The 71,772-nt window shown below is 36.5% G+C and overlaps 5 protein-coding genes and 2 long non-coding RNA genes across 9 annotated transcripts; 2 read left to right on the top strand and 5 right to left on the bottom strand.

Moving 5' to 3' along the window:
* The first annotated feature begins 3,860 nt into the window (after nucleotides 1–3,860).
* Nucleotides 3,861–6,921, top strand: LOC121251651 (pentatricopeptide repeat-containing protein At4g39530). The gene has a single exon (XM_041150949.1). It carries the CDS (start codon nucleotides 4,253–4,255, stop codon nucleotides 6,791–6,793), a length of 2,541 nt encoding a protein of 846 aa, XP_041006883.1. The 5' UTR covers nucleotides 3,861–4,252; the 3' UTR covers nucleotides 6,794–6,921.
* Nucleotides 6,922–31,174: 24,253 nt separating this feature from the next.
* On the bottom strand, nucleotides 31,175–33,671 carry LOC121251654. The gene is made up of 3 exons (XM_041150951.1): nucleotides 33,504–33,671; nucleotides 32,017–32,259; nucleotides 31,175–31,369 (listed from the first exon to the last, which is right to left on the bottom strand). The coding sequence occupies exons 1-3, from the start codon at nucleotides 33,519–33,521 to the stop codon at nucleotides 31,307–31,309; spliced, it is 324 nt and encodes a 107-aa protein (XP_041006885.1). The 5' UTR covers nucleotides 33,522–33,671; the 3' UTR covers nucleotides 31,175–31,306.
* A 2,159-nt stretch (nucleotides 33,672–35,830) lies between these two features.
* On the bottom strand, nucleotides 35,831–40,986 carry LOC121253265 (programmed cell death protein 2-like). Of its 2 annotated transcripts, none has more exons than XM_041153264.1 (8): nucleotides 40,875–40,986; nucleotides 40,312–40,413; nucleotides 40,137–40,220; nucleotides 39,954–40,051; nucleotides 39,555–39,859; nucleotides 38,388–38,622; nucleotides 37,038–37,242; nucleotides 35,831–36,390 (listed from the first exon to the last, which is right to left on the bottom strand). In XM_041153264.1, exons 2-8 carry the CDS (start codon nucleotides 40,402–40,404, stop codon nucleotides 36,265–36,267), a joined length of 1,146 nt encoding a protein of 381 aa, XP_041009198.1. In that variant the 5' UTR covers nucleotides 40,405–40,413; nucleotides 40,875–40,986; the 3' UTR covers nucleotides 35,831–36,264. The 2 variants fall into 2 exon arrangements, with proteins under 2 accessions (XP_041009198.1, XP_041009197.1); XM_041153263.1 differs by having other exon boundaries at nucleotides 40,798–40,980.
* Nucleotides 40,987–43,389: 2,403 nt separating this feature from the next.
* On the bottom strand, nucleotides 43,390–51,641 carry LOC121252888 (DNA-directed RNA polymerase II subunit 4). The gene is made up of 7 exons (XM_041152720.1): nucleotides 51,487–51,641; nucleotides 51,099–51,196; nucleotides 50,333–50,441; nucleotides 46,053–46,130; nucleotides 45,224–45,257; nucleotides 45,055–45,123; nucleotides 43,390–43,682 (listed from the first exon to the last, which is right to left on the bottom strand). Exons 2-7 carry the CDS (start codon nucleotides 51,145–51,147, stop codon nucleotides 43,605–43,607), a joined length of 417 nt encoding a protein of 138 aa, XP_041008654.1. The 5' UTR covers nucleotides 51,148–51,196; nucleotides 51,487–51,641; the 3' UTR covers nucleotides 43,390–43,604.
* A 10,023-nt stretch (nucleotides 51,642–61,664) lies between these two features.
* On the bottom strand, nucleotides 61,665–62,132 carry LOC121253704. Its single transcript, XR_005938433.1, has 2 exons — nucleotides 62,051–62,132; nucleotides 61,665–61,933 (listed from the first exon to the last, which is right to left on the bottom strand). It is a non-coding gene; the product is annotated as an uncharacterized LOC121253704 (long non-coding RNA).
* Nucleotides 62,133–62,135: 3 nt separating this feature from the next.
* Nucleotides 62,136–64,088, bottom strand: LOC121253703 (uncharacterized protein At5g64816). 2 transcript variants are annotated; one of them, XM_041153711.1, is made up of 3 exons: nucleotides 63,977–64,088; nucleotides 62,854–63,237; nucleotides 62,136–62,587 (listed from the first exon to the last, which is right to left on the bottom strand). In XM_041153711.1, the coding sequence occupies exons 2-3, from the start codon at nucleotides 63,194–63,196 to the stop codon at nucleotides 62,484–62,486; spliced, it is 447 nt and encodes a 148-aa protein (XP_041009645.1). In that variant the 5' UTR covers nucleotides 63,197–63,237; nucleotides 63,977–64,088; the 3' UTR covers nucleotides 62,136–62,483. The 2 variants fall into 2 exon arrangements, with proteins under 2 accessions (XP_041009645.1, XP_041009646.1); XM_041153712.1 differs by lacking the exon at nucleotides 62,136–62,587 and having other exon boundaries at nucleotides 62,672–63,237.
* A 601-nt stretch (nucleotides 64,089–64,689) lies between these two features.
* LOC121252777 lies at nucleotides 64,690–66,023 on the top strand. Its single transcript, XR_005938278.1, has 2 exons — nucleotides 64,690–65,122; nucleotides 65,728–66,023. It is a non-coding gene; the product is annotated as an uncharacterized LOC121252777 (long non-coding RNA).
* The last annotated feature ends 5,749 nt before the right edge of the window (nucleotides 66,024–71,772 follow it).

Below are 71,772 nucleotides of genomic sequence, written 5' to 3'. Positions count from 1 at the left end.
ACCAATCATTGATGATACTTATTACTTTTTTAACTTCTCATAAAAAAGTTAAACTCATTTCAATTTAAAAAAGTTGAATCAATCTCAATGGGATCCACAAAATGCTACTATTCACAACTCAACTCACCTCAATATCCAAACGTAGACTAAAGTTTGGTTTAACAACCAAACACAACTTTAGAATTCTGAATAAGATTCTTTCAGTATCTTATCGCCACACCGTACATTATGCCAAAATTTAATTTTGGATCCATCACCCACCTCAAAACGAATATTTTGTGAATATGTGTCATATCCTCTTTTTGTGTTTCCATGGTCCCACCCCATATGGCTCACTTATCTCATTCGAACACCATTCTCCCAATGGTTTACCATACTTAGATTCTATGATGGGTCTTCATAATGCTCCCTGTCCGTTGTGATATCTCCATAGCCATTTGCCAAGCAAAAACTTTGTTAAAAAATTGCAAGTTTTGAATACCTAATCCTCATTCCGGGATAGGGGAGCATGTGGTGACCCATTTTACCGAGTGGGATTTAAACTCATCATTCATCCATCCCCACAAGAAATCCTATTGAAGCTTCTCTATCCGATGAACCACCTTTGTGGCAAGCAGAAAGAGTGATAGAAAGTAAGTTGTCAAGTTGGAAATGGTACTTTAGATTAAAGTGACCCTACCACCTTTTGGATGGATACATTTTCTTCCAACTAGCTGATTTCCACTCTATTTTTTCTAGTACATCATCCCAAATTGATATTGACTTGAACAGGGCATCCAAAGGAAGACGCAAGTGTTTCATCGATAGCTGGGATATCTTGCATTCTATAATATAGTCATGTTCTCCACTTTCGGAACATTCTCTACTGAGACTACTTCTAATTTAGTCAAGTTCATCTTCAATCTCGAAGCAACTTCAAAGCATAAAAAGAGTGCTCTCAAAGCTCGAATTTGGTCGTGATTGGCACCGCAAAAGATTAAGGTGTCATCAACAAATAATAGGTGATATATGTGAAGTGGACCAATATTTGCCTCCCCTGCTAAAAATCCGGATAAGAATCCACCCTCCACGACACTTGAAATCATCTTGTTAAAAGCTTCAATTACAAAAACATAAAGTAGTGGGGATAGAGAGTCACCTTGTTTCAAGCATTGTGAGCTTTTAAAAAAGTCCTTTAGTGTGCCATTCACCAAGATAGAAAAACAAATAATACAGATACATTGTTTGATCCAAGAACACCATTTCGAACCAAAGCCACATCTTTCTAGCATGTAAAGCAAAAATCTGCAATAAACACGGTCATAATCCTTCTCTATATCAAGCTTACTCAAGAGCTCTGACACTCCCGACTTGGGTCGACTATCCAAACATTCGTTGGCAGCACTGAATCAAGAATTTGCCTACCTCGAACAAAGGCGTTTTGAAGTTTTGAGATTAACTTCTCAACCACCATGCTCAATCGATTCATCAAAACTTTCGAAAGAATCTTGTAGATCCCGCTCACCAAATTTATAGGGCGGGTCTTTTTACCTCTACAATGCCAAGCTTTTTTTATAATTTGAGTAATAAATGTTGCATTGAGACTCTTTTCGAACAGACCATTTTCATGGAACTCATGAAAGACTCCCAATATATATTCTTTGATCACTTTCCAACAAGTTTTGAAAGAAAGCCATAGAAAATCTATTAGGGCCTCAAGCTTTGTCATCTGCCATACTTTTTGACGCTTTTCTAATTTATGTTTCTTCGAAGGCCTCTCAAGCTGTTTTGCTTCTTGCAATTCAAGAGAATCAAAGTGAAGCCCATCAAGTCGCGGTCACCAAGAGAATTGTTCTGAAAGTAAGCTCTGTAGTAGTTGACAATGGGATCAAGCATTTTGTTCTTTACCCCGACCCGATGAAGAAATGGAATCACTTCTTATGGACTCGCGTCAAATTCTAAAACAGAAAGTGCCAAGGAGCAAACATGTTTTCGTTATCATCATAAAGCAAGGAACATCGTTCGTATTTGGTAAAACGCTGATGGAAAGAGCTCGAAGAAACCATATTATATAGGCAAAAGAAACCAGTCTCCCACTACAATATCATTACATCGAAATCATCTAATAACATTCCCTCAAGTCTAAGGCTTTAACGCAACATAGCTCCTCCTTGTCTGTAAAGGAAAGTCAAACAATTAGCGTTTGGATTTCATCAACCAGAAATTTTGAAATAAAAAAGGCTAGATCATTTTCCTAGTGTTTGGTGGGTATACCAAACAATCAGAGCACTCCCATCAAATTATTAATGGTTTTTCAATCATTAAAAGCCGTGTCATGAGATGATGAAATGATGGATAAATAAAAAAATAACGAATAACATTACTCTTTTACAGGCTCTATTTGGATACAAGAAGTGTTTCATCTTATATCATCTCATCTCATCATTATAATTTTTTCAAATTCTCATATAAAATATAATAAACAATTCAATATTTTCAAATCTCAAAACAATAATAATATTAAAAAATAATATTTTAACAATATTTTATTCAATTTTTAACTTTCATTTCAACTCATTTTATCTCAACTCATTGTCCAAACAACACCTTCTACCTTGGTCCTTGAGCGTGCACACCTACCATTTTCAAGACTCGCAACTCATTGTCCAAACAACCGAGATATGCAATCGGGGCTAATCGGGCTATATCTGACAGTTTATGTAGAATAAAATATAATAAAAAGGACAAAAGAAAAAAGAAAGAAAAAAGAAAGAAAGAAAGCTCATCGTAAATAGACCTCTATAGTTTTTCTGGATAAGTTCTTTTTCTTCCTTCTTCGTACACTAGCCCGTGCATTTATCGCAAGCAACTTTCTCTCTCTCTCCCAGCTCTCTCTTGCAACCTTTCTTTTCTCTTTCTCAACTTTCTTTTCTCAACTCTCTCTCGCAAACTGGCTCTCAATGTCTCCATTAGAACCCCAATTTCAACAAGTTGTAGCAGATCTTCTCTCGTCTAGGCATTGATTTTTGTTTTGCTCATGTAATTTTATTCTTTAATTGTTTTAGTTTTGTTAGGCATCATTAATAACAAGTTAGCAAGTTGAAAAGTACCTGAATGTGCAGCAGTTGATGCAGAATGGTGGGTTGAAATGCCACCCGCAGTAACACTTCCAGTATTTCTCAACCATTATGGAAACAATGTGGGTTCACTTCTTTCCATAAGGAGCACTAAACAAGAGAAGAAAAATGGAACTCAAGAGGCCGGTCCTTCATCAAACCTGCTTAATAGCATCTATTTTTCAATCAAGATAAGAAAAATTTTCGCAGGTGAGAACCCAGAGCACGAGAACGAAGGCAATGTCAAGAAAATTGTATTGAAGAAAAAAGCCTATTTACATCTCCATCTTTAATTAAAAATGGATATCTAGCCGTTGGTGACATTTTTTAAGGATGTTTTAAACTAGCCGTTCAATCCATGCTCGTACATAAACACTTGGACTTGATTTGGAAAAGACAGGAAATGATTACATCAGATAAAATTGATAGGGAGAAGAAACGAAATGTTGAGAGGGAGGGAGAAAGAAATGAAAATTTTTATTAAATGGGGGTGCCGGTTGCACCAGACGGTTGCAACAAGTAATTTTGTTGGTAATTAGGATTTTTCGTGCGTATAGTATAAATACATGTTATTTTTTATTGTATTGTGACTTTGAGTAGTCATTATACATAGAGAGAAATAGATCCTTTTGTGAGATTCATGAAAGTTTATTGGGTGTATTGGGACTTTGAGATTGAGAAATTTTGTGATTAGTCTCTTGTACTTCACTTTTGTTTATAGTAAGTTTATTGAGACCAATCCCGCCAGTAGACGTAGACTCACACCAAGCTAAACCACTTAAATCTTGATCTTCTTAGTGATTGTTATTTTTTTCAAAACAAAAGTTTGCTTCCGCTATTTCACTTTAAATTAGCCGCCGCTGATAACCAGCCAATACCAATAAAGAACAAGGGGTTGTCGGTCATGGCCATTGTTGGGATCAGACGGGGAAGTGGGCTCGCCAGCCTGGTGCTCAGTTTCACTGGGGTGTGTATATGGCTCAAAGTTACCGAGCGCAAAATGACTCTCGAGGAAGGCAAAATTAGTCAACTTATGCCTGATTATTGATCAAAGATTGCAAATTTCTGGATATTTTCGAATACTACGGAGCTTAAAGAAGTGAGTGTCAATGTTATAAATATATATACTTAAAATTTGAGAATGCATTCTTTGTAGGATGACAAACCATTCCCAGTTAACATACTGCCTAACACACTACTACAAACTTGCTAAGCACCGAGGTTTCAACTTCTCCACTTTAGCAGCTCCTCTTCTACGTTCACAAGAACCATCTTTTCCACGCCGTCGGCTCCGCACCATAAGCCGCAAGTTCGCCGACCTCTTGCAAATACCCGCATCAGACAACCCAATACTGTATTATAATACAATCCATGGCCAAATTGTTGTTTCGGGATTCGGAAATGATGTGTTTCTTGCCAACATCCTCTTGCGTTGGCACTCGAAATCGGGTCGTCTGCGTGACGCACGGATGTTGTTCGATAACATGCGTGAGAGGAACTTAATTACTTGGTCTTCAATGGTATCTATGTACAGCCAACATGATTGTAATGAAGAGGCCTTGATGGTGTTCTTGGAATTTCTTAGAAGTTCTGACGGGAATCCAAATGAGTATGTTTTAGCTAGCGTTATTCGCTCTTGTACGCAATTAGGTGCAGTTGATCAAGGTGTCCAGGTGCATGGTTTTGTAATTAAGACAGGCTATTTTCAAGATGTCTATGTGGGTACCTCGCTGATTGATTTTTATGCAAAGAATGACTATATGGATGAAGCAACATTGGTTTTCGATGGTTTGACAGAGAAAACTGCTGTTACTTGGACTACAATCATAGTGGGGTATGTGAAAAGTGGAAGAAGTGAAGTTTCGTTGCAGTTGTTTAACCAAATGAGAGAAACTGATGTTGTTCCTGATAAATATGTGCTGTCTAGTGTATTGAGTGCTTGTTCAGCGCTTGAGTTTGTTGAAGGAGGAAAACAAATTCATGCTTATGTGTTGAGGAGGGCAACGGAGATGGATGTTTCAGTGACCAATGTGCTTATAGATTTCTATGCAAAATGTAGTAAAGTACATACGGCACGCAAAATATTTGATAAGGTGGTGGTCAAGAACATAATATCATGGACCACAATGATTGCAGGGTACATGCAAAATTCATTCAACTTGGAGGCCATGAAGTTATTTGCTGAAATGGCCAGACTGGGTTGGAAGCCTGATGGATTTGCTTGCACTAGTATTCTCACGTCGTGTGGTTCACTCGAGGCTTTAGAAAATGGGAGACAAGTGCATGCTTACACCATCAAGGCAAACCTTGAGTATGATGATTTTGTAAAAAATGGTTTGATTGATATGTATGCAAAGTGCAGTTCATTAGCAGATGCTAAAAGAGTTTTTGATGCTATGGCTGATCATAATGTGGTCTCTTACAATGCAATGATTGAAGGATACTCGAGAGAAGAGAAGCTGAATGAAGCATTGGATCTTTTCCATGAGATGAGGTGTAGATTATTCCCACCTAGTCTCTTGACATTTGTTAGCCTTCTTGGTGTATCAACTACTTTATTTACCTTAGAATTGAGTAAGCAGATTCACAGCCTGATCATCAAATATGGGGCATCTCTGGATGTATTTGCTGGGAGTGCTTTGATAGATGTGTATTCCAAGTGTTCATGTATAAGGGATGCAAGGTTTGTCTTTGAGGAGATAACTGAAAGAGATATTGTTGTATGGAATGCAATGTTTTGTGGATATACTCAACAGTTGGAAAATGAAGAGGCTCTCAAGCTCTACTCGGAATTACAGTTATCAAGACAAAGACCTAATGAATTCACTTTTGCTGCCTTGATCACCGCAGCCAGTAACCTAGCAAGTCTCCAGCATGGTCAACAGTTCCATAACCAGGTCATAAAGGTAGGTGTAGACTCAGAGCCTTTTGTTACAAATTCCCTCGTGGATATGTATTCCAAATGTGGAAGCATGGAAGAGGCATGGAAAACTTTTAATTCCACAGTTTGGAGAGATGTTGTGTGCTGGAACTCCATGATCTCAGCTTATTCGCAGCACGGGGAAGTAGATGAAGCTCTTCAGGTGTTTGAAAGGATGATAAAGGAGGGAATAAGACCCAACTATGTAACATTTGTGGGTGTGATCTCAGCATGTAGTCATGCTGGGCTTGTAGAAGATGGACTTCGTCATTTTGAATCGATGGTTGATTTTGGAATTGAACCCGGGACAGAACATTATGCTTGCATAGTTTCTCTTTTGGGCCGAGCAGGCAAACTCTTTGAAGCAAAGGAATTTATTGAGAAAATGCCAATAAAACCAGCAGCAGTAGTATGGAGGAGCTTGCTCAGTGCGTGTAGAGTTGCTGGTAATGTTGATATGGGGAGATATGCAGCAGAGATGGCAATTTCAATTGATCCAACGGATAGTGGATCATATATTTTACTTTCCAATATTTTTGCATCTAAAGATATGTGGGTAGATGTCAAAAGGCTGAGGGAGAGAATGGACTTTAATGGGGTTATAAAAGAACCTGGAAGCAGCTGGATAGAATTGAATAAGGATGTTCATACATTTATTGCAAAAGACACAGCTCATGCTGAGGCCGATCTTATATACTCGGTTTTGGACAATATAATTCTGCAGATCAAAGGGATTGGTTATGTGCCCGACTCTACTACGCTTTTCATGAATGATTGATGAGAACATGTGTTGAGAGTCGTATATTTCCTTAGTTGTACTGTAGCATTTACTTAGCACTTTTTTAATGTATTTGCCCTCCATAGTATAAATAAGAAACTGAAGAGAAGGAAATATAATTTTTTTGATAATTAATTTCTCAGTCTTATTTTCAACTTGGTATTAGAGCATTCTTTCTTGGGTTGTTATGTTAAATATTTTAACATGAACATTAATAATTAGATCTTTTGATTTTCCATGATCTACAATAATAAAATAATGATAATTAAATACATACTTTTCTCCATCTGTTTGATGAAGAATTTGATCTGACTATGAGAGAAGGATCACCCTAGCAACTTAGCCTCACAAGTGTTTCCCGATGGCTAGAGGCACTATGATGTTATAGGTGTGAACCCTTTAACCCCTCAGTGCTATTTATAGACTTCTGACTATCAAGAAATTTAAGATTTTGTATTTGAGTATGATTAGAGATATAAAGTGAATCTTATCTCTTATGAGTTTTCTTATCCCATTATAATTCATCACTTAAGAGATAACAATTGAGCTATCTTAAACCCATTAGGATATAAGTGTGTGGGATATAGAGTTTATATAAAACTTTTACATTCTCCCACTTGGTCTATACGCCCATAATGTTTTCTGTTCATGGGTTTATTATAGAAAATTAACCATACTGCGCAAATTCATTTCCTGAAACCATTCACAGCTCAAAATACATTTCATAAATTCTGTAACATCAATATCAAACTAACTACTAATGCGAGTCATGGCGGTCCTCTGTTATATAATCAACAAATTTCCTGTCATGTACCACAACACCAGTAACCTTTAATTTAACATGATCTCTAATTGGGATAATTAAGCCTAATACTGTAATACTGGTTCCAATTCATGTCTATTATAGACATTATCTTTTCATCATTCATCCACACCATTTAATGTACATACAAAGTGGAAAGACAAGAAAACAGAAATAAAACAAACCATAATAGATATCATTAAGTGTCCAAATAGAATTCAAAACATCTACGAGCTCATTAATATGTTCCTATCATAAGACCATTAGCATGTTCCTATCATAAGACCATTAGCATGTTCCTATCATAAGACCCATTCTATCAATATGTTCTTTAAACTGCTTCGTTACTAGACCCTTTGTCAATGGATCCGCTATCATAAGCATAGTACTAATATGTTCTTGGACACTGTTTGTTTCTGTATTTCCTCCTTAATGCTTAGGTATTTGAGCTCCATGTGCTTGGCACCTTTAGAATACCTATCGTTTTTGGAGAAGAATACTGCAGATGAATTATCACAATAAATTCTTAATGGCCTGGCTATAAGTCGACAACTCCAAGCCCTGAGATAAAATTCCTCAGCCATTAACCATGCACTGCGAACTCAAAGCACGCCACAAACTTAGCCTCCATTGTAGATGAAGTAGTGATTGTTTGCTTCATACTTCTCCATGAGATTGCTCCACTAGCCAACAAGAAAACATAACCTGAAGTAGTTTTCCTGCTATTAGAGCAACTAGCAAAATCAGAGTCTGAGTATCCAATTACTTCCAAAATGTCAGTTGCTGCTTTCCAATGAGACATCCCTTGGTTACTTTGGTAGCGCTCAAGCATACCAACTGTAAAACTAATATCTGGCCTCGCGTAAATCTGTGCATATATCAAGTTGCCAGAACCGAAGCATAGGAGATTTTTGTCATCTCTTTACGCTCACACTTAGTTTTAGGACATTGTGATAGGCTAAACTTATCACCTTTTGATATCGAAGTATCAAGTGATGAACAACTTTTCATACCAAATCTCTCAATAACTCTTTCTGTGTAACTTTTTTGAGACAATCCCAACAGTCATTGTTTTCAATCTCGAAAAATTTCGATTCCGTTCACAAATGATGCCTTGCCCATATCTTTCATTTCAAAGTTCTTAAAGAGAAAACCCTTGGTTTCATAAACTAAGCCAAGATCACTGTTAGCTAACAAGATATCATCAACATACAGGACCAAAATTAGGAACTTACTCCCACTGACCTTTAGGTATATACATCGATCAACAATGTTTTCTTTAAATCCAAAGGCAGTAATGGTATCATTGAACTTTAAGTACCATTGTTAGGAAGCTCACTTAAGGTCCTATATTGATTTCTTAAGCCTACATACTTGGTAATCTTTGCCCTTTTCTGAGAAGCCTTTTGGCTGCTCCTTGTAAACCTCTTCATCCAAACTTATATTTAAAAATGTCGTTTTCACATCTATTTAATGTAACTCTAAATCATAATGAGCTACCAATGCCATAATGATCCTGAAAGAGTACTTTTTAGATACTGGAGAAAAGGTCTCTTTGTAATCAATACCTTCTTTCTGAGTGAAACCCTTGGCAACAAGTCTGACTTTATATCGTTCAACATTGCCTTTTGAGTCGCATTTGGTCTTAAAGACCCATTTACACCTGACTCTTTTACTCCCTTCAAGCAATTCAACGAGATCCCAGACTTGATTTTGATCCATGGATTTCAACTCTTTTTTCATGTCATCGATCCATTTACTAGAATCACTTCCCTCTATGGCTTGTGAAAACATTAGTGGATCTTTACTTGTCCCAATGTCAAATTCAGATTCCTGGAGATTCACCACATAGTCTACTGAAATAACAGGTCTCCGATCTCTTTGAGATCTGCGTAAGACAACCTGTTCTAGTGACTCTAAACTTGGTTCATCAGCGGTATTATCATTCTGAGATGGATGATCATTTACTTGTTCCAATGTATCATCGTGATGATCAATTAGAAGAATCATTATCCTTTCTAAGGATATAGATATAGGGACATCTACTAGTACTTCCTCAATGATCACATCTCTAGGTTCAATTCTCCCAATGATCTCACCAAGTTCAATGAATTTGGCATTTCCTATTTCCATTATTCTCGGACTGTGATTAGAACAGTAAAACCTATACCCTTTGGATTTCTCTGGGTACCCAATAAAGTACCCGCTTACTGTTCTAGGATCCAATTTTCTTTCATGGGGATTGTAAAGTCTCTCTTCTGTTGGGCAACCCCAAACATGCGTATGCCTTAAACTTGGTGTCCTACCAGTCCATAGCTCGTAAGGAGTTTTAGGAATTGACTTACTAGGAACGTGGTTTAAGATATACATTGTCATCTTAACGGCTTCACCCCACAATGATTTGGATAAGGTAGAATTGCTTACCATACTTCTGACCATATCCAATAAAGTTCGATTACTCCTTTTAGTAACATCATTCTGCTATGGCATCTCGGGCATCATGTACTATGCAACAATGCCACGTTGTTCAAGAAGTTTGGTGAATGGGCCAGGTTACGGCCCAATTCGTCATACTTTCCATAATATTTTTCATCTCAATCCGACCTGATGATTTTCACCTTTCTATCTAACTGCCTTTCCACCTCCATGAGAAATACCTTAAGTACTAAAACAGTTTGAGATTTCTCATGTAACAAATAGATATATCCAAACCATGAAAAATCATCTCTAAAGGTGATAAAATACTTTTCTCCACCAAAACATTCAGTGGAGAATGATCCACATATATCTATGAAAATTATTTCAAGAAGTCCCTTACTTCTTGTGGCACATTTCTTAGTATGTTTGATTTGTTTTTCTTTAATGCAATCCATACACACTTCAAGATTAGTAAAATCAAGATGCGGAATGATCACTTCTTTAACTAATCTCTGTAACCTTTTTTTGGAGATATGCCCAATCTTTTATGCCACAAGTCATAAAAATTTTCATCCATCATGTTTCTTTTAGTTCCAATACATGTTTCATGGTGCTGGATATATGTATGTTTAATAAATGTATTATCAAGGCAAAGTCGATAAAGGCCATCGGAAAGAAACCCAGAACCAAAAGATAAATCATTTCTAAACAAATTGAAACTACCATTATGGAATGAAAAAGAATAACTATTAGTATCTAGTCTGTATAAGGAAATCAAATTACGCCTCACAGAAGGCACATATACTGTGTTATGAAGGTCTAAATATTGACCGGTACTCAAAACCAAATGAAAAGTTCCTATGGCTAAAACTTCAACCTTATTATCATTTCCCATAAAGATAAATCGCTCACTGGGATTTGGTGTTTGGCTTGTAAGTTATCCTTGCATGGTTATGGAAACATGAACATTAGCACCCGAATCTAGCCACCAAGAGTTAGTGGGAACATTTACAAGGTTTGATTCAAAACATACAAAGGTAAGTGGCTTACGCTTCTTTTCAAACCAAACCTTACGTTTCGGACACTCAGATTTCATGTGTCCATGCTTCCACAAAAGTAGCATCTGCTACTGTTATGCCAAACTTGATTAACTTTCCCAGGCTGCTTTCCTTTTGGTGGTCCAATTCGTTTCATTTTTCCATAATGATGTTTTTTCTTTCTAGCTTCTTTAGTCACAAAATTAGCAGAGTAATGTCCTTATTGTTTTAGTCTCGCTTTCTCCTGAATTACCATACTTAACAACTCATTTACATTCCATTTATCTTTAATAGAATTATAATGCACCTGAACAATGAAGAACTCCTTTACTTTCATTCCCAGGGTTTGTAATCTAGTAGCGATATTTGTCATTTCAAGGATATGGTCTTGCATTCCTTTAGCACCATCATATTTCATGGTGGTAAGTCTAGCCATCAGTGTTTCTATTAAAGATTTATCTGCAGACTGAAACCTCTCCTCAACATTTTTCAAAAACATTTGGGCATCCTCCGTACTAGGGAGTGAATTTTTTATATTTTCGGCTATGGTCATTTTCATGAACATTAAACTTAGCCTATTTGATCTCTCCCACTGTTTAGATGACTCTCTCTCATCTTTGTTACTATTCTCAGTGATGGGTGATGGTTTTGGACTCGTAAGTAATGAGTTCTGGTCAAGGACTCCCAAGGTGAACCTGACTCGCTCAACCTATTCAGAAAAATTAGAGCCATTCAAAACAAGAACAAATGAAGTATGTGAGTGTAGTGATGTAGGTACAATTACTGCAAGAAATTTTTGTCACATAATGCTTTGAGTTAGACACTTATAAATAATAATAAGAATTTAAACAATTATGGATGAATTAATAGTGTCATCAAGACCCTCCTTTAGGAGTAGATTCTTGATACACAAAGTGTTCTCACCAGTATTAAATTCTGCAGATGAATTATTGTATCATCAGAATTCTCCTTTGGGAGTAAACTCTGATATACAAAGTGTTCCCTCCAACCTTACTTTTGATGTATGAACTAGTAGTGTCATCAAGACCCTCATTTGTGAGTAGATCTTGACACAAAGTGTTCACTCCAACCTTGTTTTTTATGGATGAACTAGTAGTGTCATCAAGACCCTCTTTTGGGAGTAGATCTTGACACACAAAGTGTTTACTCCATCATATCCACCTTACTATGGGGTTTAATGATTTGTCACCAAAATTAAGAAAATCTTGTACCTTTGGGCAACCATTTTTTTTTCTTAAATCTTGATGTAAACCATTTGCCCTATATTGGATAAACAAATATACATGGCATAATAAGAGCCAAAATAAATAATTCATACATGTATTTAATAATAATATGCATAAAATCTAATTTAATACATGTATATACCAAAAATAACATGTATAGAAAATTTAATAAAATTTAATACATGTCTTTAACAATAATAACATGCATAAAATTTAATTTAATACCTGTATATACCAATAATAACATGTATAGAAAATTTAATTTAATACCTGAATTTAACAATAATAACATGTATATAACAGAAAAATAAATTTTAGATTTTTTTTTACTAGCTTAAAATTTTCTACCCGGTTGGGCCACAACAGTGGCTCGTTATTCTCTCTCAAGCTAGGCCAAGGCCCAGGCCCAGGCCCAGGCTTTTCAGAAGTTAGAAGGAACCCTTAGGGTTTCTTCTTCTTCCTCCTTAAGTCATTCTAGCGCCGCACCAGAGAGGAATCAAAACTCCCTTCTGTTCGGCGCAGTCGTGGAGATCGTCAGCGATAGAAAGACGGAATGGCGTCCTTAGCCTCCTCTCGCCGCCTATCTCCACCTCCACTCACGGTTCTCCCTCCCCCCCTCCTTTTTGTGTGTTTACTGTTATTACAATATCTAATAGCAACAGTGCCATGTGTCGCGGCCAATGGGCTTTAGAGCTCACTACCACCATCTCAGAGGTGTCGCGGATGAGGTTTCTAGCCTCCTCTTAGCATCAACAGCCCTTACCTACGATGGGTTTCACAATTGGGCAGGGGTTTTGGGCTTCTTAGCCCCTTTACGGCAACACCGTGTTGTCGGTGATTGCACTTCTCAACCCCTTTAAGTCGACGTCTTGTTGAGCCATGGGCCACTACACACGACGCTCTACCCCACACCCGATGACTATGCATACAAAGCGGCTCACTCACATGGTTTTTCCATAACCCTCAACTTCCTCTATTTCTTCAAAGCAGACCCTCAATTTTCTCCACAGAATAATATACAACAGAGAAAAGTAAATATGAAGTGACATAATACATGCATAGTACCTGATAAAAAAGTATACTGAGATCCAAAATGCAACAATGAATGTTAGTGTATCATTATTTCATAATACACAATCAATAAATTATTTAAAACATCATAATAAAATTTCTTTCTCAAATCATAAAATAATATTTTCAATCTTTCGCAATATGATAAAATCACAATACACGAAAGCACATATTCACTGTTACCACATGTTAAATATTTTAACATGAACATTAATAATTGGATCTTTTGATTTTCTATGATCCACAATAATAAAATAATGATAATTAAACACGTACATTTCTCCATCTGTTTGATTAAGAATTTGATTTGACTATGAGAGAAAAATCACTCTAGCAACTTAGCCACACAAATCTCCCGATGGCTAGAGGCACTCTGATATTGTAGATGTGAACCCTTTAATCCCTCAATGCTATTTATAGACTTTTGGCCATCAAGAAATCTAAGACTTTGTGTTTGACTGTGATTATAGGTATAGAGTGAATCTTATCTTTTAGGAATTTTCTTATCCCATTATAACTAATCACTTAATATATAACAATTTAGCTATCTTAAATCCATTAGGATATGGGTGTGTGGAACATAGTTTTAATAAAACTCTTATATGTTAGGGTTAGGCTAGGACCAAAGTGTAACTCACGGCAACCTACGGTAAGGAAGTCGAACTCATGGGTCTAATCAAAATCTTCTGGGAACCCCACTGACTAAGTTCACGGTGAACAAAGGACTTGGTCGTGACTTTAGAAGAAAAAGAAAAAAAATGGAGATCGGCACGATCTGGAGTTAGAGCTTTTCTAGTTGATTTTGAGCTTCTAAATTCAACTCAAGATGATAATATTGGCATTGTAGTGGTGTCTCTGAAGTGAGATCGAAGCCTTGAAGCCGTTTTCTGGTTTTTCTGAGACAACTGGTACACTCGTTGAAGCTATTGGTTTTTTTGAGACAACTAAAACTTAGCTAGACCCTTGCGGTAGTGAGTGTGGGACTTGAAGACGAAGCTAACACCTTCACTATGAACTCAGATCATGTGATCTCTGCTAGGAGCCGCCGCTAAGTGGAGAAGGACCTCGGGAGATTAGGGCTCAAGGAAGACAAAAGAAGAATGAGCCAAACGACTTGCCGTGTTGATACTGCCTAGGCATACGACATGCCGTGCAGGAGCAAAGGCAGAGGCATAACTAGGAGCTAAACGACCTGTCGTGTAAGCTGCAAGTGTAAACGGTTCATCATTTTTGAGGTACGAACTTAGTATTAAAAAAAAAAGAGCTATTTGGTTGTTTTCAATGGTTGATCCAAAGAAGAGTGAAGGACAGACCAATGATAATAGAATAGAAAGCCAAGTGGCTTACTCGAATGAAAATCCAGCCCTCTAAATATCAATTGTGAAATTAGATGGGCTAAATTATTTGTCTTGGTCTCAATCTGCAGTCTTGTATATCAAGAGTAAAGGGAAGATAGGACACTTGAATAGCAAGATTCTCGAACCAAGACTGGATGATCCCGCTTATGATAGATGGGAAGCGGAAAACTCCACAGTCATTTCTTGGTTGCTACACTATATACAACCTGATATTGGTAATGGTTTTCTACTACTCCGCACTGCAAAAGAGGTGTGGGATGTAGCTGCCCAGACCTTTGTAAAGAAAGGGAATGTTGCTCAAGTCTATGCACTAAAGCCACAAATTCATGGGATGACCCAAGGTGAGTTATCTGGGACTGCTTACTTTCATCAACTATGGGCTTTGTGTTAAGAAGTAGATCATTATCAGAATTTTCAAATGGAGTGTATCACTTATTTTGTAAAAATTCGAAAGATAACAGAAAAGGAACGTATTTATGCTTTCCTTAGAGGATTGAATGAAGAGTATGATTCAGTTTGGATTCAAATTCTAGGAAAGGATCCTCTACCATCTCTTCAGGTGGTCTTTTCTTATGTTCAAAATGAAGAAAGTCTTCATGGTGTGATGCTTCATTCTCTTCCCCAGGATCGATCTACCCTGTTTACTGGTACTCAGCATTTTGATAAGCCAAGTTGGGGTCGTGATGGGGGAAAAATGTTGACACTACAAGTGAGAAGGATAAGTTGTTTTGTGATCATTGCAATAAACCACGACACACTCGAGAGACTTGTTGGAGACTTCATGGTCGTCCTACGAGAGGTAGAGGAGGCAGCTTTGGTGGTGGTACTAGGCCCCGTGCTAATCACACTTTGACTGTGAACTCTACACATACTATGTCTATGCCTGGTCCTTCTACTTCGAACCTTGGAGGGCTTAATAAGGAAGAAGTAGACATACTCTATAGGCTTATGTCTAAGCTGGACTTAGCCACCACTGCATCCTCCTCCTTTGCTTACTCAGGTAATTTAGCCACATCTCTAAGTGCATCATGCATTGAACATAATGATCCCTGGATAATTGATTCGGGGGCATCTGATCATATGACTGGTTTATCATCTTCTTTCGCCTCATATAACCTCTGTTCAGGTAGGGATAATGTTAGAATTGCTAATGGATCTCTGTCCTCTGTGTTTGGTAAAGGTTCAATTCTTGTGATTGAGTCTTTGTCTTTTTCAAATGTTTTACATGTTCCAAACTTTACAAATAATCTTCTCTCCATCGCCCGAATCACTCTAACCTTAAATTGTTGAGTGATTTTTTTTATCTTAACCAGCGTTTCTTTCAGGACCTAGCCACAGGGAGGATGATTGGCAGTGGTAGCTTGAAGGATGGTCTTTACTATCTAGATTCACAGATCAAGACACCTGGACAGCTCAAACAGGCTTATCATACCACCCACATTCACGACTCTATGGTTATAGCATGGCTTTGGCATAAAAGATTAGGGCACCATTCTTTCTTCTTGTTACAACATTTTTTCCAAATTTTTTTTCTAATTTTGATGTATCTCAGTTTAAATGTGAGACATGTGAACTTTCTAAACATCATCATGTGTTCTTTCTTGCTAATAAAAATAAAAGTTCAGAACCTTTTGCAATTGTTCATACTGATGTTTGGGGTCCATCTCGTATTGTTTCTTTATCTGGTTTTTGTTGGTTTGTCACTTTTATTGATGATTTCTCTCGCACTACTTGGGTCTACTTATTAAAGGAGAAAAGCGAGGTGTTTTTCATTTTTCAAACCTTTTATAAAATGGTTCAAACCCAATATGGTACCTCTATTAAAGTTGTTCGTTCTGACAATAAAGGCGAATACATGTCTGATAACCTTCAAGGTTTCTTCCATGAGCATGGCATCGTTCATCAAACTACTTGTTTAATACTCCACAACAAAATGGTGTTTTTGAGAGGAAGAATAGGCATCTCTTAGAGGTCACCCGTGCCTTACTTTTTTCCATGCATGTTCCAAAGTTTTAATGGGGTGATGCTCTTTTTACAGCAGCCTATCTCATTAATCAAATGTCATCTCGTGTCTTGAACTCTAAGACACCTACGAAAGTTCAATTACCTTCATTGTCTTCTTCATTGTTTGTTGTGCCTCCAAGAGTGTTTGGTTGTGTTTGTTTTGATCATGCTCATGGGCCTGCTCATTCCTCGATCTCTCAAATGTATTTTCTTAGGATATTCTCCCACTTAGAAAGGGTATAAGTGCTATCATCCACCATCATGACAAAGGTTTGTCATTATGGATGTCACTTTCTTTGAAACTCAACCCTATTTTTCTTCTCCTCAGACTTCTCTTTAGGGGGAGAATGAGAGTGAAGAAGAGAAGTCATTTGTGGATCCGTTAGTGACATTTATACATGCTAAACCAGCACACCAATAGCAACCCTTACCCTGTGAAAACCAACAGCAAGAGCCAGAGCTAGAGCCAGAGCCACCTATTGATAAGCTGGGTGAGCCACTAGGTGTAGAACTGAGAGTACTCATGACACCAGAATAGTAAAGCTGACACCTCATCTACTTGTCAGTCATCCAACTCGGAATTAGGCAATTCTTTGGCTATCCCAGACTCCTCAACTCCTATTGTTCATGATATGGACTTACCTATTGCACAACGTAAAGGGGTAAGATCTTGTACCCAACACCCACTCTCTAACTTTGCCTCTTACCAAAACTTGTCACCTTCATATCGTACCTTTATTTCCAATTTGTCCTCTGTGTCCATTCCAAAAAATCTACAGGATGCACTTAGTGACCCAAAGTGGAAAGAGGCAATGCAAGATGAGATGAGAGCCCTTGTTAAAAATGACACTTGGGATTTGGTTCTCTTACCTAAGGAAAAAAAGATTGCGGGATGCAAGTCAGTTTTTACACCAAAACTCAAGCCTGATGGATCTGTTGATAGACTAAAGGCAAGATTGGCAGCAAAAAGATTCACACAAACCTATGAGATAGACTATGAAGCGACATTTGCGCCTATGACAAAGATGAATTCAGTTCGGGTTTTGCTTTCTTTAGCAACAAATGAGGCTTGGCCACTCTATCAACTTGATGTGAAGAATGTGTTTCTTCATGGAGACTTGGAAGAGGAAGTATATATGGAACTTCCCCCTGGCCTTGAGTTTCCTGAGGCCAAGGGTAAAGTTTGCAAACTAAAAAAAGTTTTATATGGATTGAAGTAGTCTCCAAGAGCATGGTTTGAAAGATTTTCCCAAGCTGTGTAGAAATATGGCTACAAGCAGAGTCAAGCAGATCACACATTATTCATCAAGCATACACCATCAAGTAAGATGACTACACTTATTGTGTATGTTGATAATATTATAATAACTGGAAATGATGATGAAGAAGTGAAGAAACTAAAGAAATACTTGGCCAATGAGTTTGAAATACAAGACCTTGGAATCTGAAGTATTTATTAGGCATTGAAGTTGCATGATCTCAGCATGAGATTTTTATCTCCCAAAGAAAGTCCTTGATCTCCTCGAGGAAACTGGAATGCTGGGATGCTAGGTAGTGGATAATCCGGTTGAACCAAATGCTAGGTTGGGAGAAGATGCTGCAGTAAATATGGTAGACAAGGGCAGATATCAAAGATTGGTTGGTCGGTTAATTTATCTATCCTACACGCGTCCAGATATTGCCTATGTAGTTAGTATGGTGAGTCAATTTATACATTCACCACGTGTGTCTCACATGAACGCAGTCTATTGGATTCTTAAGTATCTAAAGTCATCACCAGGAAAATGCTTGTTGTTTTCTAAGCATGGTCACTTCAAGATAGAAGCATATACAAATGCAAATTGGGTTGGATCAGTGGAGGATAGAAGGTCTACTTCAGGTTATTGTTCCTTTGTGGGAGGAAATTTGGTGACATGGTGTAGCAAAAAAAATTGGTGGTTGCTAGATCGAGTGCTGAAGTGAAATTTGGAGCTATGGCACATGGAGTATGTGAGTTACGATGGCTGAAGTATTGTTAAAAGAGCTTAAGGATGACACTACAGAGCCTATGAGGTTGTACTATGACAACAAAGCAGCAATCAGTATTGCACATAACCCAGTGCAACATGATAGAACCAAGCATATTGAAATTGATAAGCATTTCATCCAGGAGAAGTTACGTGCAAGAGTAATTTGCACCCCTTATGTGAAGACAAGGAATTAGTTGGCCGACATCTTAACAAAAGGAGTTACTAGCAACATGTTTCAAACAACTCTTGGTAAGCTGGGCATGAGAGATATTTTTGCATCAACTTGAGGGGGAGTGTTGAGAGTTGTTTATTTCCTTAGTTGTATTGTAGCATTTACTGTAGCCCTTATTTAATGTATTTTCCCTCCATAGTATAAATAAGAAACTGAAGAGAATGAAATATAATTTTTGTGAGAATTATATGGTGGTAACAATACCACATAAACCTCAGCTTTGATCTGCAGACTATTCTAGAATGAGTTCTTCATCATGCAACTTATGTGGAAAGTGAACCATCCTAGTGGAACTCAGATTTGACACAGATAGCATATGGGTTGTGCATTTTTTTTTCCATATGAGGACCATCAATATCGTATGCGAGCATAGATGCCATTATCTGGTCTGGCTTCCTTGTTGTTGATGGTTTGTATCTGCGATTGTATAAATAAAATCCCTTGATGAGTAAATTCTAACTAGGTTTTTCCCATTCATGCTTGCATTGTGGACGTTTGCTCATTGAGATAGCTTCTCTCTCTCTCTTATTTTAATTTTGATTGGCAGTTGTTGGATCTCCCTAGAATTATTGAGGGTGTCGAGGGTGGAAAAGGTTGAGGAAGGGAAGGTAGGTAAAACCTTTCCATCCAACTCGGATGTTTGTTATTATTTGTTGGATTGTTTTTCTATTTTTGCAAACTGATGATTTTGTTTCAATAGGCTGGTCTTGAGGATGCAATGTGTCAGTTTTGGTAATTTGGGGTGCAAAGTGTAAAACCCATAGTAGTTTGAGGGAGTAAGAGTAATTTTTCATGAATTAACTTATACTTGTGAGAAATTTGTCTCTGGATATTTTCATTATCTGTTCCGACCTTATACTAATTTAATTTTTATTTTGAATAAGTATTCTTTAATAATAGGTTCATAAAGAGCAGTAGTAGGAAATGTTTGATAGCTTAGATGTATTATGTAGTTGGATCCTAAGATTTGGGTCTTACACAGATCTAACATATACACGCACCAAATTCCAGCATCATACATTTGAGGGGACTTCTCTTAGTAAACATGACTCATTTTTTTCTTCTTTCTCTTTGACTGCTGCTTCCTTTTAAGCACATGTACTATGGAGCCATGCGTCCAGACCCAAATTGTGGAATGGATTCAGAATGTCACAAAATGGTAATGACAGATTACATATATTGTTTCTAAAAGGATACTATACGTCGGTTGTTCATATTTAGCACACTACTAGAAATTTTGATCTTGGTGGTTTATGAGTCATTTTATGACAATTTTTTCAAGATCAATTTCAATGTCACAAAATGGTTATGAAAGATTACATATATTGTTTCTAGAAAGATATTGTATGTTGGTTGTTCATATTTAGCACACTACCAAAAATTTTGATCTTGGTGGTTCATGAGTCGTTTTATGACGATTTTGTCAAGATCAATTTCAATAAGAATTTTAGAGACAGTGAACATATCTTTCACATATTGCAAGCTTAATCATAGTAGTTTCTTTACCCTATCTCTGTAAGAATTTTAGGCACTTGTCTGCACCTCGATTAATTAGATACTTTGAAGGCTCTTGTTTTCTCTAAGTTTGATTTAGCTTAAGATTGCAGAAGACATAATCTATAAGGCTTCCTTTTTACTATTTCTATTGGAACAAGTGGTAGGTGGGGGGTGGCTAGCTAGCTCACCTTACTGCTAAGCGACTCCAATATTTTCTATTTTTTTGGTTCTTTTTTAAATTATGTTCCGTATTGTAGTCATTTATTCTGCTTCAGGAACTAAAAACTCAATTTATCATGTTATAGAACCATTTGATGTAGCTGATTTTGTCCACAGTTTTTGGACAATGCCATCTTCTTCTTCTTCTTTTCTATTTTTAAATTTAGATTTTCTTGGTTTATTTATTGGGAAACAAATCATCTCATGCTTGTCATCCTATGAGAATTGGCAATGCTACTTGTCAGGTAGCCGTTTCCATCATTGATTTGACTTTAAAAATGACTTGATCACAGGAAATGTGCCTATTAGAGATTTGGTTTAAGGTTTTTCTTCCACATTTAAACTTTTCGATGATAATTGGAAATGACCTAATGTACACTGCTTTGGTCTAAGGTTCAAGCATGAAACACAATTCACAAAGGGTTAGCAAGGTTTATTCAATATCAGATTGACCGAATGCCTCTCACCATTGTGAGAATTCCATTAAATAGAAAAGTCTAGTAGCTATACATGGAAACTCTATATATGGAAGACTAGCTATACACAAACATACAGTTACAACTATACACGACAAAGCTAAGAAAGGAAAACTAATATGTACAGCTGACGTAAATAATGTAAGAAAGATATAGATAGAATCTTCCAATCATAGAATTTGCTGATCCTATTAACATCCCCTCTCAAATTGATGCGAGCTGATCAAGAAGCATCAATTTGTCAACTAGAAATGGATGTCATGGTCGTGGCAAAGCTTTGGAAAAGACATCAATAGTCTGAAGATCCGTAGATATATGAAGAAGAGTAAGTATTTTCTCGTCAAAAGCCTCACGAATGTAGTGACAATCGACCTCTACATGCTTGGTACGTTCATGGAAGACTAGATTGACAACAATTTGAATAACACTATTGTTGTCGGCATAAAGAGGAGTAGGCTCGTTCTGAGAGGAACCAAGTTCTCTTAACAACCCATGAAACCAAACAATCTTAGAGCAAATAGAAGACATGGCACGACACTCGGACTTGTTGGAAGACTTGGAGACTCAAGCCTATTTCTTACTTTTCCAGGAAATAAGTGCATTGCCAAGAAACATGCACCAACTAATGACTAAATGGCGAGTATTCACAAAACCCGCCCAATCAACATCACTATAAGCCACCAACTGAATTGGTGATGCAGTAGGAAAGTAAAGACCACAATCAGAAGTACCCCTTAGGTACCAGACAATGCGACAGACAACAGCCAAGTGTGGAAGATGAAGAGTCTGCATAAACTAACTAACCTGTTGAACTACAAAAGAAATGTTAGGTCTAGTGATGGTCAAATAGTTCAGGCTACCGACCAATTGTCGATAAAGAGAAGGATAGGGTAAAAGCATGGGAGTTTGCACAAAATTTCCTTCCTAAAGACTTGCCACAATGTAATCAACTCCTAAGCATACTTGTGCTGATGTAAGAAAGTACCGACAAGAGTATATTTCCTTTCAAGACATAAGAAATACTGCAAAGGACCTAAATCCTTCATGTGAAAATAGGCTTTGAGATGTTGTTTGAGCTGCGGAATCAATACAGAATTGGTTCCTATAATAACGATATCATCCACATAAACCAGAAGCAACACAATACCACTAGCCATCTTGTGCAGAAACAATGAAGAATCATACTGGCTCTGGACAAAGGAAAAATCAAGTAAAGTAGACCGGAACTTTTTAAACCAAGCTCGAGGAGTCATATAGATCTCTTCTTTAAGATCATCATGCAAAAAAGGCATTCTTAACATCCATCTGCAGCAGAGGCCAACCCTTTGAGGCACCTATGGTTAAGATAGTTCGTACAGTAATCATTTTAGCCATAAGAGCAAAGGTCTCTCCATAATCCACCCCATACTCCTGTCGATTACCAAGCGCCACCAATCGTGCTTTATACCTACCTAGAGAACTATCAGATTTTAGATTGATGGTATATACTCATTTATACCCAATAGGCTTAACACCAGATGGACAAGAAACAATATCCCAAGTATGGTTCTCCTGCAAAGCCTGCAACTCTTCATCCATAACCTTTACCCAACAGGCTTGCATAGCTACCTAAGAGTAAGAATTGGGCACACTAATCTAAGCTAAAGTCGTATTAAGCGACGCGTGGGAAAAGCCATACCTTTTCAATGGATGAGAAGGTCAAGAGGACCATCTTGAAGTAGAAGCTTCATAAACAAATGTCGGATCAGAGTTGGGAAAGGGAGATGATAGAAATGGAGGTTACTATCTCTGATAAACAACACCTGGTTTAAAGCGCTCAACAGGTCGTGATACATCATCAAAGTTAGGAAGCATAGCCAGATTAGAACTAGGAACAACATGGCTTTGAAAGAAATATTAATTCTCAAAGAAGATCACATTCTTAGAAATACGAATGCGATTAGCCGCAACATAAAAGCACACAAAACCTTTTTACGGCACACTGAACAGATTGAGCAATAAGTTTGTGACGTTCATGAAGAGGTAGATGAACAAAACACACACATCCAAATGTATGTAAGGCTTGATAACTAGGATGTAAACCAAACAGATGATAATATGGTGACTCAAAGTCCAAAATATGAGATGGCGGATGATTAATCAAATAGACAACAGTGGACAAAGCTTCCACCCAAAACTTAGGAGGAACAGAGGACTCTAAAAGCAAAGTCTGAACAACATCTAACAGATGGCGATTCTTGCGTACAGCCATACTGTTCCATTGAGGTATATAAGGGCAAGAATGTTGAGAAATAATGCCTTTCTGCTACAAAAAGGCTTGGAAAGCATGAGACATGTACTCACCAACATTATTTGACCTCAAAACCTTAAGACATGTAGAAAACTGGGTCTCAAGGTAGGCAACAAAGGTCTTAAAAACCTGAAGCACCTCCCTCTTAGAATGGATGAAATACACCCAAGTAAAATGGCTATAATCATCAATGAACGTCACAAAATATTTATAATGGACATGCGAAGCAACTGGTGTAATATCCCAAACATCACTATGGATAACATCAAAACATTTGGTAGCACAACTACCACGCATAGGAAAATGAAGAATTTTGCTTTTGTCAAGTTTGCAAAAAGTACAATCAATAGACAAGCTATGAGTATAAATCTGATCTTTATTGCGCAGAAAACCATGCTTAAACAAATGATGTAATATCAGAAAATCAGGATGGCCTAATCGCTTGTGCCAAATGTCACTCTGATTGCTTACAGTATGCAAGCCAAAGATAAAGCTCTAGGAATAGAAAACTACAGAGGAAGCAATCACCCCACTTTAAGCCCCTTCGCGATCACCTTCCCCGACACTTGATCCTACACAAAACAACCATCATGAGTGAAGGAAATGTTACAATTATTATCCACTAGTTGTCCTACTAAAACCAAATTAGCAGATAACCCAAGAGACACAAACACGTTTTGGAAGGAAGGTCCAATATCACCAACTGCATTAATAGGTAGGTGACTTCGATTTGCAATATGAATCTATTGAGGACCATTATAACTCCGAACATTAAGAAATGATTTAGACTGACCAGTCATGTGATTGGAAGCTCCTGAATTCACAAACCAAGGAGAGGAGACTGTCTTACCATTACCTTGAAGTCCAAATGCAGAAAAGGCTGAGATGATCATTTGCTGGACCATCTTAGGAGTGAGGACAACCTGACTAGTACTTGTTGTAGTGACTATTATTAGTGGATTATATTTATTTGAATTAATTCTTATGTTTTATGTATGTATTTTGGGTATAGACAGATTTGTACAGCTATATAGGATTTATAAAATTTGTAATTTGAATATTTAGATTGGGCAGAAAAGTATGGGAAACATATCTTATCCAAGATTTGAATCCCTTTAGGATAGGAAGTCAGATTTTGAATTTTTGATCCGTGTAATTTATTTTGCTATTTGATGAATGAGAAGGGACAAAATGAGGTATTCAGCCAAAAGAAATTTGTTATGGTACCAGAGCAAGGTCAAGAATTCTAGGTTTTTCTGATTCTTAAATTTCGGCTAGGGCTTTTTTCTAGTTTCTAGATTCTCGGCTAAGGTTTTTTTGTTTCCAGAGTTGCAGCTATTTTTTTCTCTAGTCTCAAGGGTTGTGGCTAGGGTTTCTTGTCTATCATGTCTTCTAAAATTAGAGATTCTCTTCTGATTCGATTCAATGGAAAGAATTATGTTGCGTGGTTTTTTCAGTTTCAACTATTGGTGAAAGGAAATTAACTTTGGGGTCATATTGATAGGAGTAGTGTGGTACCGGAGGACAAAGATCAGCAGGCTTCTTCGGAAAGCAAGGATGCCCGAGTCATGTCTTGGGTTCTTAGATCTGTTGATCCCATATTATCTTGAATTTACGTTCATTCAAGAATGCTCATGATATGTGGAATCATCTCAAGCAACTGTATACTCAGAATAATGCAACTAGGAGATTTCAACTTGAACTAGAGATGTCGAATTTCTCTTAAGGAACTCTCTCTATGGAGGAGTTTTATTCTAGTTTTTGTAACTTGTGGGCTGAGTATATAGATATCACTTCAATTCCAGCAACAAGTTTGGCCGATATTCAAGTTGTTCATGAAGCAAGTATGCAGGCACAATTTCTTATGAAACTAAGGCCTGAATTTGAATTTATTCGTGTTAATCTGATGAACCAAGATCCTGTGCCTCCACTTGATATGTGTTTGGGAAAGATATTTCTAGAGGAGCAAATATTGATGACCCAAACAGCCATGGAACAAGCTACTCCAACTCCTGTGGCATATGCAGCTCAAGGAAAAACCAAAGGGGGGGATTTGAGCACTAGTCAATGCTATAGTTGCAAAGGTTATGGGCATCTCGCTGCAAATTGCTCCAAGAAAACTTGCAACTATTGCAAGAAGCAAGGACATATCATTAAGGATTTCTCGATACGTCCTCCACGTCGCCAAGAAACTGCCTATTAAGCTACTGTTGAGGCTATTAGTGCTGCTAGCTCTACCTCGGCCACTTCCTCTCATGTTCCAGCCTCCACTTCTAAAAATCCCACCTCTATTACACCAGAAATGGTCCAACAAATGACCATCTCAGCTTTTTCAACTTTTGGTATTTCAGGTAAAACCAAATTTGTCTCTAAACCTTGGTATTTTGATTCTGGTGCCACCAACCATATGAAAAATGTCTCTCACTCTCTTGTTAATGTCTCATAGTATGCTGGTCCACTTAAAATTCACACGATAGATGGTTGTTCCCTACCTATCACTGTCGTAGGTGACATTTCTCCTTCCTTAAATAATTTTTTTGGTGTCTTCTTCATTAAATACTAATCTGATTTCTATTGGACAATTAGTTGACGACAATTGTAGAGTGTCGTTCACTTCTTCTGGTTGTCTTGTACATGATCAGGTGACTAGAAAGATGATCACGAGGGGTCCTAAAGAGGGTCGGCTATTTCCTTTATGTTTAGATTCAAAATCTGTTGAGTCAAAGTCTTTATCTTTGTTTTCTTGTAATGTTAGTACTTTGAGTATTAAGGATTGGCATAGGCTGTTGGGCCATCCCAATTCTCACATACTTCATAAGTTGTTATCTTTTGGTTTAATTGGCAATAAAGATTTCAATTAATTTTTGATTGTGATACATGCAAGTTAGCTAAAAGTAAAGTTTTTGTCTTTTCCTTCAAAAGGATCACATGCCACTCATGCCTTTGATGTTATTCATAGTAATGTGTGGGGTATTGCCCCAATAAAATCTCATGATCATTATAAATATTTTGTGACGTTTATTGATGATTATACTCATTTTACGTGATTTACTTTCTTTGCACTAAGAATGAAGTATTTCCGATATTCAAGTGTTTCTTGGCTTATCTCACTAATCAATTATATGCCTCTCTTAAGGTTCTTCACTCTAATTCAAGAGGAGAATATATATCTATTGAGTTTCAAATGTTCCTTCAACACCAAGGAATTATTTCTCAACGTTCTTTTCCATATACTCCACAACAAAATGGAGTAGCTGAAAGAAAAAATCGTTATCTTTTTTATATGGTTTAGGCTCTCCTAATTGATTCAGGTGTGCCCTCTCGTTTTTGGTGTGAAATTTTGTCTACTATTGTGTATCTAATTAATAGATTACTTACTCTAGTATTAGATAATGTTTCTCCTTATTCTTTGTTATTTGGGCACTCCCCAAACTATTCTCAATTGCACTAATTTGATTATGTTTGTTTTGTGCATCTTCCATCTCACGAAAGACACAAACTTTCTACTCAATCAGTCAAATATGCCTTTTTAAGGTATAATTCTTTTCAAAAGGTTTTTGTTTGTTATGATCCTTAGGTTAAACACATTCGAGTTTCTCGCAATGTGGTGTTCTTTGACAAACAACAATTTTTTTATACTCATCTAGACCCTATTACTCCTAGTTTCTATGTTTTGCCAAATTTTTCAGTTAAGGATACAACTTCTACTCTAGCTTCTACTTAGTTTAAACCTGGTTTTGTTTACACCAGGCGTAAACCATCTCATCCAGCAGATCTAACCGCTCTTTCTGCCCTCCTGAGCATCCGCCCATGGCTCCTGATCAATCCCTTGACATATCTTATGATCCACCATCTCGTCGACATACTTCTAAAGTCTCCAAACCCCAGATCGGTATAGTTTTTCATCTCATTATTCTATGTCTGTTATACTTTCTTCTATTGCTATTCAACAGGCTATGGAACATGAGTGTTGGAGGAATGCTATGCAAGTAGAAATGGATGCACTAGCAGCCAATGACACTTGAGATATTGTGTCGTCCTTCTTCTATGACATCCATTGGTAGTAAGTGGGTGTATTCTGTGAAACTTAGATCAGATGGATCCCTTGAGAGATATAAAGCTTGTTTGGTAGCTTTGGAAAATAGACAAGAATATGAGATTGATTATGACGAGACGTTTTCTCTTGTTGCTAAGATGACGATTGTTCGTCTCCTTCTTGCCATTGTCGCTTCTTAGTCTTGGCGATTGAATCAGATGGATGTGAAGATGTTTTCCTTCATAGTGATTTAAAAGAGCACATTTACATGAAACTTCCTTTCAGTATGCCCATTTCCTTAGCTAATGATGTTTGTAAGCTGCAAAGGTCATTGTATGGTCTAAAACAAGCTCCCAGAACTTGGTTTAAAAAGTTCCACAATACCTTACTTGAGTTTCAATTCACTCAGAGTGAGTATGATGCTTCTTTATTCCTTCATAAGAGTGATTCTGGTTTTGTTTTTTCTATTGGTCTCTGTGGACGATATCATTGTTACTGGATCCGATATTGAATTTATTCAAAGGGTTTAGATGCATCTTCATAAGGTCTTTCATATGAAAGATTTGGGACTGTTGACTTATTTCTTGGGGCTAGAAGTTCATAATCAGCCACATGGGTTATTTATTAATCAACATAAATACACCCAGGACCTTGTTCAATTGGCTGGGGTGGGGGAGACTACTTCAGTTGATACTCCTATGGTAGTCAACGTGAAGTATCGAAAGGATGTCATATGCTATCCATATTGTCAGTAAATTTATGGACACTCTCAGCACTTGTATTTAGTGGCTATTCGTTGTATTATCAGATATTTGATTAGAACTCCTAACCGTGGGTTATTTTTTCCTGCTAGCACTTACTTCTCTACAACTTTTGGCTTATAGTGATGCCAATTGCGATGGTTGCCCATATTTTAAGCATTCTACAATTGGTTAGTGCATCTTTCTTGGAGATTCACTCATCTCCTAGAAATGCAAGAAGCAAGAGTATGTTTCTAAATCCTCTATTGAAGCTGAATATAGAGCTATATCAGCAGCTTGCTTTGAGGTGATGTGGTTGTGGGGCATTCTTCAAGAGTTTGGTTTTTCGCAAGACAAGCCAACTACTCTTCATGATGACAACACAAGTGCCATTCAAATTACTATCAATCCAGTATTTCACAAGCATATCGAACATATTGAAATGGATTGTTATTATATTCATCAAGCCTATGAGGCTATGTCTATTATTCTTCCTCATATCTCTACAGATCTTCAAGTAGCTAATATATTCACAAAAGCAATGACTAGACAGGGACATCAATTCCTAGTTAGCAAATTGATGCTTGTAGATACACCAGCATCAATTTGAGGGGGGTATTAGTGGGTTATATTTATTTGAATTAATTTCTATGTTTTATCTATGTATTTCAGATAGAGAAGGTTTGTACAACTGTATAGGATTTAAAGGTTCTGTAATTTGAATATTTAGATTGGGTAGATAAGTATGAGAAACATTTCTATCCAAGATTTGAATCCCTTTAGGATAGGAAGTCAGATTTCAAATTTCTAATATGTGTAATCTGTTTTTTGCTATGTGATAAATGAGAAGGGACAAGAGGAGGTATTCAGCCAAAAGAAATTTGTTAACTGTCGGAGCTACAATAGGTGAATATTGTGTCGCAGGTGTAGCTTGGACAACAACTTGAAAGGCCTGTGCTTACCGATTTTGAGGACGAATTGGACACTCTTTAGTGATGTGCCCTGGTTTTTTGCAATAATTACAATATGGCTTTGTGCAGTTGGTAGCAATATGGCCAAATTCTTTGCAACTGTAGCACTGGATTTGACCCTGGGCTGCATAGGCAACATTCACCATCTCTGAATGCAGCCTCTCTTGTCTCATTCTTGCCTGAGTAGCCAATCTTTGTTCTTCCCGCAGTAACTCTCCAAGACAAACATCTAATGTAGGAATTGGATTTCGGTTTAATAACCCAGCCTGTGTAGCCTCATATTTTGGCCTTCATTTCATCAAAAATTGATCACGTCTGCTCTCCTCATGAACCGTTGAAGTGTGGACAATGCCAGTACCTTAGCATTTATAATACCATAATATTCGCTCCACAAGTTCAAGAAACCAGAATAATATTACTTAATAGAAAGGTTACCTTGATTGAAATTTGCTATCTCCAATTCCAATTGAAAACAACGTGCATTGTTGTCTTGATTATATATCCGCCCTAGATATTCCCACATCTCTTTAGCTGTAGAAAAAGACCTCAAGTTGTTCACCATATGTGGTTCAATGGAGTCTAGCAGCCAAGCGACAATGCATGCATCCTTTGCCTCCCATGGACCAAGTTCCTTGCATGGGGTCTTTAGAGGCTAAAGACGTCCCATCAATATGTCCCCACAATTCATTTCCTATCACAAACATCTTAAACTGAAACTCCCAACTAAGATAGTTCTTGCCATTGAAATGAATAATAGAGTTTTCTTCAGACATTGCGAAGATAAAAATAGTCCAGAAAAAGAACACACCGTAAAAGAGCCTAAAAGCTCAGAACAAACCTCCAAACAACCTGAGAATATCAAGAATCAAATATCTCCAAGAGCCCATCTGCGAAGAAATCCAAAGAAATTCCAAGATAGCACCACAGATCTGTTGCCACAACCACCAAAAAAACAAGAACAAAAAAAAAACTGGGCTAAAGTCCGAGAGCCCCTAGGGCTAAATCTGAGAAAACCAAAGAGAGAGAGAGAGAGAGAGAGAGAGAGAGAGAGAGAGAGAGAGAGAGACTAGGAAGCGCATATACTCTAGGTTCAAAACACAAGCTCTGATACCATATCAGATTGACCGAATGCCTCTCACCATTGTGAGAATTCCATAATAGAAAAGTCTGGTAGCTATTCATGAAAACTCTATATATGGAAAACTAGCTATACACAACTATACAGTTACAGCTATACACGTCAAAGCTAAGAAAGGAAAACTAATCTATACAACTGATGTAAATAAGGTAAGAAAGAGATATAGATAGAATCTTCCAATCATAGAATCTGCGGATCCTATTGACATTCAACACTTCAATACCTTGTACTCATCATTTTTTAAATGTGATTTTTATTTTATTTTTTGTGCCGATTGAATACATGTTTCGTTCTTCTTATACCGCCGGAACATGTGCTTGAGGATGAGGATGTTGTTCAGATAATAAAAACAGTGTAATTGTAGAAGATAGAATCCTTTTAAAAGTCAATTTGGAAGCAACTGACAGGATTTACCAGCAGCAAGGATCTTGCCACGAGATTTATCTTCAGTTTCCCAAGCTTTTGATAGACCTAAAATATTCCCTGTCATCTGCTTTTTATTAGCTGATTAGGTAGAGCAGCGTAGAGATTTGATATGTAATTAGGCTTTTTGGTGATCAAGCTTCCTTTTAATTAGTATTCTGTGACTTCCGTCGACTGCTCGGTTGTATAACACCATACAAAATCTATGAACGGGGTAGGCGTGAGTTACAACCTGACATACGTAAGCTAGAACCTGTTGTCGCATGCGCTTTCAATATCGATTCATTTCTAACTCTTGTTATAGGATTTAATTTCGCAATTTCCAGACCCGATGCAGAAATGGAATCACTTCTTATGGACTAGCGTTGAATTCTAAAACAGAGTGCTAAGGAGCAATGTTTTCGTTATCATCATGAAGCAAGGAACATCATTCCTATCCGATAAAACGGTGATGTAAAGAGCTCGGCGAAACCATATTATACAGGCAAAAGAAACCAGTCTCCCAATACAATATCATTACATTGAAATCATCTAATAACATTCCCTCAAGTATCAGGCTGACAGGCTTTAATGCAACAGTTGAAGTAGCTGAGAAAGCTCCTCCTTGTCTGTAAAAGAAAGTCAAACATTTAGCATTGGATTTCATCGACCAGAAATTTTGAAATAAAAACCTAAATCATTTTCCTACTGTTTAGTGGGTATACCAAACCAAACAATCAGAATATCCCGACAAGTTCTTAATAGTTTTCCAATCACTAAATGCTATGTTATGGGATGATGAAATGATTGATGAATAAAATGATAATGAGTAGCATTGCCCTTTAGTTCTACCATGAGCATGCATATCTACCATGCTCGTCATTGATGAATAACTAATGTGGGAATAAAATATCGTGGATGATTTATGCACTTGTTCTTTTGTCCCTTCACCAATGCAACAATTATCCATTCTATTGTTTCCAATCTAAGCACTAGAACAAAAATTTAATGCATGCTAGTGTGTCTGTGTTTTTCGAGTCTCTATTAGGAAGTTCCTACTCAAAGACTAGCATTTTTGGCCCACCGTATTTAATACCACTTTGCACTTTTCCCACCAGCCTACCACATGTATGCCACCATCAACGGTTATAGTATATTATATTATTATGTTCCTCTCCTTTATAACCACCAACTACCACATATCTAGCTGTACAAGATGCATTATTAAACAATGTCTCACCAAACAAAGCACCACAAAGCTAGCCAAGAATCTTACAGTTGGAGAATGCTGGCTCTGATGGTAGTGGTGGTGATCATCAATGTGAGTTTGTTTGCTTGCATTGGTGGTGGTATTTGAGGTAATGAACTCTTCTTCATTTCCAAGACTCGCTCTAGACACATCCTTCTTGTTTTGCTTTCTATTTTCCCTAATTTTTGAGAAATCCAGAGAGTAGTCTGGCACCTGTCCTTTCTGGTCCCAGTCTCCAAACTGAGGCACTGATAGCCAGGGAGCGACCTTCTGCAAAAAAAAATCAAACTTTTCATATATATTATATCTAAAGGTCTATCCCCCATGATAGAAAAATTATAAATGACTAAAAAAAGCACCAATGCCTCTTTTCAGTGAACTTCAGTATCTAATCATGTAACCCTTATATCCAAATACCTAGTTTGAGATTAAAAAAAAAAAAAAAAAAAAAAAAAAAAAAAGGCCATGAAATGCAAACTTTACACAGCATTTTATACAAATTTCCATGGTAAAAAAGTCATCACATGCAAAATTAACACACCACCCGGAATTGATCACATCCACTCCTAAAAATAATCTCAACATTATAGACGTGACTTCATGACAACGAGTCACATAACATGAATTCTGAAGACCCCTTTGCACAATGCCCACAGGCCACAAGTAGACAATTAAATTAGTGAACTGTCTTCTCAAAAACAAGTTCAGAAATCGTAGTTCTACCGTCATTTCATTTCCACTTACTGAATGTCCCAAAATTATCAGTTTCGAGTACCTCAAATGAAATCCGGTGTCGGGCATGTTCTTCCAAATACAAATATTATTAGAGCAGAAAGTTGATCATGACAGGAGTTGAATTTGCAAGCCAAAAGAGGGGAAAAAATTATAAAGGAGCCGGCGCCTTTGACTGTTCTCATCTTTGAAAGAAAAAAAGAAAGCCAAGTGAAATGATTACGTGTTTGAATGTCCCGTTCAGTTGAACAAATAAAAAATTTAATTTCTTTAGAGAGTGAATTTTAGCTTTTTTTTTAGAACTGAAGAGAAACAAATAATAATTATGTATAGATCTAAATTTCTTTGTAATTTCAGGTACACTCATCTGTGAAAAAAAACTCGACTCAGTGTACAATCTAACACTAAATATGTACGCATAAGTAAATATGTATATACCAATGAGATCTCAAAATGGACTTCGTAATCCGTTCGGTTGCCAAGAAAATTAACGAAAATGAGAGAGAGAAAAATTATCTATAAATTTGGTTTTTTAGTTCCTGTGAATTGGGTAAACACTGAAATCCACTTATCCGGCTCCAAGTTGACCAACTGAACTAGAAACAACACCAAAAAGAAAGCCTTCAATTTTTTCTAAAACTCTCATATAATCCGTCAATTACTTTCTTCGTGTTTCCATCGCCTTTCTCGGCAAACAAACGAAATAACTCGGAACCACAACAAGAACATAAAACAATCAGAGATGCACACAAAAGCAGAGAGAGAGAGAGAGAGAGAGAGACCTCCTTACGATCCTCCATGAGATTGATACGAGTTCTTCAAAGAAACAAATACAGTATTGTACAGATGAATTTCACCAATAAGAGAAGGAAGAGGCTTTTGTTTTTGTGTTTGGAGGAGCTGTGTGAAAAAGAGCAAAGCAACGATGACAGCAAAACTCCGCCAGTGATATACCCAGGCCTATGGAACTTTCGGCTATATATACTCTCCAGCTTTACGAAAGTGGGCCTCTTTATCGTAGTTAATTACGCAAATACCCCTATGAACGGGCAATTTCTTTTTTTATTCTAAAATAGTTATGATATTTACAAAATGTCTTCCTAAATTAGCTTGCAAATTAAAATTTTCCAAAATATTAGTAGTAAGTTAATGTGAAAATTTTTTATTTTAGTGATATATTTAGTGTGTCAATAACCCTACTCAAAAATAAATCTCTTCCTTTAAAATAACGTTAGAAAGTGCATAATTCTCGAAACTAATTATTAAGTAATTTCAGATTATAAACATTCTACCATCTTATATTAATATATCATGTCATTATAAATTAATATTTATTTAAATAGTTTTAACAGCATGACATTATTTTGTATTAAGATCTACCTTATTCATATTTTAGGAGCATCTAAAATAATTTTGAAAAAGATTCTACTAATAAGTTGGTGGGGGAGGACATGCACACGATGAATATGAAATATCAAATTAAAAAATTTTAAATTTTTCTTATAAAATAACCCTCTTCATTGTAGTGGTGCAGAATGTACTCTTTTATTTAAAAAAAAATGATGAAATTTCAATTTAATGGATTGCCCTCACGTCTAATAAAAAAAAGTTGTAGTTACGACTGAATACCTAGAGATTATATATCATTCTAAATTCTAAATTTAAGTATCAAAATGAATGGCAAGAACACAAAAAAAAAAACTTGGTACTTTTGATTTATAAATAAAAGATTTTTTTTCCTTTTTATAATTTGATAGAATAAGTCTAAAAATTAGCCCGCAATCAAGTGAGGTGACAGTGTTTAATAATTTTTTCTATGGAAGAGGACAGTGTTTAATAATTGTATATATGAGTGTGTGTAGTTTTTTAATCTAAGAAATACGAATCAATATAAGTTATGCCTTTTATTAATATTATTTCATTGTATCGAGAAAGATTGGTGTACACAAAGATGATCCGATTAAGATCACGATAAATCCTAAATATTATAGATTAAATGCCTTAAATTGAGTGTAAAATAAGTGTCGACTGTCGAATGTACAGGTACGTAGAAAATTGAACCGAAACATTTTAAAGCTGGAATGCATACAAGCCACGCCACAATGCCAACGCGGATTTGGTTTAGATTAGAGATAAAAAGGTGTGACGTGTTTTAGCATTTTTTGCGTTGGCTATATTTTCATGATGTTTCCTTTTCTTTGAGGTGGGTGGGTGCCACAGCCACTGCCGCCCCCCTCAACTGGACCTTTTATTATGGCTAGCTGTCCTTCAGCTTCTAACTGTAAAAGGCCAAACGAATGGGTCCTAACTGTCAAAGGTAAAGCAAGACTGCGTCTGCGCGTCGTGGTCGGACTCGGTCATGCTCTGTTTCCAGTTAACCTAGGAACTGGCGTGTCCCGAATGAGTCAAGTGCGTGTCAGAGTTGTGGATTTGAATCTCTTATGGGACCATAGAGCTTATGAATTTGTCTCGTTAAAGTCATCGTTATGATATTTTAATTTTTTTAATAGTTAATAAAGTGAATATTAGTAAAGTTGTATTTTTTTTTCTTAATGGTTAAGAATGTATGAAAAAAATACAATTTACACTAATGGTAACTTTGAGGGGACAAATCCACGAGACTCGGCAGTAGCAACCAAATACATAAGAAGTTTCTATTCACCTAAAGATGAAAATTTAAGTTTAGAACTCTTCTACACGTTTTGGGCAAGGCTAATTCCTTTATGTTCTGTTTAGATAGAGGTCAATGAATAATTTAGTTCATATTGAAGAAACGCCTACATTGTTGCAGCTTCTACAACTTTCTTGCCAGGTGTCCCAATTGATAAGATGACTAGATAAATAAAAAATTATCTTCTTATTTTTTTTTCTCCAAGGCAACTAGGAGTATATAGAGAATCAAACCCAAAAAATGGAACTACATAGAAGGGATCTTTTCCCCATAAAGGGTGCTACTACAAGGTGTTTGGCAATTTCTATTTTCTTATATATGCAAAGAAGATTTTCGATGCATATGTCAAGATAGGGTCAGCCATTGCTATAGGTAAATGAAAGCTTGATTGTATTGTCCCTATCAAATATCAACTTAAAGCCAACTCATTAAGGAGTCAAGGACAATCATCCTCTTTATTTCACTTGAACTTAATAGTAATTCATTGTGTAAAACACTAGGTAATTTTTTTTTTTTTTTTTTATAAGTAAACCATTAGGTATTTGAGCCTGTGTTTATAAGAAGTATCAAAATGGATGTAATCCACTTCAAACGAGAAGATCGTACTCCACCATGTGAAACCACAATCTCTGTTGTCCCCAAATTACCAAGTACCCCTGCAGGCAGTATGAACTCTTTTTCCTTGATCAATACATAAGAAGTTCCTTCATTTCTGCAATGAAACTACTATAGAATAACCCCATCAGCAGCAATGTTAAGATCTCCTCAATGATTCTGAATATATGACCAGTTCACAGACACTGTATAAGATTTACTACCATGTGAGTCGTGAGAGGTAGGATTTTGCTAATTCTGCAAACTGATATTACAGATCATGAGAAATAGCTAAGTCGAGCCGACTCATCCAAGGGTTTCTCACATTGTACCACAACAGCTTCCTCTGCCACAGTCCAGCCTCCTGAGTTGGGTTTTTCTTGATCAAACGATTGAGAACAGTTCTAACAAAAAAAAAGAACAGAATCAAAAGTTTTAGAAGACCAAATTTCATTAAAAATCGAGGGCATCAAAGTTTATATATACAAGCTTAAAGGGGCATCTGCTTCACTAAGGAGAGTTGCTAATGTGAAAAGGGGCTAGGGTGCACTTGGAACAAAATAAATCAAAACTTCACAAGCAACCAGATCCAAACCAATCCCCTCTCCTTCCTAACTCACTAGCTAGTGGCTTAGGTGATGTTTGGATGCAAAAATCTTGAGAAGTTTTTGATGAATAGTGAAGAAATGAAGTTGAGATAAAGTTTTATGGTTTTTTGTGAAAGTTGTAGGTCCCATCTTAAAAATATGTATGAACAATAAAATTGTGAGATGGAGACTGAAAATTTTTTGAATGAGATGTTTTTAAGTTTGTATGTTTGGGAATGAAGCTGAAAAAAAAAAAAAAAGATGAGAAGTGGAGTGAAATTAATTTCACTCAACTTTTCAGTTGCCTAACAGGAAAAGTCCAATTCACTAAGGACACCTTTAAGATACCACTAAAGCGACAAACTGATTTGTTTCGTAAGCCACTCCAATACTTGTGAAACTTGTAGATAGAAAGAGAGAGAGGTTTGTAATCTAGACCAAGTACAGACGAGTTGAAAATTCACCTTGGAACAAGTGTATACAATGAGTGTCATCCAGTCCCAATTCTCCAACAAAACTCGTTGATGATCATCAACTGCTTCATGTAGAAAGTACAATAATGGTGGCATTAGCTGCATTTCAAAGAGCCTTGATTCACCACATAGCCTGCACCTCCCAGGTTCTCCTTCATCTGCTGTAGCCAGAAGTGGTTTCCCACCATATGAATATCTGAGTACACAGCAACACGAGAAAACTATTAAAAAGAAAAAATGGAAGGTTAAAGGATATAATTCTCCAATTCTACCATCGACATATGCATCACCTACATACAAAAATATATATGAAGTTAAGGGTAAAATCCACTTTTCACCTCTAAACTATCACCCCTTTTGAAGTGAAGTATTCAAACTAACATTTTTTTTTATCAATAAACAAAATTTTATTGATCATAAGAATAGGCAAAAGTCCGATATATACAAGAGCATCGCCCATGCGTGCAAGTATTAAAACTAACACTTTTGACACACTAATTCTCAAACTACCAAAAAGTTGCAATGTGCATCCTCCTTTAAGATCTGACACTATCATTTTTTACACATTGCATTCTTAAACTATGAAAAAGTTGTGATGTGAACCCTTCGATTCAGCTATCAAGATTGTAACATGTCACCTATTTTCATATATCTTGACACTCAAAATTGGAAATAGGGTGTAATTAGCTAAAAGTTTTGGTATGAAGGTGCAATAAGTCAAAAGTGGTGTTGTGGGGACCACTTTACAAAGGGGGTGACAGCTTTGAGGGTGCAAGGCATATTTTTCCTTCTAAGTTAAAAATGCTAGAAACACATAACTGCATTGGGAAAGAACTATCTAGGAGTATGCAATTTTTAGTTTGAACTAGAAGCTGGATAGTTATTTATTTTATCGGGTTCTTCTCGAATGGTACTTCTTGGCGGGTGATTGGATAGTTAAGCATGTCATCTGTTGATTTTCAAGTTGTCACAAAGGAAACACCAAAATAACTACAGTTGAAGAACTGATATTTTCTCCAGCCTATTCAACTCAGCCAAGTAAAATGAAGCTTGAAAACATAAGTTCATTTCCTCTTCTTTTTTCTTTTAATTTTTATAATAATGACCCCTAATTCAGACATAGAGCCCTTCTCACTGTCTAGTTGCCTCTATAATCATTGTTTATTAAAGAAGCCCAGGTGGTATGACATAAGCTCCATGACCTGTACCCAATGTGGAATGGGTTTATACAATAAAAAATGGTAGAGAAGTGCTCTCTCAACTGACCGCCATAACAAGCTAACAGTTGAATCACACGTATGTTATTAACTTATTCGGGTCATAAAATCATTAGATTTGTACCTGAAACATTGCTCTGGAAATGCATCCAGTTGACGCTTGAATTTAAGGTAAGTCCTATCAGCAGTCAATGCTTTATCATGTTCATAACGTTCCTCTGCCCAAGTTTCTCCTGGTACATGACCCTCAGCATCACTACCATTCTCCTTAATGGAAAGTGACGAGTAATTCGAGCAAATTGAAGTAAGATCCCTCGAGGATGGCTCTTTCTGAGAATAAATATAAAAGCAAGGCACCACTGCAATCAACAAACATGTAAATCAAGTACAACACTTCCAACACAATTTATATCTTAAGAATGATATAAAACTAATATTCTTGCATTTTTTTTTTTTTTTTTGGGGGGGGGGGGGGGGGGGGGGGGGGGGGGGGGGGGAGGGGGGAGGGGGGAGGGGGTGAGTGGGGATAAAATTTTGTGACAATCTCTAACATAAATATGAGAAATCAAGTTTTGCAGACGCACTCTTGATTACTTGTAGTCATACTGAGGTCCAGTAAATACAACAACAAGATTTAAGACTATTAAATCCATAAATAGTATAACAACATACTTCTTTACATTACATAAGTGGACCAACAATTTTCTTTTTTATTGACACCGGGTGTCAGGAACAAAGTCTCAACTAATCACAGGGGTGCACAAGCCCTTGGCAAGGAGTTTACCTCAAGTGCACCCCAGGTAATTCAAGGGGAAATTCCCCCAATCCAATGGCCCCTAGAAGTTGTTTACACCCAAGGGTTTGAACTTTAGACTTGGATTAGCATATCACCAAAACCAAGACTCCTACCACTTAAGTCAACCTCTAGGGGTTTCAAGTAGAACAATAAATAAATCATCTTGATTCTACTAACCTAGTTCACTTCTTTTTAATGTAAAGGAAGTTTATTCAAATTCTTTCACCCACATCCTTATTTTTCTTTTCTTTTCCACGTGATGCGATTTATTGTACATGGGTTGTTCTCGGTCACATGAGTAATTGTATTTGAAAATTGAACACAGGAGAGGAGTTTAAACTTTCTCATGAAAAACAGTGCTGTACTACAGCATTTTGGTACAAAATGGATGAGGGAGCGGATTGGGCATCACATATGCTATGATATGAAAAACTGGAAACACAACACAGAAGTGGATAGGTATGTTTTAAGTTGTCTCCCATGCCATAACCAGACCTGATGTGTTGGCATCCATCAGTCTTGTTCTTGTACTTGCAGATGCGGGCGTCATGAAAGTCTCAGAATGGTGATTTCTCTGTGGTTTCTTGGAATGAGAACATTGAGAAGCAAAGGTTGCAGCTTCGGAGAGTGCTTTACCCAATTCCTCCAGATCCATGTCATCACCAATGTCATCATCAAAACCCTCCCACCAGCTGGTATTCGGTGATAACACAGAGGGTGCAGGTGAAGAGGCCACATCCACAGAGGCAGTTTGTGGTTTATCTGCATTAGGTGACCTCTGAACGCGAAGAGCTCGCCAACTGCATGCCACCAGAATTAGCAGGAGAAAAAGAAAAACATGGATATCAAATTGTTGTACTAACGGTAATATAGAAAAAGAATGTTGAAGAAGACCTAAGGGGATTGCTCCCACATTTCGGCATCACACAACCAAAAACATAAAGAACACGATCTTCGATCTCTAGACTCTTACATGAAATTGGGGCGTAAACCTGGGAAGAAACAAAATAATTTTAGCTTTTGCACACATCAAATGATATACTCTCAAAAAAATTTATAAGATGTTGAATGTTAAACCTGTGCAATAAGACAGAGTTTACTACCACATGCACCACACTCAAGCAGGCTGGGTCTTATAGCCTCTTCTTGAAGAGGCCAGTCCTGTTAAGGAGGAAGGGGAAAAGGGAGTAGAGATTATATTTCAATAACACCAAATAAAAGTTGTGCAAGCAGATCAGCAGAAATAACTTACAGGCAGTCCTCCAATTTTTGAAGTATAATGATCAGATGGTTCACAATGATCATCGGCCCACGGCCCTGGCATCCCTAGAATAACTTCACCCATTCACGTATTCTGCTAGAATGGAAACAGGGGCAATTAATACATTCATGATTTATGTATCACCCATGGATCACAAAACTGAAAATATAAACATTCATAATTCCACACCAAATGTATGGTGAAAAACAACTTTAGAATCCAAAAGAGGCACAAATGTGTAGAATTACGAATCTCATAAAAGAAAAAAACGAATTAAGCCGTAAATATATCTAGAAGCCTGAATTCAAGCTTGCCCTCCATTTTAACATTTTTCATTATTTATAGTCACTTCCACTCAAATATGCCTGTTATAATTATTTGGATGAGATTTGTGATTGAGAGTTTCTTCTGAATACGCACAAAATCTTAGCACCATGGCCTGGGAAAAACTAGTTTATTCCAGAAGCAATAACGTACCTTCAAGGAACACTTGGATTTCTCAAAACAAGTTATATAAGCTATTCAGAAACTGCCTCCTCCTTCGAATATCTTACAGTTTTCAAAGGCTTCAGATTTAGGTATGGTGAAGTTGAAGGGAAAGCTTCCCGGGCAGTCTCTCTGTGCCCCCAGTGGCAGTGGTGGCGACGGCTATTTTTGCTCAAAAGACCTCGTTCAAACTTCAAAGGAACGAAGACGAAAATTGAAGCCACTCCGTTTTACGTTTATTCTTAATTTAATCTTCAGCGTCTGTTTATTTTCGCAATACCATCTCATTTATTTCATCTCATTTAATTATTATAATTTTTATAATTTTTACATAAAATAAAATAAAAAATTTAATTTTTTCAAATTTTAAAAAACTAATAATAATATTAAAAAAATATTCTAAAAATATTTTATTTAATTTTTAATTTTAATTTTAATTTATCTTATCTTATCTTACCTTATTTACGAAAATAAAAGATAGTATCTTATGAAAAAAAAATTGTGCACTGCATTTTATGATTTGAGGGTGTTAGACTATTAGCATTGGATTGACTACCCAATTAGACAAATTTTGCCCTAATATCATATATTTTACTTTTTATCTATTCTACTCAAAACCTAATCTCATGTTGGATTATCTATTTAAATTTTATATAATAGTAAAATATTATTAATTTTATTTTTTATATTATTTTTATTTAATTTTTTTTTGTCATATTTTACAATTCTACCAATCATATGTTAATTTGTAATCATATTCTAATTAAATTATTATTTCAACAATTATATTTTTAATAGTCATTTAACGATAATATTTAAAATTATTTGATTACACTCATCTAAAATTTCATATAAATATCTTAACTTACCACCCAAAATATCTATATTTTCCATTGAACTATCTTCTTTTGCCAATATTTTTTTTATTCAACAATTATATCTACAATTTTTAAAATCAGTTATCCTCTTTTTTTAATTTTTTTTTCTATCCAACAATCATATCTACAATTCTCGAAACCGGCTATCTTCTTTTATCAACCTTTTTTATTATAGCTACAAAGTGATTGACATTGCTATGGTAACTAGCCAAATATGACCCCAGAACCCGATTTAGTGTAGCTCAAAGCCTCAAAGCTTTCATTGTGTTAGATTGGCTAATATTAGGCATATCACTTCACCCGGCCAATGCCAATGCTCTAAAGTCACTTTTACACCACATCATGTCTGGCTGTCCAAAAAGGCCCTTTAATTCACAAATATTTGCTGAATCTAGTTGTACCATCAGTTTGAGTTGTGGCTTAATTCATATATCGAGGCCTTTCTAGTAACAAAGGAGAATAAAATAAAATGATTAGAAAACAAAGGAGAATAAAATCGTGATTTTTAATCCTAATAATTCGTTATATCTTTTTTAGTAATAAATGAGATTGAGAAGTTTCAGATCTAACAGTAACAAGTAGAACATACATGTTATAAAAGGAAACTGTACAATTAGAGTCCATAATACCAGACCTGAGGTTTTTTTTTTCCTTTTTTTTTTTTTTTTTTTGGCTGTATTTGGGTTTCTCGACAGCAAAGATCCATCATCAGGGATTCTGCAAGAAAAGCACAAAAATTTCTAGCCAAAATTGCTACTCTCACCGACAGTTGAGTCCCTCCTGAATTTTTTTTTTATTTTTTTATTTAGTGATTAAGAAAGTCTTTTTTAATAATGTTCTGATTTTTTTAAAAAAAAATGTTTAAGGGTATAGTAAAAAATATATATTTTTTGCTCTTATCGGACCGTCTCGTGCTACACCCTTGGTGGGTGTAGCACTGCTCAATTTCTAGCACCCGATCATGAATAACGGCCTTTTCGATTAACTTTATAAAAAATGATAAACACAATTAGTATAGCAATGCATGAATCTTGAATGAAGTTGTGTGTGTAATGGTCAATTCCACCTCTTAACATTCATTCTTCAGTCCTTTTGAATTTTGTTTTGCCTGCTGGAATCTTGCCTTTTCTGCTTTTTCAGAGCTTTCTTCTCAGCCTGTTAGAGGAACAAGATATAGAGATCTTGGCTCCAGTTGCTACAGCATTAACCCATGTCATTGACTTTCCTGTTCGAGGATTCTAGTAATAAATGATGCATTTACTATTTACCTTCGACACTTTAGGAGCTTTCTCCTCAAGCTCTGCCTAGCATTCTAGCCGTCATCCTTGCATCAATAATTTTCTCTAGATAGTACTGTGATGTACACAAGTCAGTAAATCTAGCAATCTGGATAACTGCACCACATGCAACAACTGATCCAGAGTCCAGACTCCTCACCTCAGCTATGCGCATTGGATAGAAGAGTTTTTCAGTGACCTAAGGACCTAAAACCAATGCTCATAGCTGAGGTGGTCATGTAGGGTGAAAGCGTACACTAATTTTATGAAAACTAATAGATTAATTTGCAATGTCCAAACCCACCCCACTAACAAGTTAATTGACACTAACCTGTAAGTCAGTATTAACATTGCAAAATAGGATGTAATTAATTAAAAGTAATTTGCAAATGACCTCAGGGTTTAGGTTTTGAATAAAAATGCATTGATTTTTAATAGTATAGATCTCATCCATACTTTTACCAAAACAATCCGAGAGTTTATGCAAAATCATGAGAAGTTACCTACTCTGATCATTTGGGCATGTTGCCATGTATATAGGATGATTATATTAGAACACCACATCATTAGGAAACATTAGGAGGATCGTGATACAGTAAATACAAATTGACAGACACTTCAAAACATCCAAGTGCACAAGCCTCTATTCAAATTTCTTGATGAGCGACAGATCATTCAACATTTTCTCAATTGCCTCATCGTCGTGAGCCCGTCCTTTGGTCTGGCATTAAAAAGAAGATTTGATAAGCAGATATCATTCAGGATCAAATCAGACATAATATGACAGTTCTAAATATATTCCTAGTTCAGATAATGCCTTGTAATATATTAACAAACAAAGAGGGCTGCTCTAGTCAACTAACCACAAACCTACTAAACACAACATGGAGAAGCAGCCAATGAAATGCAGTCACATGCAAGGCGTTCTGACAAAGGTATTCAAACTAGTTGAACAAGAAGCTCAATTCAAATAAGCACCACTTTACAGACTTTTTCAAAAGAATGAGCCTAATTTTCTTCCCTCACTTTGGAAACAAGAGCTTAAAAGAGCATGGCACTCTTAATATTTTGCTGGAATTTACAATTGTATGAACACATTTCAATCATGGACTCTGCTCAAGTTATAAAGATCTATTTGTGTTCTTTAAAGTTCAATAGGCCGTTTCTTTCCACTTTTAATTTTTGGACACACTTTTCGTCAAGTTAAAAGGCCCATAATCTTCATAACGTTGCTTTTCATTTAATTCCAAGCAGATATTCATATGAATTTGGAATTCGCTTGGTCGAATTTGGCCAAGATCTGCCATTTCCGTATAAAAAATGAGTACAAGTACTTCCGTTCAATTTTATGCTCCAGCTTTGTTTGCTTTCTTTTTTTCAAAATAATCATATGTTCTTTCTCATTTAGGCACTAATCCAAGATGTACTGCATATATTGGCAGAAGAGAAGATATAAACAAAACAGCACAAAATTTATCAGCACAAAATGTGGGCAAGTGGATGTCTTATGTGTTCCGGCTTCTAAAAATAAATATAACTCCAATTGTTTTTTTTCTTTTGATAGGACAGAGCTGCGTGCTAATACACACACACACACGCAGATCTAAGTTAAAAGTTTGTCGCATTATCAAGTATGACATTTTAATTGTTTTTATAAGCCAACCTCCAGTTACCCCCCAAAACCCCCACACCCACATGTGCGCACGCACCTGCCCACCCGCACAGACAAATAAGTTTAGAAGTTTGTCATACTATGAAGTATGAGGTTTTCATTATTTTTCTAAGTTAATCTCCTGCCAATTGCTTCATTATGGGAGACTAATAAAACAAATAAAAAGAGCATGAATTACAATATATTATTGCCACCATCGTGACTCTAGGTGGTTCATGCTGATGAGAGAATAACCAGAGGAAGAGGAGGGGGAGTGGGTGTGGAGGAAGGTGTTATATCAACTCTTATACTCTATTTACATGTTAGTGTATGCGTTAAATAATCATGCATGTCTCCCAACAAAATCGAATAGGGAGGTAGAATGGACAGTCAATTCACATGGAGAGAGGGATCAGGCTTAAGCCTACGAATAAAAAAATACCTTAATAGATGGTACCATGGCAATAGCTTCCTCCACTGTTTCAGGGCAAAGGTTGCCAAGAACACAAAGCTGCACAACAAAGGCAATACAGCATGTATAGTTTTTCTTCTCTTTTTAGGTGAGAACTAACTTTTTAGATATGAGTTCAATAAGTAAAGAGACACATTACCTCGAACTCAGCCAATTGATATCTACTGAGGATTCTGAATGTCAGTTAAGATTCACACAATCAATGCAAGGGATAGATAGCTTGAAAAACAAGTTTGTGTTACTAACTAACAAACAAACACCATTTCCCCATCACGAGCCCATGCTGCCCCAATCAAGCACTTTAAGGAGGTATGTGATACCCAATTCTTTGAGCAACACCAGTAGGATTAGTTGTGAATCACCATTATAATGCTAATCCAACGGCAAAATATAAGAGATACTCAACTGTGAATCACCATTATAATAAAAGAAAACTAGAGCAAACTTTTTTTTTGATAGGTAAACAAAAGATAACTAGAGCAAATAAAATGGCACCATGGGATTGCAAAATCAAATCCATCATAGGATAGATGAAGCATGTTATCCAACGGAATAGTACTTGCTATGATAAGTTCAAAAAGATGTACCAGCTCTATGTATTCTACTTAGATTCAAAAATACTTACCTGAAAGGGAAGAAAAACAGGCTATTCATTAAGATTTAGAATGATTTCCAAATATTTATTATCTTAATCCTACCTACCACCCGTGGTAGAAACCATGGAATACGAGCCATCTTGCTAAGGTTTGAAATGTGGGATTTGAATAAATGAACTGAACCACTAGTTTTAAAGTCGATCATAGATTATATTTTGAACCGTAAGATTTCAGTCATAAATTCTGTGCTATATTGTGTTTAAAATAAGTCAGAAAAAAAAGGTGGAAATTCTAGGTGCGTATTTAGGTAGTACTCATGCACACATACAAGAAGGAAATGGAATTCCATCATTATGTAAGTTTGGAGGATACTCTCGCACTTGTCTAACAGCATCTGGATTCTTATACCGGCTAAAGCGCTTCACATACTGCTGTGACTTCTCAAATACTCTGAAAAAGAAAGAATTAAAAAAAAAATAAGAAAAATGTGGTTATTGATAATAGCATCTAGACCCACATCCAATTCAATGATCAAAAGAGTTCAAGAAATCGGAATCAAGCAAATATGGCCCTGTCAAAGAAAGATTCCAAGTCGGGCCCATCTTGCTTAACGTGGTGTACTTGGAGCAAAAGGAACAAATTTAGTTTTGAATGTTTTAAGAAGACAGTGTGGATCTAAACGCTGTCTTTTTAAAATACTCTACCACTGGATTGGTACTATAAATTTTTCTTTTCCTAGTGTTCAGGATTTTCTCAATCCTTTTACTCTAAAATGCTCTCTTTTGTTGTTGTTGTTGTTGTTTTTTTTTTTTTTTTTTTTTTTTATTGGCACCAGGTGTCCAGAACAGCGTCCCGACTAATCCCAGGAATGCATAGGCCCTCAACAAAGAGTTTTCTGCAAGTGCAAGGGCGATGGCTCCTAGAGATTATTTGCACCCAGTGGGACTCAAACCTTAGACTTTGAAGGGAGCATACCACCAAGACCGAGGGTTTTACCACTTGAGCCAACCCCTAGGGTTTCTTTTGTTGTTAATAAATTTGACTGAGTTGCATTGTCATTTGGTGAACCTATGATGTTGTTGTTAAAAAACCTCGGGTGATTCAAGGGAAAAATCCCCCAGTCTGATGGCTCCTAGAGATTATTTGCACCCAGTGGGACTCGAACCTTAGACCTTGAAGGGAGCATACCACCAAGACCAAGGGCTTTACCACTTGAGCCAACCCCTAGGAGTTTCTCTTGTTGTTAATAAAATTTGACTGAGTTGCATTGTCATTTGGTGACCTATGATGTTGTTGGTGACTTACGGATCAGCAAATGATGCCACATGTTTTGCAGTTTTTTTCTCTACCTATCAAAAAAAAAAAAAAATTGACCGACTCGTAAAAAAAACACTACATAAAACAGTGAAAATGACACTGCAGAAAACCATATTGTCCCACCCATTGCCAGCAAGTCAATATATTGTGGAGATAAACTATAAAGGATAATACATCTACAGATAACCTCAAGCAAAGATCAAAGCCAAATAACCAATGGTTCCACCAAGACAACAGAGAGAATTATATCAAACACGAGCTTAGCGGATTATCAGCATTCTTTTTAACAGTAGTTCTAAAATAGATATTTCTTTTTCAGTGAGGAAAAAGAAAGAAACGTCTTTCCTGTCTCCTTACTTACTTTGACTTAACTAAATGTATGAGCTTATGTCACCCACTCGAAGAATCTGTCAACTTGCACATGTAAATTTACCAAAATATTTCAGCAACATTTGTTAGGTCATTTCACAAGCAAAATTATTTAGATTGAATAACCAAGATCCAACTGAATATATATATATATATTATAATAGTTTGAATATATATATATATATACACACGCAAATATGTCCAAGTATAGTAACAAGCAACCAGAAGCAAAGAGTGCCTCAGAGGTCGGCCATAGGCCAGACTCCATGCATTGAAACACATGATGGTAGACATTCCAAATAAAAAATGCAGTAAAATAATGGAATATGTGGGGGGAAATCTCAGCAAAAACTTGAGTTTCAAACAAAAATCAGACGAAACCCACTTTTGTACCTAACAATGGCAAATGGAATAGGGTAATTGTACATAATGAAAGACACATTACGCATGCACAAATTCAATAAATAGATATATTTTATTACATAATTTAGGGCAGTTCCCTGTATTGAAACATGAGAGGGAACATGTAAAACCTTGAGGCTGCCCATAATCACATCTTGGCCAGGTGAAATTGAGCCCTCACACACATTACTGAAGCAAGAGCCCATTGGAATGGCCATAAATACAAATACGAGAGTAACAGTTAAAAGGGGATGTATACCTTTCCCTTCTAAGAAAGGGATGTTTGAAGTAAGGTCTTCTTACAAAGCTCTGTTTCCCCCATGAAAGTACCCCCATTTACCTGGAGGAATATATACGTAGTATACTCCTTCAACACTAGTACTTTTTGCCTAGACAGCAGCCTAGGAAAGATTCTTACTGTGGAAAACCACAAAGGCAGCATATTATAACAATTTATTTGTGTAGTATACATATGAAGAGTAGGGAGGACATTGACCATATTTTACTTCATTGTGAGATAGCAAATTCCTTATAACGGACAATCTTTGGCACTTTGGGCTAGATTGGGTCATCCCTTGACGTGTGGTGGACTCTTTGTGAGTTGAAAAGAATGTTTGGGGGCCAGTAGAGTGAATATCTGTGAAAATTTATCCCACCTTGCTTAATGTGGTGTCTTTGGAGCGAAAGAAACAAATGTAATCTCAAATGTTGTGAGAAGACAGTGGTGGACCTAAAGGCTGTCTGTGTAAATACTCTTCACCATTGGATGGCTGCCCTAAATGCTTATTGTCCAAACAATCATGCATAGGTGATGCTCTTGTATACGTCCTATGTACTTGAGCTACGCATTTTTCTCTCATCAATAAAATTCTTCACTGATAGGGAAAAAAAAAAAAACTTATCCTACTCTTCAGAATTTTCTGAATCTTTTTACATTTTCTGTTTAGGAATTTCTTGTGTATAGGTTGTGTACAATAAATGCTCTCTTTGATTGTTAATAAAATTTGACTGACCTATTAAAAAGAACATAAAACAGAAAGACTAAGACTGCAGAAAATCAAATTGTCCCACCCATTTTCAGCAACTACATGTTTTTGTTATCTTCACTGATGCCATCGAAAATACTCTTCAGCAATCACAATATAATGGTCACAAGATCTTATGGCAGGTGAAATCAGGTTGTTCTTAAAATAGGTCAAAGGGAGTTTATAGATTGCACACCACTCGAAGTAATCGTAGGCAATGTTGTAGATATAACTCCAAATAATAATATATCTACAGATAACATGAAGCAAAGATCAAAGCTAAGTAAACAATGGTTCCACCAAGGTGAAGGAGAGAAATATATCAAAAAATAGATTAGGGATTATCGGCATTTTTTTTTATGGTGAAGTAGATATTTCATTTTTCAGTTGGGACAAAAAAATAAACAATGCACTAACGAAATGTTAAATAATGAAAGACAAATCGTAAATGCACAAATTAAATAAATAGATATATCTGATTACATGAGTTTAGGGCGGCTCCCTATATTAAAACATGATGGGGAACATGTAAAACCTTGAGGCTGCCCCATAATCACATCTTGGCCAGGTGAAATTGAGCCCTCACACATATACATTTCTGACGCAAGAACCCATTGGATTGGCCTCAAACATATATACGAGAGTAATAGGATAAAAATAGCTGTAGAATACCTTTCTCATTATTGCAAAAGAGAGGAAGAGAAGAGATTTAGGATTTCCATGCGCCCACAGTGGAACACCATGAAATTACGAGATTTAGGAATTCTAGTGCCATGCTATATATATACTAGAAAAGAAGTTCTACAGCCACAAAGAAATCCTACAAAAGTAAATTCACAAACTGACATGGCTTCGTATGATACGTTAAATCTACTTTACAATAAAAGTAGCTTTATAATCTAACTTATCACATCAAGCCACGTCAATTTTTGAGTTTATTTTTGTAGAATCTCTTTATGGCTAAAGTATTTCTCATACTACAATACCTGGTTCCATAACCTAAGATATATGCCCTAAACGTAGAAATTTGGAAACATAATTTATTTCGTTTGTCATTAAAAGAAAATAGAGATTTATGCAGATTTTCTTCTTTCATTCCCTTCTTTATACCTAATTTTTTAACATGAGATTTACCTGCAAAGGGAGAAATTTAAAAAATATATTTAACATATTGGTACATACAACTAAAGTATGATAGCACACAAAAACTCATTTATCCAACTAGCACAGTGTAATTTAAGTGTAATAAGGAGAAGACATTGATCAAAGAAAATAAGGAGAAGACATGTGCAACTGAAACAGGACTGATATCCAGACGACATATTATCCACAACTCAATAAAAAAATCACAATTGAGATATTATATTATAAGTTATAAAATTTCCGTACAAAATTCGAGTTAAATGAAAAGAAGCACAAATTTTTAAATAAGAGATGAATGAGCTAGAATCTTTAAACCTGAACCTGTACTCCTAAATAAATTGTATGTTAATTGAAAAGTGTGAGTTTATAAGGGAGCAAAAGTTGTCTGATACTCACTGAGAAATGTGATTCGCTGCATCGTCAGACATTTGTTGAAGCTGCTCATATTTGTGTTCGAGAATCAAAGCAACTTCACAATTCATCAAACACTTGGCCTTTAAAAACTCTGCAGAGAGAGAGAAAATGGCACTAACTTCAGAAGTATTCTCTTTAATATCATTACAGGGCATTCATGAAAAAACAAACTGCAACTGAATACCATATATGTATGAGCAATGCTAGGTACAGTCCCCAAATGGGGACTGCAATGCAAGCCTAGGCAATTTTAGCTTTAAAATTTTTTAAAATTACAAAACTATCCCTCTTAAAATGATGTTTTCTCTCATTTAATAAAAGGTCTGCACATGCAGTCCCCAAGTGGGGACTGCAAATAGAATTTCTCTATATGTATTATCTACACAAAATGAACTTAAATTTCCAGCAACATATAATCTTCCAAAAGGTCCAATTTCCTAGTCCTATCTATATATAATACCATATTATTTGGGCGTATCATATTATCCTGGCATATCAAAAATACACATCAGTAACACATTCAATTCATCTCGACGAACACGTAAGCAGGTCAATGCAGTAGAGCATCTGAAAAGTTTTCGCACTCAAACGAAAAGAATAAAGTGGACATTCAAAATTGGTGTTCTTCCGCTTAAGCGAGCGCTTCTAGTAGTTTTAAAATGCCTATATAATTCCATTCCTCAACACTAATTCCAGATTAAAAAAAAAAAAAAAAAAAAGACCCCGAGAGAGAGAGAGAGATAATTACCGTCACCGATTTTCAGTTCTGCAGCATTTTCTTCCTCTTCCCCAGACATTTTGAGGACCAAAGGGAAATTTTATCTTATAGATGGAAAATAAAGAAATCTGGCAACAGGGAGAGAAATTAAAAAAAAAAATGACTTGAACATACGCTACAATAAAATCTGTCCAGATTAAAAATCATGTGAACAATCATAACATAGGAAAACCCTAATTATCCGGATCAAGATTCTGAACTCTACTTTGTTTCCTTAAAAGAATCTCAGAGGGTTTATCTCTCACAGAGTAAAATCTATTTAGCATTTCGTAATATAAGATATAAATAAAAGAGAACTAGGAAAACAACAAATACAAAGTTGAAGGTGAGCGAGAGCGATGAGGAGGAGGAAGAGCACCTGGAGGCACAGTGCCGAAGAAGGTTTCGTTCGGTCCTACGAGGTGGAACAAAGTCGACAAATAGGTTTTAGACCCTATAGAACCGTAAACGGAGGATTTGGGTCCAGGGCTGAGTAATCAGTAAAGATCTTATTTATAGATGGTTTCCGAATGGGCAATGCCATTGGCCCATTATAACCCCCTAAATTACTGCTCAATAATCGCTTTTTTCCACCTGAATGATTAAAAATGAGTTATCTATTTTTTTTTACGCTTTTTCTTTTTAATTTTTGTTTTGATTTTTGTTACCGTTTGATTAGATTTTTTTTTTTTTTAATGTCGGGAACTTCTTCAAGGCAGGACCCTTCGGACCCACCCCTGCAGAGTAAACTCCGGTCCAGTGCCCTATACCTTCGAAAGTTTTCCTACACGAAACTGGTTAAATCGCTGATTTTTCATCATTGTTTGCACTCAAAGATTAGATATCTTTTAATAAGAAAAAAAAGTAGATAACTCATTTTGAAAAATGAAAGGTAATTCAAGGAATAAAGTAACATTTTCATTTTCAAATAATGATGAATTTTCAACTCGTTGCATTTTGGAGTTTCGATTAAGAAAGAGTTTTCTAATTCTTAATAGTCTTCTTTTTATAAATAAAAATAAAATTTTGATCATTCCTCAGTTGAACTGAATTCAATTTTATTTTTTGAGACTCGATAATTGATATGGAAACAAACTTATAGTTTCAATGTCATCCTCAGCTATCGATCAACTTTGTTGTGGACGTGTTTCATACTCCTACTAATGGCCTCCAGAAACCTACACCAAGAAGATAAGAGAGGCTTGGTGTAGTAAGAGACACTTTTGATACCTAAGTCAAAATAATGTATAGAGTATTTCAATTCTCAAATCATCCAGAAGTTACCTCTGAATTTTGTTTTGACCTCTATTTATATAGGCAGGGCGTTCAATTGGTAAGCCTTATCTTATGGCTTGATCCTCTTTAATCCTTGCTAAATGAAGACCGTTAGGGCTTCAAACCTGTTTGTGTGGCGTATACCATGCTAAGATGAATTAATATGTTGGGCGACTATCACGCTGGAGATTTTTAATATTACGTCTTGTACGTTCCTTCATTAAATCACTATTAATGATAGTTGGGTTTGAATTTCGTACTTGTGTGTTTTGCCGATCGTGACCTTGGTTTATGCTTAGTAGGCTTTTGTCTCTGGGTTCACTGGCCTTTATGATGTGGGGTTTGGCCCATTTCCCTTGAGGGAATATCTAGCCTAGTAGTTACTAAGCAAATTCTTATTGCATGAGTGTGATGGTAATTTCTCATTCTTCTCATCTCTCTTCTTTTGTCGCTTTAGTGATCTTTGGGCGCTCAACATCCACTTGTTTTTAAACATCCTAAGTGGCATGAGTGCTTCATTTAGGCTTCTTGGCATGGTCAATCTTCACTTGTAATCAATTACCTTGACGACACATTCTCACGTTTAGTATAGTGTGTGTTGGCTTACCTCCCACGTACTTTTGAGTAGTGTGAATCACGAGATTTGCCTGTTTTACCTCTCTACCAATGACACCGATCATTTGGGAGTTGTCCAGTCGTCACTATTCCTTTTTAAGTTCCTTTCTTTTTCATGCTCTTTGTTTCCTACCGTTACATTCTCCTTCAAACCCTAGTCATTTATTATTATTGCTCTTCCTTTCAAAACCCTAACTTTCCATCTCTCAGCTTTTTCTTTTAGGTTTCTTGATATTACATTTTTGGGTCCCATGGCTCGCATTCCTCACACCCCTAAGTCTAGGGGTGCAGATTTGTAACTTTAGAATGATTTCGAAGGACATTGTTAGCCTGCAATGACTTCACAGCAGACCTGGATTCAGTGAGAAACTTGTACGAGGTCCCAGATTCTGTAGTTTTGGAAGTTTCTGAGGCTCGTTGTGGGGCCGTCGATTTGGAAGGATTTTCTGAACAGGTCATGGTTGCCCTATATAAGCATTTTTTTTTATGGGGCCTTCGACTACCATTTTGTCGCTCTGCTCATGACACTTTAGATTTTTTGAGCCTAGCCCCATTCACAGCTTTTTCCTAACGCCTTGAGGATTTTGTTATCTTGTTGTATTGTGTTGCGTCAAGTTTTGGAACCTACCGATAAGGAATATCTCAACCTTACTGCTCATGACAAGCTTAGCTATGAGTTCAACGCCACAATGGGAATCGGTGCAATTTCTGTTTGCAAACCAAATACAGGGCGATGCGTTTGGAGTCCAGCTACTCTCACTCCAAGGAGTGGCATAAGAAATTCTTCTTTGTGTCTAGTACAAGCTGGGAGTTTCCCGCAAGTGAAGCCAACCGCCAAGAATTTCCAGTTCGGGTATTATAGGGAATTATTGATGAGGACCGTGAGTTTAGTGTGGTGCTTTGCTTTTCAATCGAGAGAAGGCCCGCCTACAACAAGTTTGCGCTTAGATTGAACAAAATCCTGCATAGCAACATTTTTTTACTGAAGTGAATATTGACGGATTTTTAGTTATGCCGAGCCGCTCCTATGTCCTTGGTCGCCACTTTTTGAAGGGGTCGTCTACTCCTCGCATATAGAAAACGCCCCCTTCTGTTCGACTGAAGTAGAAAGGTAAGAAGCCTTGCTAGGATAGTGACTCGGTTCACGAAGTAGATAAAGTCCATAGTGAGTCAAGCATTGATCACAAGGTTTCCATTCCTCCAGATGGTGTTGAACAACAAAGGTGGGTTTCATCTCCATATTGAGGCAGTCGATCGGTCCAACTGGTTTTACCCACTTTTAATAGCTTGGAAGAGATTCTAAAGCAAGCGTAGGCTGACCTGCATTGGTTTTGGACGCTAAGTCCCCTGAGCTAGGCTACTCACAAGTTCATCAGCCATCACCAACTCATGATCGCCTGGTTGAGACCCTTGACCAAGATGAGGAAGATATCGATGTGGTACTACATTATGCATTTCTAGAGTCCGCGCCCAAGGGTTCTATGGGTCCCTTTCCCAAGGTGCCCTGTAAGGATATCAAGGGAATGTCTTCGGTTCTAGGAGATCAGGTTGGAGAGCATGGGTTGGAAAGGAGATTTATCTTAACATGATTATGATGCCTCTTCACTGTCTATCCCCCTCCACAATTGTTGGCAGGGAAACTTTCGATTTCCCATTTGTTTATCATGGATTATCTCGTGATGATCCTTTGAGTGTTGACCTTAGCGAGGGTCGGATATCTTTACCTTCCTTGCCCTTTAGTACTTCTCCTTTTGGTGGGGTAGTTTTTCCTCCCACCAATCTAGAGGAGAGTTTGGCCCAGGTCCTTCCCTCAGGTGATACTAAATAACCTGGGGAGGGCAGACTTGAAATTCCGTCCAACGCCACCTTCTCTCCACAATCACCTCAGGCATTAGTGCCTCATTGTTTCGGGCAAGCGAGCTCCTCTAGGCCTTTGTTTGTTGGTGGGGAACTCAATTTTCAAGGTTTACCTGGCCCCTCTGGGTCTCATTTATGGGGCTTACCCCACGACCCCATGAGCTCATAGCCATATGGAAGAGTCAGTTCATGATGCCACATGTAGACTAAGGAGTTTTTTTTTTTAGGGGGGGGGGGTCTTCAGCAAGCCCTTTTACTCTAGTTGCTATATTATCTTTCTTCCCATTACATAATCTTAATTGGCTTCATGCCCCATGGGTCGATCAACTTGCACCAATAAAATAAGAAGGGCTTGGTATGGTGAGAGTTACCTCCGATGTCTAAGTCAGAATAAAGTGTGGAGTATTTCAGTTCTCAGATCATCTAGAAGTTACCTCTATCATGTGTTTTGACCTCTATTTATATAGGCAGTGTTCAATTAGCAATGCTTATCTTATGGCTTGACCCTCTCTAATCTTTGTTGGACTCCAGGCCGTTAGGGCTTCAAATCTACTTGTGTGGCGAATACCATGCTGAGAGGAATTAATATGTTGGGCGAATATCATGGACGAGTATCACACTGGAGATTATTAGTATTACTTCTTACCCGTTTAGTCATTAAATCACTATTAATGATGATTGGATTTGAATTTTGTACTAGTGCATTTTGGCGGTCGTAGCCTTGGTTTCTACTTAACATACTTTTGTCTCAGGATTCATGGGCCGTCATGCCATAGGGTTTAGCCCATTTCCTTTGAGGGAATATCTACCTAGCAGACTTGATTGGATATTGTACAAAGTTAGATATTAGTTTTTTTTAATCTAAATAAAAGGAAATTTCAACTCAAAATTAAGAGAAATCGACACTTGATTAGCTACTACACATCAAACTTTCATGTTTATGGGCCATAAAATGATGACATACATTTGGGACATCTGTAATGCTTTCATCGTTTTTCTCTGCAGAAATACTATCAACCACTAGAGGACAAGTCAAACTATAAACCCAAAGCCAGGAAGAGAAACCCTCATTTTCAAAGATAATGATAGTGACTGATACGATTTATATGTTGAAAGAATCCCATCAAGTTCTTGAGATAAATCAAAACTATAATAGGAAATGCAGTACCATGTTTCTTCTTCCAATTTAGAGTAAAGTTCTGTAACACCCGAGCCCAGTCAAGCAGCTTTACAAAATTTTTGGGCTTATAGTAATGAAAAACTATTTGGGATTGCGAGTAAAAAAAAAAAAAAATTGGTATAGAGCTTGGGCTTAAGATATTTTTGGCGGAGTATAATTTTTCAGTAGGTTTGGTAATTAGGTTTAAAATCTTTTAATGGACCAAGTATATTTTCACCCAAAAATTTTATGGGACAAGTGTATTTTTTTTCTTTTAGGTCGAGTCGGGGCCTAAAACTTAAGGTAAAAGCCCATGCAATAATCCCATGCATGATTCAAGACGTGGGCCAAGTATATAAATATATATATATATATATATATATATATATATTAGGCTTAAGAGCCAGGCCCATGGAAACGACTTCCAACTCCGTCGCACGGTTTACGTCCATTTTTCCTTTTTCATGCAGTCCCTCCATCATTTTCTCTAGGTTTTTATGTCTTTACTACATTTATCTTATATATATAATGCGCTCGTCCTCCTCTTCCCAGAATATCAAACTGAGACCTCCACTCCAACCGTCTCACCACCTTCATGTAGCCACAACCCAGCCACTGCAACTCCACGCACGGAAGCTCCAGCTTTCCTTCTCCCCGTCGTCGTTGGCCATTGCCCAACCCTTGTAAAACTGCAAGCCTTGGTTGCGTTCAGTAGCCTCATCATCCCCATAGCCAAGCCAACGGGTCGCTACTCCACTAAAACTCAGTCCACCACTCTAGTCGTGCGCCACCACCCTCTCCGCGAAAATCACCACCTCTGTTTGCACTACCGAAAAGCAGAGCACCATACCTCTGTTTTTCTCACTCAAAACAGAGAGTTCTTACCACCGGACAACTGCATCACACCAGCCACTCCAAGCCGTTGCCACCCGCACAAAAAAGTCTTCAGACACCCACATGCCACCTTAGCCCGTAGCAACCCCTCATGGTAAGTACCTCTCTCAGTTACTCCCTCCTTTCTCTCTGCCCACTCTCGCGCTCGCCTTTCCCTTTCCTTCTCTCGTACTCAGCCCAGCTCGACGGCATCTCCGAGCACTCCAGCTCTTCAGCCGCGCCACCACAATCTCTCCAGCCAGCCCTGTCGTGCCTTACCTCTCCACGCGTGCCTCAGTTTCTCTTAGGTAAGCCATGCCGCCGCATACATGTTTTTATCTCCGTGTATGTGTTCATTTGGCTTTCATGTTCTTATAAGTTATACATATATATATATATATGTAACTACGTTAACCTAATAGAAGGAAGTGCTATTACTGTTTTACCCCTTAGCGTATGCCTCCAGATTTATTGTTTAGGCTTAGTTTAAATGAGTTTTGTTTAAGTCTCAAAAATATTATATTTGTGTAGATAATTTTTTGATAATATTGTTAATAAAAGGAAGTAAACCTAATTTTTTTAGAGATGAGTTTTTCATGACTTATTTTATGGGAATTTTTAGTAGCCAAAGTATTCTATTAATTTATAATACGTTGTTGGTATTTTAGATATTTTAAACATTAATATTTATTGAGTTTCGTAATTATCATAATACTTATTCGATAAATTTCTTCTTCTGTACGAATTCGATTGAGTGAATATTGATGGTTTTAGAAACTGAATGTATTTTAGGAATTATGAGAATTTTAGGTTTTAAGGTTTTAAAAATAGGTTCTTTTAGCATTTTTTAAGTTTAAATATCGAAATATGTGGTTAATTGAAAATTTACGGGAATTATGTGACTTTTATAGGTGACAATTAATATTTGTTCATATTGTTGAGGAAATTTTTTGAAAGACTAAGGAGTTCAGGTAAGCGGGGTTCATGTACTACACTTTGCATAAAATAAAATGATTTGAGATTAATTTTAGAAAATATGCATGTTTTGTTATGAAAAGAAATTTTGAAACGACCTCAGTTATTTGTTCTGCATTACTCATAAAATTTTGTATAAGAAAGAAATATTTTCTGTCATGACTGGTGTAGACATGAGCTTATTTTGAAATTTTGTTTTCGAACTGTGCAAAAGAGAACGAATATGAAATTTTGTGCATAAATTATATTTTTGTGATCTGATTTTGTTCTATTCTGAAAAGATTCTGTACTTTGATATGATAAGATGTGATTTCTGAAACCTCTGGCATGCCATTCTATTTCTGTTCTGACCTTACCACGGGTGTAACACTGTGACCTCTATTTGAGTTGGTATCAATTTTTCTGTTTCTGGTGCACCCACTTTGGAAACAAAGTGGTTTTCTGCGTGGTCTTTCCTATGTGCACACTCGGAGCTCCGAAAATGATAAGATGAAGATTCACATTCTGTTTCTACTTGGTTGGCCGCCGGGGTTTGCCTAATCCTACCACGGGCGTTAAACATGGAATTTTGTTCTGATACGATGTTTCAGTTATGCTGTGCCAAGGGAATTTTGAATAAAAATAATTTTTTGAACTTTCGCTCTGATATTTTTTATAGCATGTTCTGACTCTACATTTTGAAAATAAAAAGTGTTTTGTTTTGCATTCTAAACTTTGTAAATGCTCATGTTTGTATACTAGTATATGTTCTCTGCTTACTGAATTGTTAATAACTCACTCATTTTCTCCATAATATGTTTCAGATAATTTTGATACAACAGCTAGAAGTCAGGAATAGGGAGTACTTGCAAGTTTTGTTGATCATAAAAGACTAAGTGCCTTAGGGTACAAGGATTTTTGGAGAGTCTTTTGGTAGTGTTGATATTTCATGTTACTTTTGGTATTTTGAGTATTGGATATTCCTAGTCCTTATGGAAATGTTTATGTATATTAGTGAGACACTTCTGATGTGCCCTTATGTAGAAACTTGGATATTTGTATTGGACAAATAGGTTATTATGTTATGGAGATTCTGGTTTATTTTAAAAGTGTTGTTGGAGATGATTTTAGTTTACATGAGTTAACTTCCGAACTCACAGGGACGGGGTGTTACAAGTTCATTAATTTATGTGTACCCAATTTTTTGTTTTCATCATTAAAAATGAAAAAACCGCATGTGATTTTAAAAGCACATTTCTTTGTATAGAGATCTTTGGTTAGTTTTGGGGGCACGAATGATACAAATTCTATGGTTGGTGTTGGTGGCAATAGCGCAAGGGTAAACATGAGAGATGCAACCCAAAAAGTCTTAGAGCACTAATAATGAGATGGTTATAGTCAGATTTTGGCCAAAATTTAACTAAATTATATAAATTATATATACACCAAACTCAACAAATGTACATTATTTTTAACCAACACCAAGCTCACTAGCCAATTTGGCCAGCCCAAGTTGCTGGCCAAATGATATTTTAAACATAAAATATTCCTTCCTACTTCATCTTCATCGCCTGCCAAAGCAAAAAAAACACTCAAGAAAAATCCACACCATTCCTTAGAGCACATCGACTTCTCCCATACATTCCTTGGAGCAGTTTGACGCAACCATCAGCCATCAACAAGCCAGGGCACTTCGACATAGCCATCAACACTTTTGATAAGCCCATGCAACCATAAGCAAGCCATCTATTTCTCTCTCTCTCTCTCTCTCTCTGTTCTTTTTTACAGGACCTTGGTCTATCTCTTGTGGTTTTTTTATTTGATTTGTTCATTCTATTTGATTGTTGTTTCAAGGTTTTAAGGCTGATTTGAGATTTGTTTGGTTGAAATATGAGATTGGGTGTTGATGGGGTTAGACAGAGATGAATTTCCTTTCAAGCAAAATTTGTTTCTCTAGTTGTAGGGAATTTCCCCATGGCTTGTGAGGAATTTTATTGGTTAGAATCCAAGGCAATTTGGATACAATCCCGAGTTCTCAACTTCTTGGTTTCCCTCTCTTTCTATGTCTCAATGAACTTCTAAATACAATTAGAATTAAAATAAATGAAAATGTTAAAATCAATATTTTAATAAAATTGTGATAGGTTTGGAGAGTTTCTTATTTAATGTTGTTGAAAAGTGACTAGCTAAATTTATAAAAGTGAATTTTCTAGTCAAAATTTGGTCAAATTTTAACTAGGTCACTACTTAGAGCTTAGTAGTGAGCTAGACATAGTTAGATTTTGGCCAAAATTTAGCTAACTTGTTTAAAATACATCTACATCAAACTCAGGCCAAAATCTAGCTAACTTGTTTAAAATACATCTACATCAAACTCAACACATCTACAGTAATTTTGGCCATCATATTTTTAATTGGCTAAATCTAGTCAGCTCATATTGCCGGCCAAATCATTTTTTGGCCATAAAATATTCTTCCTGCTTGTATGTTCACCCCGCGCGAAAGGCTTTTCTTCTCCACAAAGCATCTCTTGGAAAAGACCAAATATGCTAAAATCTCCCAAAAACATAGAACAACCGTAGCCAATCTCTCCAAAACATCTCTTCAACCATCGTTGATGTTTGCAACCATCATCGTCAAACGCCTTCCAATAAGCCCACGCTGTTATTGGCTCTCCTTTTTTTTTTTTTCTATTCTTTTTCTCCAGACCCTTTCCCCATTGCTTAATAGCTTTTGGTTGTTGATTTGAGATTTTTTTTTTTATTGATATATGATTTTTTTGGTTGAGATTTCAAAACCTCTAACTTCGAAGTCATTATATAGTTTAAATTATAAATTAAAATTTATATATATAACAATAATTTAAAAATTGATAACATAGTTTAAATTTATTAGACTTGTTTACAAGAGTGTCAGACTTATTCACAAGACTGTATTGCATTGACCTTCTAGGCCAACCTATATAGGAGGTCAATGCAATACATGTATAATTTTGTGAACAAGTCTAACAAATTGTAATATATATTTATATATATAATATATAAATATATATATATTTTTTATATATAAATAATAAATATATAAGTGGGGGGCGGGACGAGATTGGGCCTTGCCCGCCCCCCGCCCCTGCTAAGGGCCCAGATGCAAGGCGGACGGGGGCAGAACCACGCTGCCCATCTCTACATACTATCCAAGATGTCCCTTTCTACAATGGTCTTCCCTTTCTACTTCATTTCTCCAATTTAGCAATCTAACAACATACGTCAATCGAAATATAGATTTCACAGAAAAACTTGAATTAAAGTGAAAAAAATTGTTAAAAATATGTTATGTTTTGTAGTGGAGAAATATAGTCTTAAAACAATATATCCGTTGAAAAAATTTGACCGTTAAAAATTATATATGTTGAAATAATATGAACTTTAAAAACTTAATGTGCGAATAAATATTCTAATTACCATTAGAATTAAAATAAATAAAAATTTCAAAATCAATATTTTAATAGAATAGTGATAGATTTAGAGTTTGTTATTTGATGTTGAAAAATGGTTAGCTAAATTTGAAAAAGTGAATTTCCAAGCCAAAATTAGACCAAAGGATGGCTATAGCACTACTAGTGCTCTAAAACAAGCAAAAGCGCAGCAGTGGAAGTATTTGCTAAATCGGCAGCAGAAGTGACCAAAGATGGAGAGAGTCTCTCATGAAGACGAATCTGATGCAGATATACCATTGCACCGCTAACATGACAATAGTTGATTTGCAAGATAGGTTTACAAATTCTAATTTTAAAGTTTTTCGAACTGATATCCTAGTGGAGTGGTGTAATATAGAATTTTTCTTATCAACATTCTTTCAAACTGCAGACATAAGATATTGAATGTGAGTCACCATTACCAAGGGAAAAAAACAAAATGAATTGCTTGTTTCTCAAGTTGCCAAACCATCAACCACAAGAAGTTCAGCGAAGGTCGTCTCGCCACATCCAATCCTTGCAATGTCTGTAAAATAAATTCTCATCCATGTCGGTACATCTAGGGGAGTTTGGAGCAACTATTTTTTGCAACTGCAAGGTAATCCCTAACAAATATACATACTGTAAAAGCATCAATTCAAAGAACTCTGAAACTGATTGAGGAAAAGAAGCTCACATGTAAGTATACTGGTAATTTTGTGTTGTCCCATGTAAGTGCACTGGTAATGTCATTCATACCTTTTTGTGCATAAAAATGTAGCAAGTGCTCATTCCTGCTTTAGTCCTACCCTTGGCTTAACATGGTACAAGAGCCGCTTATCAATATCATCACCAAAAAGGATGTGACTGAGGTAAAGGGCATTAAATAGGCAGAGATAGTCTTTCTTGAATCCAATTAACAGCAATGGAAACAACAGAATTTATACAGAATTAGATGCTGTACGATCAAGGTAAGGAGAATGAGTGCAGAGAAGGTTTAATTTGGGTCTAACTAACAGAAACAGGATGAATGCAACAGTCTAGTTCAAGGGTTTGAAATGTGCAAGTAATTCTGAAGAAAAGAAAAGTCTGAAGATGACCCATTCACTCACATCTTCAAAAGTGCATAACCATGTGTCCATGCGCACACGCACAAAGGGAGAGATGGAGAAGTTATACTCTGATATGTATGTCAACGAGGCAAGGCACCCATAAAAAAACTTGACAATGCACCTAAATGGTTCTTATCCAACACACCATGTGATAGCACCTTGCATTTGATGGATTCAAGACATGCTGATCCAAACAAAAATAGCAAGTGTATTGGCAATTCAAAGAAGCAACAATTACCAGGTTCCCCCACAAAAAGCCTCAAGAAAATACTATTTTAGTTCATGGAACTTGAAATTGATCACAAATTAAATCACATTGTGTCAAAAAACAAAAAGTCAGAAAGTGTGATCAACAATCCCCACGGTACCACTGCTTTACATACAAACTTTACCATCTGAGGGGGAAACTGCACTAAAAATAACGGGAATCAGAGAATTTGAGACATTCACTCTGGCATCTCCTTAAGCAGACGTCATTCCAGTTTGGCACTTGATGTTGGTTTACACAAACAGTGCGAGCGCAGGCATCAGCACATGCATCAAGTTCAGACACACCACAGACAGTAACACAAGTATCAGGAATTGGGTCCTTTGAGAAGGCACCAACCTTTTTTAACATTCTCTTTGATGTACACACCCTTTCACAGACAAATATGTCATCAGGGCTCTTTTCCCTACCCCTGGCACTCTTTAACCTCTGCTCTTCAGCATGTCTATTCTTCATTCTAAAAGCGTTCCCAGCAATAACAGCTGGGATAGCAGCCCCCAATAGGGACCACCACACTTCCACCATCACCGATTCAGTGGTCAAGCTCCTCCTCTTCTTCTAATCTTCTGCATTCATTTAACAAACAAAGGGAAAAGAGTTGGCAACTTCGGGGTTCATCTACTCTTTGTTTTAATCATCAGGGCACACTTATAGAAAAAAGTCGGCAGCGCACAAACTAATATAAGAAAATTCGCCAGAGATTTTGGCATAGAACATAAATATAAAGACGAGCAGAAAAATCATATTTGCAAGTTTAATAAACCAATGCAAACTTCAAGGTATTCCGAGCTGTATAACTAGTTCTCCAAACTTTAGACACCCATTGTTCCACCTTTTTTTAAGTTCGTTCAGGGTGATACAATTTCTGCGGCCAAACCTAACAAACTATTACAAATTAAACCAAAATCCAAGTTATTGAATAATAAAACTCATCAAAGAGTGTAAATTTGTGGGGTTTAATTACAGTCCTGAAGAAAATTAAATTTGAAAACGAGTGAACGAATAAAAAACCTAGAACAAAGAGAAATTGACTTGTTCAATCGGCCACCCTTTTCATAGTGGGTGCAAGAGAATAAACTGGAACTCAAATGAGGCATTGGGGTTCCGGGTTGTTACAAATGGAAAAGATAAATATGCTTATAGAGAAAACGTAGAAGATCAAATTCACAAAACCGTAGCATCCAATAGGGCGAAACTAACAGGAGATTAATCTGTTACGTAGTTCAGTTTTTGAAGACCCAAAATCCACCAATGTTGAAGCACAGAGAGAGAGAGAGAGAGAGAGGAGAGAGAGAGAGGTCAAACCTGGAACTGAGGAGACTGCTAACGGCCGAGCTTGGAAAGGTGGAGAAAGAGCGGCAAATAACTTTCCATCCCCAAAAATATAGTGGCAAATAAATAAGGTTTTAGAGCGGTTTGTTGAGATAGTTATAAAAATTAAAATTGAATAAAATATTATAAAAATATTATTTTGTAATATTATTATTATTTTATAATTTAAAAAATTTGAATTATTTATTATATTTTGTATGAAAATTTAAAAAAATTGTAATAATTAAAATAAGATGTGATGAAATACTTATTGTATCTAAGCAGGACTATTTTTGACTAATAAATTTAGAGTGTTGCTATAGAACGGTCCAGGTTAATTAGCCGCACAGCACACCATTGAGTTGACGTCTCCTTTTTCATTTCTTTTTTTTTTTTACAGCGTACTCATGTTTTTTTAATGTTTTAAATAAAAAAAATTAAAATGCATTTAGAATAAAAAAAACTCTGTATTTCAGTTAGTTCATTTCCCCCCTTCTTCTATTTTTCTCTTTTTCAATCTAAACGACAAGGATTTGTGTAGATCTTCATATGCAGCCATTGTAATTTGGAAAACTCTAAAGCCAAGCGAGTTGGTGTACCGATTGCACACCAAATGCTGATGTGGTTGTACCGTTTAATGAAATAGTGCGTTTTAATTTGACAAGAAGATCACGTTTTAGGCAGAATGGGTAGGGCAGAAACGGTGTGGATTTGAGGTATAAGGTAGCGGCAAAATTGGTATGTAGCAGGATTTCGAAATTTTGAATCCACTTACTAAAGCGGTGCATTTAATCCATTCACTAAAGTGAAATTGAAACCCTAACTCTTTCGTATGCATCTCATCCCACACCCTTCCCCTTCTCCTTCTCCTTCCCCTTCCCCTTCCCCTCTCCTTCATACATTTTCCACTAGATTTCTCTTCTCCTTCATCCATTCCCACACCCTTCACCTTCTCCCTCATCCATTCTGTACCCTTCTCCCAACTTTCATTTAGAAAAACCCTAACTCAAACAGTTTTGTCCCTTCCTTGGGAGTTTTCGTCGTCCAGAAGCCCCCTCCTGTCGAGCCCAGGCCGAGCATCCGTTCTCCTCCACGTCACGCCTCCTGCAGTGTGGACACCGTTCAACGACGCCTTCTTAGGTGAGGATCTCTCTCCTTTGCCTCTCTCTAGCTCTTTGTGTCTCAGATTTTTGCGATTTGGGTGAATAACAACATTAGGCGACTGTACCTCCAGGTAAGCCTCCGGATATTCGAAACCAATGAGAATACTTTGCTCCAAATCAATATCATACATCCTTTGAGGCATTTCACCAAATAGTTTGTAGCCTCTCTTGTTTTAAACTTCAATACGGAGCAAGTTTAAATTGAAACTTTAATTAGGCAGTAATCTAAAATTCGATGGTGTATTTAAGAATGTGGTGGTAGATTGGAAGAGTTAATTGTAATATATGCGCATTTATATCATTCAATATCTTGAAATTACACAAAAGCTTTGTCTAGAGTATTCTAAGATTACAGGATAATCTAAAAAGATTTATAAAAAAAAAAGACAGATTCGATAATTTATACATAATCACTTGTGTTAGGGGCTTGAAAATGGCTCAAGCTTTGCAATTATTTGTCAAACCATTTCCGCATTCTTATAGCATTTCAAAGAAGAGTAGTTTTTATTTTTGGTGTGCTTATGTTCGATTTTGAGTTGTGAAAATATAATGTATTGATTTAACTCTTTTTTTTTTTTATAGGTAAACGTACAAGTGAGAGTTGAAATCTCTTAAACGAGAAAGGATATGATATATTTTTCTTGGTGAAGTGATGGAGTAGGTTGGGATTATGCTCTTACAGTGATCAGTGATGGAGTAGGGCTGCAGTGTCGTGGATGTATTTCATATGTGTATTAATATGATTGCTACTTTAATTTAGCCCAGTAGATGAAAAAAGAATTGATGTAATTATGAATTGTAAGATCTTTTGTAATGAACATTTGTATTGTGTTTTGTAATACTATATTCAACTGATTTGCACATAAAATTTGGGATTATAGCTATCGACTATTTATGTTGATAAAGGATAGTTTTGCAGGTACTCTTGTAACTCCAGCCCTTCTGGGAAAGGGTTTCTACAAGCAAGATTTCACGTGTGCTCCAAATGGGTTAATTTGGACAAGGCATGTAAATAGGTGTTCAGCTTTAGTGCTCATGTGAGCAATATTCTTTGCAATGATAATATTGATGTTCTAATGGCATGTAGTATTCATTATGACTAATAACACAACTTTTTTTTGCAACTTTTTTAACAAGTCTATTTTAAATGGTTGGTGGTTTTCTCATCATTGCAGTTGACGCAAATTATAATCATGTTACCAAACGTTGCATAGCAATTGGGACCAGAAATTAAAAAAAAAGAATTCATAAATCACACACAACTCGCAAGCCACTTGAAAACATCACTAATGGAGAAACCTGAAATAAACTTTTCTGGGATTTCATTGATGAACAAATAAAATTTGTATAATTTCATCCACTTAGTATATAAACTTACCACTTAGTGGGATCTAAATAGTCCCATTTTCTTAATTATGCACAAGGCTACAAGATTCTAATTATGAACAAGTCTCATCATTGCTCATCATCCCACCATGATTGCAAACTTTTATCCTGTTGAACTCCTATGCCACCTTGCTGCTTGATCCACTTGTTCCAATCTTTCCAGTCATCTACTATCTAAGGATTGAAGGTTTCGCACTGAAGAAGAAAGGCTTTCTCCAGTCCACTAAGAACAAGGTAGAGTTGCCCGTAAAGGAACATATAGATTCCAATGATTGATATCTGTGGATTCCAACAGAAATGCACAACTTGACTACACAAAACAGTCAAATTCTAAAACAGTCATTAATTCCGGCCACTTCAATTTCTAAATGCACAACAAAAATGCACAAAAAAGTAGTCAGATCCTAAAAATGCAAAACAGTCACCTTTCGCTAATAGGGTCAAGCTTTTTACTAAAAAAAAAAAGGCATTATGAAACCCATTATGAATGACACATTCATTATCAAAGGCTCATTATATATGTGATTACTCAGTGTCGCTTAAATTCATTTAAGTGCCTTGAAAAAAAAAACCAGGGCATAAGGTGTACTTACCTTGCTACTTCGTCCATTCTGACATTACATAAGCAAAGGAATAATTATAGCCTTCAGCTGGAATGCTGACCAGCAGATCAATAAATTGCTCAACATTAGGGGAACTCATATAAACCAACATTTTAAAGGAAGAAACATTCCAGCCATAGCCCCACATAATCTACCATCCATATTGAATTCCATTGGCACAGAATTATAAAAAATGTTAACACTACAAAATCAAATAAGCTAACTTAAAATAAGCAACAAAATCGATCTAACATCACTACAATATCCTATACTAGCTTTTCCTCAAGTATATTGACTTATAACTATGGTTGTGTCCCAGACAAGCTATGGTTCCATATACCCAAAGTTGTACCTGTGAACCATTAAATAACAGTTAAAAACTCATCTACATGTAACTATATAATTCACTTTTGAGAGAGTGACCTAGTTAAAAAAGTTACACTTTCTTGAGTCTCATTGACTGCAAAACCAAGCTGGGTTCCACTAAATTCCAACACCTCTGTAGTATTTTGTGGCTGCTAACAATAGATAAAAAAAAAAAAAAAACTAGATTAATTTAAATAAAGAAATCAGTAAATCAAGGGCTGGTAACAATAGATTAAAAAAAAACTAGAAATCAGTAGTTCTATTTGAAGTTACTTAAGCCTTTAACTAGAACTACTTGTTAAAGCTAGCAAGTAGCAGAATTTATAGAATTCAAGTAATTAATAGAAAAATAAATGAAAACCCAAATAGAGAATCTTGACCTGAGAGAAGAATCTTCTTAACTAGAACTAGTTGTCAAAATGGCTGCACCTTTCAACGGGCTTGATCAGAAAAATCTAGGTGCAACCTTAAAACCTGCAAAAGGAAGAACACGGTCAAGAACAAATATTCAATGCCAAACACAAAAATGTGAACTATTAAGCACCGCATCTTGTTCAACTTGACAACAAAAAATTTCAGATCTAATCAATAGGAAGTGAAAACTATTAAATTAAATTGGAAAAAATAAAAATAAAAAAAATCCAAAAGCATCACAGATTTAGTTAATCAATACACAACCCAAATCAATGAATGCAAGAAATTAACATGAGCCCGTGCTAAAAGGGAAAAAAAGAAAAGGAAAACAAATGACCTGGAAAACGGAGATGATTAGATATACATGAAGATGGAATCGAGGGAGAAGTGGATTGAGAAGGGGGGCTAGATTTGGAGGCAATTTATGGATTTCTCTCTATTAGAATATTTTATATAGTAGTATGCCCCCATGCAGACATGCATTGAAAATTATTTTGCTAACTAAAACCTGCCAACAACCATATCCTCAACATCTCTCAGAAAATACTAACTAAAGGAGTCTGTCGCCGTCCCGTGCAGAGGAGCTGCCTACCTGCGTTAAGGAAGAGATTTAGAGGAGATGAATGCTTTGAGGATCAAGAAATTTGGGGGAGATGAAAATGCGGGCTACGTCGTTTTCCCTCCGAAAATGTTCTTTCTATTCTCCTTTGCGTTGTTTCTTTCATTTTTTTTTTCTTTTTTTTTTTTAAAAAAAAAATCTCTGACAAAACTCTCCACGTAAGCAGTCGGTATGTACCACCACTTGCACCAAAAAAATTGAGAAAACAGTGTGTTTTTATCTCCTTCTCCATTAGAACTTAACCCATTAGAATCTAGTACGGCTGCACAAAGAAATAGAGTATTACAAGAAATTTTCCGCCACCGACAAGTCTTCACAAGTCTCTCTTGCCACTGGCACTCACGTTAGATCTGGGTTTGGTTGTTTGATTTTCATGTCTCGTTGAAGTTATAAATATGAACTACGATTGGCTTTGTAGAGACCGCAACACAACACTTCTCCACCCACCTATAGAACACTGACTTTGGTCAATAAGAAATCAGATCCACCAAGGATAACAAGTCAAATATCGGGACCAGTGTGGCGTGACGGTTGATTTTGAGGTTAAGAATATCACTATAAGGTGAAATACCTTTACCAGCGATTCATTTTCGCTGGCAAAATCAACAAAATCACCGCCTATCACCTTTCCCAGCGATTTATAAATCGTTGGAGGTTTGCCGGTATTAAAGCCCACTTTTGATCTACTCCAACGAAAGCCAAAAATCGCCGGCAAATATTTTTTTACCGGTGAATTTTATTCGCCGCAAATAGTACATTTAATCACCGCAATTTCAAGATACAATTTAGTTGTTAATCGTTGGAAAATATTAATTCCAGCAATTCATTTCTATCGCTAAAAGAGGGAAAATCGTCGAAAATATACTTTCCCATCGATTTTTTGAAATCTCCGCAATAGAATTAACTATTTTGAAATAACAATCGCCGCGGGGGGTGGGGGGGAAATTTTGCGGTGCACACATTCGCTACTAAAACTAAAACAATCGCTGCAAAAAACTTTTTAATTGAAGTCCTAGACTGTTTCGTGTTAAAACGTGCGGTGAGTTGAAAATCGCTGTAAATAATGTCCATTTGCAGCGATTTTCTTTCCAGCAATTTATAGATCGCCGGTAAAGGACCTTTTTCTTGTAGTGTATAGTGAAGGCCACGTTGATTGGGGCACAGTACTCACGGGCACCCACATCTTCTACTCTAGAACCCAATATTTCTTGCACAATTCTGACTTTGTAGCTCTTGTTGGTTCAGCTAAGTTGACCAGCCCGCCTTTTCTTGGTGCCTTCCCCATAAGAAAGTTGCACACTGGGGCTTCAGAACCTGGTCCTACCGGACGTGCTGAGACTGCATAAATGAGACCCAAAAAAATCTAGGCCCAAGCAAAATAAATTTTGAGATTCCTGTTGGAGGAGAAAAACTGATATTCTATTCTAGAGGGAGAGAGGTGAGACTATTTCTGAAATTTTTCTAAGTGAATTACTTCTCAAGTGGCTTGCTTTGTGCCAATGCATACATGGGTATTTATAGGCTTGTAGATTCACCTAGCATTTACTCTAATACATGAACTTCCCTAGTACACAAATACCCAAGTACATGAATACCCCAAATACATAAATCTCCAAATACATGAATTACTTCTTTCAAGATGAACCTGGACTTTAGTTCATGAATATACTAAAAATGACTTTATTTAAGTTTATTATTTAGCACCTGCCTTTAAACTTAATTCTTGGTAACTTCGAGTGGCATCCGCAACTTGTTAAAAGTATCATATTTGAGAGGCTTCGTAAAAATATTTGCAACTTGATCATGAGTCTTCACAAATTTGACTTGTACTTCATTCTTGACAATGCATTCTCGAAGAAAATAAAATCTTGTATCAATATGCTTGCTTCTATCATGAAAGACCGGATTTTTCGCCAATGCAAGTGCCGACTTGTTATCAACAAAAATCTCAGTGGCTTCCTCTTGTGGCATGAGTAGTTCCTTCAATAACATTCTCAGCCAAATTGCATAACAAACACAAGATGTTGGAGCAATATATTCAGCTTCACATGTGGAGAGCGTTACAATTGGTTGCTTCTTAGAACTCTAAGTAAATGCCGTATTTCCCAAATAAAACACAAAACCGGTAGTGCTTTTCCGGTCATCCAAGTCTCCGGCCCAATCACTATCACTATACCCCACAAGCTTAAATTCATTAGAAAATGAATAAAGAAGTCCATAATCAATAGTACCTTTTAGATAACGTAGAATCCTCTTAGCCACTTTGAAATGCATTGTGCTTGGTGACTCCATATATCGGCTAACAAGTCCAACTCCATAAAGTATATCGGGTCTTGTGCAAGTCAAGTATCTCAAACTTCCAACAAGATTCTTGAATATTGTGGGGTCTACCTTCTCTCCTTCTTCATGCTTAGACATTTTCGCTCCACATTCAACTGAGGTGCTCACGGATTGACTATCTTCCATCTTAAATCTTTTGAGAATTTCCTTTACAAAACCTTCTTGAGAGATAAAAATTCCATCCTCCATTTGTTTGATCTCAATGCCAAGATAATAAGACATAAGACCAATATCGGTCATTTCAAATTCTCTCGTCATAGCTTTCTTAAATTCTCCAAACATGCTTGAATTGCTTCCAGTAAAAATTAAATCATCAACATATATGCAAACAAGCAAAATGTCTCCATTTTCACGCACCTTAGCATAGAGTGCATATTCATGCGGGCACTTGGTGAATCCATGCTCCTGAAAATATTTGTCAATTCGACTATTCCACGCCCTTGGCGCTTGTTTTAAGCCATACAAGGCTTTCTTTAACTTTAGCACTTATCTTCTTGCCCTTTGACCACATAACCCACAGGTTGCTCTACATAAACTTCTTCCTCAAGGATTCCATTCAGGAAAGCCGATTTGACATCCATTTGATAAATCCTCCACTTCTTTTGAGCTGCAAGAGAAATAATCATCCGGATCGTCTCTAATCGTGCAACAGGGGCAAAGACTTCTCCATAATCAATACCGGGACATTGGCTATATCCCTTGGCCACCAATCTCGCTTTGAATCTTTCTACTTCTCCCTTTGCATTCTTCTTTACTTTGAAAACCCATTTCACACCAATGGGCTTTTGTCCCTCTAGTAAAGTCGCCAATTCCCAAGTATCATTCTTCTTGATTGATTTGATCTCCTCATCCATGGCAATTCTCCACCTTTTCTCTTGTGTCGCTTCTTCAAAACCTATT

Source organism: Juglans microcarpa x Juglans regia, chromosome 2S (assembly GCF_004785595.1).
Source record: "Juglans microcarpa x Juglans regia isolate MS1-56 chromosome 2S, Jm3101_v1.0, whole genome shotgun sequence".
NCBI classification, from domain to species: domain Eukaryota; kingdom Viridiplantae; phylum Streptophyta; class Magnoliopsida; order Fagales; family Juglandaceae; genus Juglans; species Juglans microcarpa x Juglans regia.
This window is presented reverse-complemented; position numbering and strand designations above follow the sequence as displayed.

Bases quoted from the DNA above. Each gene is read 5' to 3' on its own strand.
- LOC121252888 (XM_041152720.1), bottom strand. From the start codon at position 51,147: ATGTCTGGGGAAGAGGAAGAAAATGCTGCAGAACTGAAAATCGGTGAC. The intron at 45,258-46,052 runs GTATCCTCCAAA...ACTGACATTCAG, and splicing joins GCTGTTAGACAAGTGCGAGA to AATCCTCAGTAGATATCAAT. The intron at 43,683-45,054 runs GTATTTTTTTAT...TTTTAATGCCAG, and splicing joins CCATGGTACCATCTATTAAG to ACCAAAGGACGGGCTCACGA.
- LOC121253703 (XM_041153711.1), bottom strand. From the start codon at position 63,196: ATGGTGGAAGTGTGGTGGTCCCTATTGGGGGCTGCTATCCCAGCTGTT. The intron at 62,588-62,853 runs GTGAATGTCTCA...TGTTTGGATCAG, and splicing joins CTGCTTAAGGAGATGCCAGA to CATGTCTTGAATCCATCAAA.
- LOC121251651 (XM_041150949.1), top strand. From the start codon at position 4,253: ATGACAAACCATTCCCAGTTAACATACTGCCTAACACACTACTACAAA.
- LOC121253265 (XM_041153264.1), bottom strand. From the start codon at position 40,404: ATGGGTGAAGTTATTCTAGGGATGCCAGGGCCGTGGGCCGATGATCAT. The intron at 40,221-40,311 runs GTAAGTTATTTC...CCTCCTTAACAG, and splicing joins CAAAAATTGGAGGACTGCCT to GACTGGCCTCTTCAAGAAGA. The intron at 40,052-40,136 runs GTTTAACATTCA...GTTTCTTCCCAG, and splicing joins AACTCTGTCTTATTGCACAG to GTTTACGCCCCAATTTCATG.
- LOC121251654 (XM_041150951.1), bottom strand. The intron at 31,370-32,016 runs GTAAGATTCTTG...TTTCTTTTACAG, and splicing joins AGAGCCAGCATTCTCCAACT to ACAAGGAGGAGCTTTCTCAG.